Source organism: Parus major, chromosome 4 (genome assembly GCF_001522545.3).
Source record: "Parus major isolate Abel chromosome 4, Parus_major1.1, whole genome shotgun sequence".
Lineage (NCBI taxonomy): Eukaryota > Metazoa > Chordata > Aves > Passeriformes > Paridae > Parus > Parus major.
Window position 1 is genome coordinate 31,537,400 of NC_031771.1, and position 72,089 is coordinate 31,609,488.

Sequence of the window (72,089 nt, forward strand, 5' to 3'; positions counted from 1 at the left end):
AGTTGCAAAAGTTAAAATTTGAGTCATAGGTCCTACAGTGATTCACTGTGTTAAGGTATTTGACATCAAATACTTCATTTAATCATGGTGATTAACATGCTCCACACATTCTACATAAGCTCCCAGAGACACATTTTTCAAATACTCAAGGCTGCTACTATAACACTAGAGCTAGAGGTTACCTTTCCACCCCTTCTTCTTGACCTCTGCACCATGCTCACATACTCTGGTGAGAGCTAGAAATTACACTACAGAACTCCACTACAGAAACCACATGCTCAGCAGCATGTAGTCCCTGTTTGCAGCTGCAGTAATACTGGACAAACAATTCAATTATTTGACTACTCCAGAGCAGTACCTGAAGATTATTATAACAATAATGTGAATTTTGTTTTCAATTTATATGTTACTGATAAACTGGAAGCTAATTTTCAGGGAAAACAAATAGAATAATTTCATATTTAATAATATTTACATCTTACTTTAAATAAATAATAATTTTTAGATGGATCCCTAATAAAAATTGATTATATTTCATTATTTTTTCTTAAGGTTTTCATTAAAATAACATGGAAAGCTTAAGTATATCAGTGAGCAGGACAGGGGAAGTTTGAGGCAGAACCATTGGCACAGGTGAGAAATTCCACTGGTTGTAGGGACCTGAAGAAGAGGAACCAGCCCCTTCTTGGTTTGACAGAAAATAATTAAGACTGTCCAAAAAAGAAGAACAGGTAACAAAGTGAAGAAGGAGAAAATTAACTAAGAATAGAAACAGGAAAATTTTTAACAGGAAAACAAGGAAGGAAAGCAAGCCACTACCCAGAACAGTAATGAAAATCTCACTCAGTAACTGTGACAGAATTGCAGATTAAATAGAGGTGAAACAGAAAAACAGGCTTTAATCTGTCCAGTTCATTGTGAACTGGAATACAGTTTTTTCTTCCCTTCTACTTGCAACGTCTTTTATTTTCTTCAACTTTTAAGGTCTCTTTTACTGTTCTTTAGTCTAAAAAACTAAATGTTTCCTGTCTTTCCACATAAGCAATTATTGCTTTGCCCTTCTGCAGTATTTGCAAGTAGTATTTTTTCTTCTTTTTTTTTTTTTTTAAAGTGAGATTGCCAAAACTCCTGGGAACACAGCTTCTTTGGCTTTCCCCTAAAAGACAGGATAAGCTCCTCTCCTAGAAATGAGCCACACCTCTGACCTACTAAGTTTTGAAGAAAATGTGAAGGTGCGGCTCACTCTGGTACACAAACACTGGATCCATTCTGCTGAGCATTACATAGACAAATATGTTATTCATTTCCTTGCTGGCTGGCCCTGCCTCTCACCTTGGGGGAAGAGAAGGCAGGAAAGCACAGCCAAAGGACATTTAAAGGGATAAGGAACTCAAAACCTTTCTCCCCTTTTCTCTAGACTCTCAAAGCTTTTCTCTGGAAGTTTCATTATAAACAGAATTTAGTTCAGTAACCAATGAAGTGCTTTCATCACATTATATGTCAGGTATGAATATTTCATAGAACAACTGCTTTTGACTATTTATTTATACCCTATACAATATTTATATATTTATATATATTGTTCTCGAATACTTGAATGCAGACTAAAACATAATCCTGTAAACTTAATCTGTTTTCTGTTGCACTGAAGATCAACTGTATTACATTTTAATCACAGCAAGAAAACAGACATAAAATTAAGAGTCTGTAAAAAAGATAGGTTTAAAATATTCTTTTATTCTTATCACTGCTTTAAACCATGTATCAGCCGGAGACTGAAACCTGCTCTAGGTACCACCTTCAGAACCTCTAACCAGCCAGACCAGATTCTTTATGGATCATTTTTCTTACCTGTATAGAGGAACTGTATTCCCCAGGGACCCTCTAAGACCACTCAAGATAGAGAGATAAAGTATGTACTTGGTACAATTACAATAAATTAAAAGACCTACTACATCCCTTATGAAAGAAAAAGAGAAAGGAAAGGCATGCCACTGTGAAGCCTGTTTCACATCTGTCTTTGTGAAACTCTTCCAAATGTTTCTAAGGATGCACCTGTAACCTTTACATATAACATGGGCTGACATGGAAAAGCTTATATGCAAATCAATATTGCTGTGTTTATACAAGCCCAGAGATAGCTTTAAAATATCAGAAGAGCTGCTAAGGTACTACAGCTGCAAAAAAAAAAAAAGTATTTATTCTTTCCTAAATTGTAAGGGAAAAAAAAAACCCATGCATGTTTTAATGTGCTCCAAAGTCTGTGATGGATACACTAAGAAAACCAAGAAAATTTGGAGTAATTTAATTCAGATTTTGAGCTACTATCACTGCACAACTATTGGAAAATATTACCCCTCTGAAATGGACTCAATTGGGATAACAGTAGCCTATGCCTTCCATTCAATTTGTAGTAGAGGATATACAGACCAATTCTACACCTCTATGTTCCTCTATTTTTATATTCCTTTGGGGGAGGTGGGTGTGTGTGTGTGTGTGTGAGAGAGAGAGAGAGAGAGAGAGAGAGAGAGAGAGAGAAAACTTCATGTTATTACTTCATTGTAATGTTTTTTTACAATAATAGTTATCATGAGCAGAAAAATATGGTATTAGCTTTGAAAAAATATGAGTTTACTGTCAGTTGGATAGTTAAGATTCTGTATAAGTCCTTGAATAGTGCAAACAGTATAGGATTTTTGATCAGCTCTTTGCAGGATTTTGCAGGTTGTAACTTGCATGAAATGATCCTCATTTAAAGAGTTCCACTAAGGCTACCTAATTACTCTGGGTGACTTATAAGGGCTATAAAGCATCTTCCTGTGCATGCCAGCTACAAATAGTTATTAGAGCAAGTGATGAGCTGATTTCAACACAAGGAAGGAAAAAAGGAACTAGACCAGATCCAATCCGAAAAGTAAATCATTAACACAAGCACTTTTGGTAGGTGAGTGTTTCATTCTGAATTCTGATTCCTAAAATCAACACAGCAGAACAGAGGGTGTCGTGCTAATGACTCTGTTTACTTACATTATAATCACACTTATTCAATACATGCTTAATGACTAAGCACACGGTAAATCTATAAAGCCCAAGGACACAAGGTACCAAGAGGTGTTCTGCTTCATTGTTACTTTGGAGCCTAATGTACTTGGTATCAGTTTGATTGGATTGCTTCTCACAAATCTCCAAAACAGAATAAGGTTTAATTTTTATAAAAATCGTATTTACTCTTACTTTTAGTCTAGGGAAGCTACTATTCCATCTCAACAGAACTTGAAGACTCATATCAAAATGTATTGTGGAGATTATGTGAGTATAATTATTTTTTCTCTGAAATCTTCCATAAATTTTCATTCCTCTTGAGTTGTCATCACATGTGTTGGGATCCATTTCCCTTCACTGGTAGAAATTAATCATAAGTAAAGATAATTTATTTGTGATTTGGGTCTAATCCTGGTGTAACTTATATATATCAAGTGTCTGAAATGAAGATTAAAATATAAAGAGTTATCAGTTCCTATCAGCCACATAATTTTACACCTTTCAAGATAAAACAACTCAGGACTCCTTGTAAAGCCCTTTAGGTGGGTTTTCTATGTTTGTGCTTAGCTGCTAAAAAAAAAAGCTAAATTACATAATATCACCCAACTGAATTAAGGATAAAATGATGAATTTTTCAGAAGATACCAATTTCTGGCACTGTTTCAGGGAGGGCTATGATTTGACAAGACCATTTGTAGCTGCATAAAGTATTTTAATAGCTTTATAATTTATAAACATTTGGTTTTGTTCATAGCATGAAAAAAATTTTACAGTTAAAAAAATGCTACCTCTACAAGAGCCACAACACAGGAAGAGTTTTCAGTGATTTTTCCCAATCATAAAGCTGTACAATATATTAAAGGCTTCACTAATGCTCTTTGAGAAAAAAATGTTTATAGCGAAATTTTAAATCTCCATTCTAGAAACTATTGGAGTTACTATTTCATGACAACGAAATATGAAATTTCTCTCTGTACCTGGCATACTGATCATTGTGTTCTCTAAGGATTTTCTTTCAATTATTATTGGTATGAATAATGATTCATTCCTTTTTACATGTACATTTCCAACAAACTTACAGATCAATATGAAATTTTCTAAAGGATAAATATTTTTCCCTTTCTTATTTTTAATAGAAAGTATAATTGGCTAATTATTCCAATATTGCCAGTAAAGTATTTCTTCTGATAAAATTATACTGAATATATTTGCTTTTCTAAAGTGATTGCTATTATATCAGTATTAGTAATATGTTTGGTTTTCTGCAGTTTGGGATCTTGTATTCTTTAGTAGACAGTTAAGAACTTAAAAGAGATTTTCTTCTTAGTTTCTTTTTTTCTTTTTCTCTTTTAGTTACAGTGTTTCTGTAATCTATTCCTGATAATTTAGGGGAGCCAGAAGAAATACTATACCTTAAAAAGGCAGTAGTTCAGTTTTAGTTGGAGAAGTCAAGAAATAGTTTCTTTCCTTCTATTGATTTATTGCAACCAATTATATTTAAATAATTGACACTGCATCTGTATATAATATGTTGTCTGATATTAATGGTAGTACCTTAAAAAATAACTTCCAGAAGAAATTCTTTAAAGTCATTCCAATTGGAAATTATCATATTTGCAATAATACCACAATATTTTGATAGCATTATAAAGATACTCTAATAGATAAGACAATTTTTAACTATGGCAGATGTTTACAACGGTATGTAGGCTTAATATAATGTAACCATTACATATTAATCAGCCTAATGAACTACTTGAGCAGAGGGGACACAAGTTCCTAATTCTGATACACTGAATTACATCAAAATGTCCCAGAATAAACAGTTTTAATACAATCTCTATATTCCCTCTTCTTCTAAACATAAAAAGGCACACTGATAAACCCTTTGTCTTTTCATTATCAGAGAAGCAAGAGAGCAGAGAAGCAACTGTAGACAATGGGGAGCATATCAATCCCAGGAAAGACAGGAAAACCTGATTACAGGCTTTTTCTGAAAAGTATTGGGATGGATTCTCAGGTTTGGTAAATTTTTACTATTTATTCCAATTTCCATGTGTTATGGAATGGAAAGGCAGAGAAATTAGGTATTTTTATGAACTATATCACTGGATCCTAGGAACAGACTTCCCTGCTGAGGCATCCAGACAGAATGGGGACACGTAAGGCAGAGCTGCATGTAAACATTCTCCCCTGGATACTGCTGGTATTTCAAGATAAAGTTGGTCATGGACCAGTGACAGTGTTCTCTGAAGAGACTCAGAAACAAAATAGCAGAAAAATCACCGTAGTAAATCTTAGTCAAGAAAACAGGGCTTATACAGGACTGAGTGGTGAGATTGTTGCGTTAATTTCTTCTCTACTCTTCTTAAACACTATTCTAGATTGAGAAAAAGTCTTAGAAGTACACTTTGGACTTTGAGATATTTTTCAAGGAATCCCAGAACATTGAATATACCACTAATTCATAAGCATAAGAAAAATAAAATAAAATAAAAAAACTGAAGTATTACTTTCAAAATGTGCTTTGTTCTTTAAGATGATCTTCTTTATATTTTATGCTACCCATACCAGTAATTACATACATTATCTGTGAACAATCAGATAGGATGGAGTCCCTCAAGATGAAGAATGAGATCTACGAACTGTTAACAGCAGCAGCCCTGCCAGATTCAGCAATGCAAGGCACCATCATTATCATAGATTACATACAAAAAATGGTTCCCTGTAGTAAGTATCACATGTAAAACTACCAGAAATTAGACAAGATTACATCTGTGACCTCTCTGAAATACATATACCGAGAGAGATTGAAGGCTTTGGAGAAAGAATTTTCTGTTTAGAAGTATCCCTTCCACTACTGTATCATATATTATTGAAATTAAATGAAACACATACAATAAACTTACAGCAAACCAAAATTCTCATAAATTTTTTATTTAATAAAGTTGCACACAAAGGATATATTTTCAAAAGTACAGCTAGCTCATAGCATGTGGTTAGCTAATAAAGAAAGCATTTTATTTTAGCAGACATTCCCTATGGGAAATATTCAGACTAAGGAGTCTGACTTCAATTGTTTGTTATCAGCAGAATGACTTACTGAACAAATATTATTAGAAGGTTGTTCGTACTTTAGAATGCTTTTTCCATCACAAGACTGAATTGCCTGAAGTTTACACATCATAATTTGATAAAAGCAGCCTCACCTTTTACTGATACTTTTGTTGAACTGCTTATGACTTTGGTCAGAAAAAGCTGTTACTTCCTTGCACTTGCACAGAAGGAAGGTAAATTTCAAGTATCATTTTCCAGAACCATTATAAATTTTTCAGTCCCTTTTCAATCTCTTTCATTGTTTTGATTCATTCCACCAATACCACACAAACCTGTTCTGTCTGCTCAGCTTATTTTGGCTCACAGGAGAGTTAAAAGAACATGTGCAAACATAGAGGGATATGTATAAAGTGCCCACCTGGGCCACCTCTGTGGAGACAGATCTGTGTTTTGAACATGAAGATACCTTGAGATCAGAAAGAGGAATAAATACCTTAATGTCAAAAATCACCCAATCACCTCTGGAGATTTACTTGCCTTATCTTTAAGTGCTTCGACACTTCGTGAGAAAAAAAGCAAAATATTTTTGATCTTTTTGGTTCTGAAAAATAGATGTTCCCTTCACCAGGATGCTGCAGAGGAAAGACAGTATGAAAACCATTTTTCCATGTTCAAGTACAGCAGTTTGTCTAACCCACAAAAAGGCCAAATTGCTCTTGGAAATTACTTTCCTCTGATGCTTTTTGAAGGCATTTTCTTTGTAATGCAGAAAAGTCTGTCATACTGAATCCTAAGCTCGCAATGAAAGCTCCAGCAAACTGATGACTATGTCGTAAGGGATGCTAGAATCCAGATATCAAAATTAAATTGTGCAATTCTTCACATCCTTCCAGTGACTACACCAGATATTTCCCGTTTTCTTCAGAAAATTTGGCTCTATTTGTGCATACTTGTCAATCCACCTGTTCCTAGCAGTAACTCTGAACTTTATAATGAATTTCAATCACACTGGTAGAGGAATGCAATCTCTTCTGAAGTTCTGTGAAAACATTGTTCGGTGGGTGTGAGGGAACAAAATTCTATTACCAGTTTTAAAATAAAAAAGCAGTTTGAAACTCAAGAGTCATTTATCCCATTGGACTATCATTAGCCAAATAATACATGCAAACTTTGGACTCAGCCATGGGACAAACCATATTTTTTACTTAGCCAGTGGTTGCCTCAGAAAGGATCCAATGCCTTGCGAATGTAGATGGCACAAGGAGAGGAAATTAACTGTAAGTAAGCAGAAAAACAGAGACAAAAGAATGAGGAAAGAAAACCAACTTGTTTTTATCTGCAGTATTCAGCGAAAAAGTTGATACCCAGAGCATAATGCAAGTTTCTTTATTACTCAATCCCACATTACTAAGACTAATGGAAGTTTCATAATTTTTACTTCTTTAAAATATTTTATTGGAGAAATTCATCTTAATTTCTTTATTTGAAAAAAATTATAGGATTATTAGGTTGAATAGAGAGTTGGTAGGTTATCTACCCCAGCCTTTGTTTATTAAGGGCAGGAACCAAGAGCTCTCTGAAATCAATACAAATACTTCCATTGATGCTATCTGTGAAATTAGGATAAAGTTCTCATAATAAGAATGTTGAGCAGTCCAAAAATGTCCCTGCCCTTCTCAACTTACAAAAATATTTCTATTACTTTCTCATGATTTGTTTTACTTATGTGGATGGCTTGAGGAGCATTGTATTTAGAGAAATGATATTCAGTGAACATAAACTCTTCTTCTGACATCACCAAGACAACCGCAATGCAATTTTCACTTCTGTAGATTTAACTTTGCCATGAAGAGCTCATCATTTCTGCTCATCCTTGCAGTCATCCACCTTAAAGCATGCAGAAGAAAGGTCATGAGACCATAGTGGTAATTTTCCTATGCTTTCCAGAGCTTAGGGAAGCAAAAAATGTTGCATAAGTAAAAACAAAATGGCCATAGACTCAAAACTGGCCATGAACACTGAAAAGATCAGTGATTTAGCTGTTCATTGTGTGACACCACAAACCTGGATATGTGAAAGGAAATACTTTGAGATAACTAATCTTTACAGGAACTGAGCCTGTACAAAGCTGATGCAGAGATGAAAACTCATCATCAGCATTTTAAACTAGATTCAAATAAATGCACACATCCTATGTTTTCTCTTTTCCTCACCTCCACCCTTCTGACCAGCAAGGGCTGTTATGAACTCTTGATTTCTGATGCTAGTATCAGTGGATCCCTATTCTACACATACATTAAGTGCCAAGTGAAGCTTAGGTTACACAGACAATTCTCACAATGAAAAGGAAGGCAGGACAGAGCATATATTAAGGAAAAGTCTGCAATTCCTTTTAGTTACAACAATATATATTAATCTAAAAAAAATTGCTTAAGTGTCACTGTGTGCTCTACGGTCAATATTTATCTCCCTATTTCCAAAACACTTCTTGTTCTCAGCATTTTGCCAATTGGTTTATGAGTAAAAAGGCCCTACATACTTTATGCTCAGCTGTAAAAATTGGGTCTTGTATTAAAATGATGAGCAGAAGGATGTCAGTCTACCAATGAGTGGTTTTTTGTGTACACGCATGCCGGTCTCTTAGTACTTTTTAAATAACTCCTCCAAAAATCTGAGGTTTCTGGCTATGCACTTTTTCTCACTCAGCCACAATTTGTTCCTACCTTTGCTTGGGTTCAAAGTAATGATCAAACATATCAAGAAATGGTGTCTTCCTTCTCAGCTAAAATACACAATTCTATTCTTTCTTGGTGCTTTTTAATTCCTCTGCTTGGATTTCAAGCCAGGCAAGAGTGATTAGTGGCCATGCACAAAACTTGTGTGTATGTCATCTTGTGTGAAGGCACAATGTACAAAACACTTCCAAGTGTATGTAAAGCAGGCAAGTAAACAAACAAATTAATTAGCAAAATCCATGTAAGCCCTGATTCTAGGAAGTATTCGTAAAAATACCCCATTCATACTTATAAAATAAATCCCATTTTTATTGGAAATGTAAATATAAAGTTAATGGTGTTATTTTAATCAGATGTACTGACTGAGTCCAGGAACCATCATAAAAGAGAACCTTTATATTTGGTACATTGGGTAAAGCAGATAGAATTCTCAGGTTAACTAAAGAAGTTAACCAGGAGACAGAGCTAAGTATCTGTCAACCTCAGTTATTTTCTCCTGTTTGTATGGGTCTATGATTCTATTAAAATTCGTTCGGCTTATTATTCACAGATTTATTAGAAAGAATAACAAAAAATACATTAAATAAAGGATCACTGAAATTTAAATAATTTAATTAGTTACAAAGCAACTAGAAAATTTGTGTTGTCTTCTACATGGCAATCTCAAAATTATCTCATACTTGGCAGTAACATCACTGCTTTAATAAATCACCAGGTTTGTAAGCAACCTATGGATCTCATTCATCATTTTCTCATTAGCTCTTCTGAATTAGAAATACCATGAGGAATAAATACTGAAGACTGTCAGGGATATCACAGATTAACTTTGAAATATAAAATAATATTTTTTAAAAAGGTTGGCAAAGGGATTTACATTTTAATGTAAATCCTCACCATTTTTTTTCTTATTCAGGCCTAACTCATGCTAGGGGCAACTTCCTCCAATATGGTCTGTCTTCCTATAATCCTTCAACTGCAAGTTTAAGTTCTGTTTCATAAATCAAAAACTATACATCCTGCTGCCCATGAAGCAAAGAAAATTAAAAGTTATTCAAATTTGGTTTGCAACAGAATTACGCATATCATATTAAAAATGTTAAACAACTGAATTAAACTCTATTTTTTCCTTTTGTAGACACAAGGAACAATTCTTCCTGCTCCAAATTTTAACCCTATAATGGATGCCCAGTTGCTAGGAGGAGCTCTACAGGGAATTAGTGAGTATCTTGACAGATTCTAACACAAATTTCCCTTTTTCAGAAAGCTCTCATAAAGCATTAGGCAAAATATGAACTCGTAAAATTATCACCACCTATCTGCAGATTCTTCAAGGAATCACAATAAGATATACTGATGATGTCCAAATAAATCATTTGCATTTACAAGAACAAAGAGTTGATCAAGATTAATCTAAAATCCTTACCAACACTGACAGTAATGAACATTTCATTGAAAAACAAGAAAAACAGAATTCTATGTTACATCACTAGAGTGAGGCCCAAGAAATGAAAGGATTTTAATTGTAACTTCAACAATTAAGTGCTACCAAGGTCTGCTAGGTCTCTTAATCAGTCATAAGAAACAAAACCAAATGCAGTAGAAAGTTTAAAGAATTCATTATCTTTGCAATTTTTGCTTTCAGTGTTTGTTCCAAAAAATCTTTTGTTCACAAAACCATTTTCCTCAGTTCAGATTTTTGTATTTTCCTATTGAACTTTATTGGTATTGCCAAGGGTCAAAATACTGATCTATTTTTTTTTTTTTTCTGAAACACTTTTTTCACTTTAAAACTGTTTTCAGTATCAGAGCTTTTATATCAGTTGGGCTTTTCACAAGATTGTACAGCACCAAATCTTGCATGCTCTTTTCATTTTCTTTAATGAAAATGTGAGGACTCAGATTTAATGTTGAATGAACCATAATAAGAATTATTCATCAAGGGGAATCTGAAGTATCTTTATGATCAAATTGGCTACAGATGAAAAGTTTTAAACATCTCCTTACACTTCAAACAGTACTTTTAAGGTAATGTTGCTAACATGAAAATATAGAGATGATATTCTTCATTTAATACTCTAAATTCAAGTATATTAACCTTAATTTTAGTCTTCCTATCAAAGTACATGGAACAAAGTTGCATTTCAAATGACAAAATAAACAGTTCAGCTTCAGAGGAGGTAAAGTCACCATATCCTTTACAGGCTCTGACGCCCTGACCCTCAATCCTACACATGACATTCATTCTTATGAAGATGTTCAGTCACCTCTGCTGTCCAGCTGATACCAGTGGTATTACACAAGTGAATAAAGTGTTATATTTATATATACTGTAATATTTCCTATATCTGTATACTTCTCAGTTTTTACTATAGAGACTATGAAAGCTGTAAAGATTCCTAGTGATAACTGTTCTCTGAAAAGTAAAAAGGAACCATTATGTACAATATCCCAACCCTTAGGATGCAAAAACATTTCAAAACATTTCTGAATATGTTAATTATATTACTTTTCATAAGCAATAATACTGATTCTATAATAGTCATTCATTATAGAAGTATGTTCTACCTATTAAGCAAACCATCATAGGTAACCTTCAATAAAATGCTCTTTAGAAATGGAATAAAATACTATATTTTAAAACTTCATAACTTACTTTATACAGTTCCATTGAAATTATAACTTTGAGTTTTTTAACAAATAATCTATCAGCAATTTGTCATCCCCATGAAAGAGATTCCTAATTCTTAAATGACAATTTAATCAAAATCAACAGAACACTCAAGTATGACTTCCAAGGCTCAGCCACAAATCCTGCTACTGGGCCTAGTTCAGCATTCATGAAAGCCTCTGTTCTATCAATGCTTTTAAATCCATTGAGCTTATGAGAGGTGATGATGCATCTGGTAGCAACAGACTGCTTCACTTTTTGATGGTATTACACCAGCAAATGCAAGATACACAAGCAGAATAAATACAACTGATGTTGTTAAATATTAGTGGGATATTAGTTTCTTGATCATTTTTTTCAAAAAATTAGTATAATCTTCTTAAACAAAACACAAGCAATCACAAATGTAAGTAATTAACAGCAGTTTGTTTATTTAGAGCCTGTGTCATTTCCTTTTCAGGTTGTGAAAAAGATGTGTTGATTGAAATCCTAACTCAGCGTTGCAACTCCCAGCGGCTCATGATTGCTGAGGCATACAGAGACATGTACAGCAGGGTACGACAGAAACACTTTGTACTTTCATTAGTTCTTTCTCTCCTGTCTCCTGTGCAGCTGTCAGCCCTTCTCTCAGGTCAGTCACTGGAACCACAAGCCTGTCAGACAGCTGGCACAACAGGCTGGCACACAACTTTCTTTGTTGGCTATTGATACCTCTGATGGTACCACCTTGCCATTTCTACAGCAGAAGTACTGTCTGCCACACACAGAGTTAAAAGAGGACAGGAAAAGTTCCCTCTTCTACAGTCCATTCTCCTCTATTGACCAACCTAAAATTTCTGAACAGACTTACTTCTTCCTTTTTTGGGGTTCTGAAATACATTTTTTAAGTTTTTGGAATAAATCATAAAATAGTATTGCATAGTAAATTGTATAGTACAATAGTATTGTAATCAAAGAAAAATACCATACAAAGAGTTACAGGCTTTTTGTCTCACTAACATAATGACTAATGTTCACATCTCAAGCACTGACATTCTCACACCTCATTCCATATGATCTAAGATCACTATATCACTATAATCACTAAGCACAACACTCTTCTGAGCTGCTTAAAGTTACGAATCTTCGAAAGGTGTCCAAAAATTTTAGGACATAAAAAGTTACTTTTTTAAAAAAAAAGTATTCTTTCTATACTTAATGTATATAACAATGTAATTTTTTTATCTGAGTTCTTAAGCATACACAGAGATAGATATTCTCATTATATTTCCAGATATATTATTGCTAACCAACTAACTTTTGGAAAGTTGCAATGCCTGCATTTTTCTTAGCTGCTACAGCTACATAAAGATAAAAATAATATTAGCAACACCTTTTGCAAAATTCCTGTGGAAGTCATGAAAAGCACAGTGTGAAACTAGGTATTATTTGATTAAATTGACTAGACATGTCCTTCCCCTGAAAGAAGCCAGACAAACACTTGTAATAAAATCCAGTTTTCTTCATTTCCTGAAGCCTGTAAAACCAAGGGCTCGCTGGAAAATTCCTTGAAGGCCAGTGTCTGCTTGCCATTGAATTGATCAGCAAGAGTGAGAACAATGAGTTTGCATAAATGCTACCACATGGCCATCTCTCTTAATTAGGGTTTACTAGAAATGGTTCATTCAAAAACTCCACATTATGTGCTTCTTTTACACCACCAGTTCATTAACCAGAAGAACACTGTATTTTTTTTCTTTGGGTAGCCACAAAGTTTTCTAGAGACAACCTTTGTGCCAACTCTATACTAAAATACCTCAAAACCACTGACCCCTGAATAAGCTCAAACTGTCCTAGAACTGGAGGAAAAAGAGCTGCATTTAATCAGTGTAGTGGGTTGATTTTGTGTTGTTACTCCTCTTCAGGAGATCAATGACTTTATTTGGACTGTTAGAAAAAAAAAAAAAAGAAACAATAATTGTGGTATTTTAGATGTAGCCCTGAATGAATAAGTATATTTTATAGAGACCATAAAAGAACAATAAGTGAATCATAGCTATCCACCTTCCAAGGACTGTGACAATGATTTAAATCAGTGCATCTAAATTATTAAACCTGTTTTTCCTATTATGATGTATTTATTAGGTTACTATCACACATGCAAACCGCACCAGTTCAGTGTTTATCCATGCAATATTCCCCACTGAGTTTTAATGTCACTTAGAAAAAACTAAAGTATGTCTACCCAAATCTACTCAAAGTGCCTGTGATGTGAAGCACCCAAGTCCATTCTTTCCAAGTGTTCATTTATCTCCTTCACCACTGGACAGTCATTCTCTACACCATCCATAGCATCTGGCTGGTTTGTTTTAACCTTTTCTCTACAGTGTATCAACTGGACCTATCACTTTAAAAAGGAAAAATATTTAAAAGCTTTTTATCATGTTTTTATCTTTAATTTCTGCTATCTGATACATGAAGATGATCTAGAGATAACACAGTATCACAATAAAGAATTGGCAAATGTCCTTCAGGAATGCAGTTCATATTCACAGAAAACAATTATTGACTTGCTCATCACTAATGTAGTTGGCTTTTCTTTTCAAATCAAAAAAAAATAGAAATAAATCAGTAAGTTATGAAAACACATCACCTTTAAATTCATACCTCTTTCAGCCATATGAGTCAACATGAAGTGCTCTAAAGCCAGTGGACACAGACCTAAAGACCTAGAAAGAAAAAAGCCAAAGAAAACCTCAGATGTCCTTTTTAAGAATATCAGTCTCTAAATCTATGACTAATAATGGAAAGGAAAGGCAAGAAAACTGTTTCATATTCCAGCAATAGGCTACAGAATATTCTAAAAATCATGGAACGTACTCCAATACACCCACAATTTTAATTCAAATTAATTCATTAAGCACTGGCTACACTCTACAGTGCAAGATTCTTCACGATACTCTTGACACTTTCTAAAGAAACCCCACCAAGAATGTGGTGTATCTTGACTTGAATTGCTCCAGTTGTGCTTTGAAAGACAATTTAGCACACATCACACTTCCCTGGCTGTTATTTGCCCCACTGGTTATATTGCGTTGAGCAAATGCACCATTTGGCAATCTCAGTTTATGAGTGGTAAACACCACAGGACAGAAAAGAGACGTGGCAAGGCAAAACCAATTTTAACCTTCTCAGTGCAAGTCATGGAAAACCTGTTGGTCCAATCCTTTTCTCTCTTTATTTCACTTCTCATTCTTCACTGCTCAATATGTAGCCACTATGGCCATTCATTAGACAAATGTAAACTGAGACACATCAGAAGGAGAGCAATATTAAAAAAATAAAAATAAATACCTGAACTAGCTGCATGATTCAGACATACAGAGAAGTTTTAAAATTCCTTCTTACAATTAGCCTTCAAGGATTTCTTACAGCAAAGATGATTAGGAAATTAGAATAATGACAGCTTAGAGTTGTCTTTTCTTATTTCCAATACTTTCCTTAGTTCTGATTGCAGGAGTAATTTTTAAGTAGTATCCGTTTGTATTATTAATCCATTTTCCCACAGGCCTGTTGTCAGAAGTAAAATGTCTTAATTAATTAATTTCTACTCCATGTGTGATTTAGTGATTGTCAAATGAATCTAAAGTACATTCACTGAAAACTGTGTGTGTTTCTTCATTATAAATTTAATTTTTAATATGCATATGTCATCCTTCATTGCTGCGTTAGCTATTAAATTAATTATATTCAGAAATGTATCAAAATCTAAGTACGGACCTGAAAAAAATACAGTTCTGGAAACACACTAGTTTATATAATGGAAACTGTTTCTGGCATGCCTTTCAATTCAGACATAGACTAGAACATATCTTACAGGTGTCTAGTGCTGCACAGAAAATATTTTTTAAAAGACTGCACAAGTGTCCTCAATCAGAAACAGGAAACATCAATAATAACTTCACAAGCTTTTGGTATTTGCAGAGTTTTGAAGGTTTCTAGTAGGAATGGGGAGAATGGGGAGGAAACTCTGATCCATTACTCAGCTATCTGACAAGAAAGATCTGAGAAATATGAGGAGGAAAAGGGGTGTTCCATGTTATTAATGCAGCATCTATCAAAAATAATTAATTCAGTTTGAATGTAAAATATAACTTAATTGAAGCACATAACCTTCCAGCTATCCAAAGCTGATATACTAGGAGCAATACAGATGATTTTTCTTAAATTATTCACATCTAAATTGTTCGGTAACACTGAAAAAACCAAAAAAAAACACCTGTGTTTTATGAGAGCCATCTTCCTAAGGTGCTCACCTCTCTGCAATTCACACAGGTAATATGTTAAGGGAAGCTACAGATGCTCTCCTATTATAGTAAGTTTTCCAAGACTTTAATAGTTGCACTTAAATGTGTGGATTTTCTTCTCTGTTCTAATGAACTGAAAACCAACAATCCATTGTGACCTACTGGCTTGTGCACCTATTCTCATCTTGCTCACACGAGTAGAACAAGCACGTACTATTTAAAAGAATATTTGTATACTTAATCTTAGCCAGAATTCATCTTTAACAGTTCATCCCTTAATCATTTACGGGGAAAACCACTAATAATTTTCTAAGATGTTTTAATAAAGTGTGACTATAGAGATAATCCTGTCAGTGAACTTTCTTTTTCTTTTCAAGGATCTGGTAACAGACATAAAAGAGAATCTCTCTCATCACTTTAAAGAAGTTATGGTTGGCTTGATGTATCCACCTGCCTCCTATGATGCCCACGAGCTTTGGCATGCCTTGAAGGTAATCTTCATAGTCAGACTTGTTTAGAGTTGCAGTTATTAATTAGAGTACTGGAGATATGTTAATTTGTTATTTTTGTTTTTACATTTCATTGGTTGATAAACTAGAGAAAATTAGTACACTGGAGTAGTGTACTATCATATAGTCCACTAGTTATGAGAAATAAAGTGGTGTTTCAAGTTTATTCATTGGTACGCTAAAACTAGCATAAATAATATCCTTATCACGGAACAAATACAACCCAATTAACACCCATGGTAAATTCAGAAAATGAAGAAATATTTATACAGGGACATGTAAGATGCTGTTTTTGCAAGCATTTAAGCATTTATGTATGTTACAAACCAAATTTATTTCCACAGCCAGTGCCATGCAGTAAGGCTCCACCTCTCTAAAGACCAATACTTCTTTAGCAGAACATGTCTTTGCATAAACACTTACAAATTACTCTGCAACAAAGCAGTGGTAACTCCACTAAAACAGAATTGATTTGCCATTTTGAAGAAATCTTTTTCTTCCCTGGATCTGAGACTGCAATCCTCACACAACTGAAGTTTTGAAAGAAAGACATTTTTTCAAATATCAAATCATTAAATGGAGAAATTCATTCCCACAGGGCATTGTGGAGACCAAAAGCACAACGTAGTTCATAGATGACTTCAATATATTCTTTGAAACCAGGCTGACTGTTGGCTATTGAAAATAATAATTCTTCTCAGGAAATTCCTGAATTACCAACTCCTAAAAGACAGGAAGGCATATCAGAGTTCAATCCTGTTTTCATTTTCTTTCCATGAATATTTGCTACTGTCTGCTGTCACAAGACACAGATTACAGGACTTTGGGAAAGATGATTTATCTTGCCAATTTTGAGAATTCTACCCCCACCCCCCCCACCAAAAAAAAAAAAAAGAGTTAGTTTTTCTTGTTCTTCAGACACTTAATTTTTAGAACTACTGGTATGTCTTTATTATAGTTGGCATTAAAAGGATTTCGAAATATCATTGCTAATAAAGAAATCTTGTCTTTCATTAATATTATTGACAAAATTGCCAAAGTTTATTTTTTCCTAAATGTGGATCAAGCTCAAACTTTCTTACAGTATTCTATCTTGACCTGGATTCTTATGGCCAAGGTAAAAAAAAAAAAACAGCTCATGTGTATCCATGGGCTCTGAAGTTCTCCATATCTCAAATGCACAATAGTCATTAACACTATCCATGTGCATATCAAAAGCACCACATCCTATGTCAATTGAAGTTTATAAAATTAATTCACACCCTATGGGAAAATACAGTGATTTGCAGCACTGCATGTACTCCATGGTGCTTTCCTTTAATACCAAGTTCTTTGCTAGATATTACAGATTGTAGCATCCCCAAATAACTTTAAAAAATAAAAAAAAATAAGATAAGAAGATAGAAGACCAACATAATACCTATGCTCATGTCTGCTTAAGATTTCCTGAACACTTGCTAGGGATATGCTCAATCTTTGCTTCTGATTTCTTTCAGCAAACAATAATTCTTACTAAAGCTCTGAAATTATTCCCATTATGTTTCAGTCAACACTAGTCTTGCTTCATTTCCCACTTGCTAATGTACATGCTGAAATTCAGATTTAAAAATGTATTTGAAATACGGGATTTTACTACTAAAGTAATTCAAACAGGTAGATTATGCAAAAGTACACTACAGTAATTGCTATTATTTTGTTATTTCTGACAAGAACAGCATTGCTTTCTTCTAAAAATTGGGATTTCTACTACACGACATCTTTTCATATTCACTTCTTTCTGTACAGGGCGTAGACACAGAAGAAAAATGTCTAATTGACATATTAGCCTCAAGATCAAATATGGAGATCTTCCAGATGAAAGAAGCCTACCTTATGCGTAAGCTTTTTTACCAAGTGCAGAGCAGCAGCTGTACTATGTGTGTTCTCGAGGTATTAGCACATATAAAGGAACAGAACTACAAAAAATGACTTCGCAATACAGACTGGTTCCCTTACCACATCCTCTCCCATAACTATATACAAAAGGTTGAAGCAATGTGGTGGGTGGGCAGGCCAGTGGGGAAAGTGGCTGAGGGCCCCCAGCAGGGCTAGACAGATGTACCAGCCCCACAGCCATGTCCTTGTAGAACCTGCCCAGGTTACACTGGACTAGAATAAGCCTATTTATCCTTTATTTGATAATCTTCATTTGCACTATTCCGATCATGTTCATTTGTGATTTAGATTGTATGTTTTTGGTTTAACGTAGAATATAATACTGATCTTCAACAAGATATTGATTCTGAGACTTCAGGTCACTTCAGAGATACACTCATGAACCTTGCTCAGGTACTGTAAAAACAAGAACTATGACTTATATTTCTAAAAGTTTCATAATAACTTTCAATCATATTTGATAAGATTTTAAGGTGACTGTGATTAAAGCTAGTTCAGTAGGGCTGCACTTTTAAAGAGACAGGAGGGAAGCTGATGAGGAACAGAAACTGATTCCTTCATCTATTCTGACTTAGACTTTGGATAGCAGATGGAAGCAAAGGTAAACAAATTATTTTATAAAGTCCCATTGGTATTCAACTGCCAACCCTTTGCTCCATCTGTCTCATCTCAAAAGGAGTCTACTTGCATGTACAAATGTGATTGTCATTTTTAAAAGCATGTGCTTTCACCATTATCAGAATATAAGCCAGTCAAACATTATGTGAAAATAGATATATTCACATTTTACTAAGAAATAAAGAATTAAAGAGTTTACTGCTTAAAATATAATGTTGTTTGTGATACTGCATATGCTAAAACACAAAATGCTAGCACAAAGGCAAAGGAATTATCACTTTTACATACCAACTTTTGCAGTTTTACCAGTCTGTAGTTTATACAACAAAGAGGTCATTTTTGTCATTCTCATTGTAGTCACTGTGCTCATTATCTTTAAAATCTTTTGTAAACCAGAGTAACAAATAATGGACTGCCATGAGATAACAGCATACATAAGGTGTATCTGTAATTTTATATACATGCATGTCTGTGCAAAAACTTCTTACATTAATTTGAAATAACAGTAGGCTTCACTGAAGTAAAAAAGACAGAAGTTTCAAAAACAGAAGAGGAAATATAAAGAGGAAATATTTTTTCTTGCGCTGGATTTTTTTTTACTTATAATAAAAATTCTTCCTTGCTTAAAAATGAAGTTAGAGATTAAGCAACCTTACTTCTCATAATTATTAAAACCATGGGATATACTTAACCCATCAAATGAACCAAATTTAAAATAATCTCATATTATATTTTATCAGTCCTAATTTCCTTAAACCACAAGTATTGATAAAGAGACCTAAAATCAGCAATTACATGGCTAAAAAAATCTGCTATTTCACTCAAGGAAGAGTTGTGGGAAATTTCATCTTGACTCAGTTATACTGTATACTCCTGAAGACTGTCAGTCAAATTGCTCATGCTTCATATCATCTTATATTAAAAGTCTGTGATACTTCATTAAAACATACCCTTTCTAGTTCTATAACCATGCAACACTTCCAGTGCATCTTTTAATGCTTTTTTGCAGAAAACCTCTGCTTTGATTTCTATTAAATCAGACTACTGAGAGAAATCAACATGCTCCACATATGCAGGGCAAACTATTCAATTGCTATAGTATTGTATTTATGGTTTTCATGTCCAGCCTGAGGCAGATTAGAAGTTATAGGTTAGGGTCCTTCCTAAAGAAATTAACAGAGTTATAATAGTTTCAAATTCAGGCTAATTAATATTCTAGTCTGAGACAAACAATTTATTCTGATTTTCTTTTTTTGAGTATTAATTGAAATATGATAATTTTCTACACTTTAAAACATAATTATACAAATGTTACTGGAGAAAGTGGGCATTTGACTCATGTAGAGTATTATTAAAGTTATTTTACTGCCCTGTCTTTATTCCTTTGTTTTCTTGTGTATGTAATTTTATACAGCCATTCCGTCATAATACACTTCAGATAATTTATCTTACTACTAGAAATTTAACTGTGAAATTCTCAGCATTTAATTAACATGCAAATTAACATTTTTAACAAAAAGAACTACAAATAAGTCTTTCTACAAGCTGAAAGCCAATACCTAATTTTAATCCTCCCCTTCACATGTAAGGTAACATGACTGTAAATTTAAACTAAATTAGTTCAATCACATATTATTAAGGCAGTAACTTATTATGAGCTTCAGATTCTTAAGAGTTCTGCAAACAAGGCTGATTTGTATCCTTACAAAATGACTAATAGTTATAAAAGCAATTCCAAAAGTAGTGTGCTCTTCTATTTTACTGACTATATAATTAAGATCATAGTGTGTTTACTAAAGAATTTTGCTTGGGTTGTGTAACTGGAAAGCTATTAAATGTATGGGAAAATTAGAAGTATTCTTTTGGGGTTTGTGTATCAAAGTTGTCAATTTCCTTGTCTTGGATCTTAATTTTAGACAATGATTATGAGCAAGCAAAATCTCCATTATTTGATGAGCTTTCTCCTATGGTTTGCGTAGGAAGAAAAATACATTGAGAAAAGATTCTTTCTGGTAATATGCATATTGATAAGAACTAATCAGTGAATGGAAAATGTTACTCTTATCCTTGTTTTTCCCCCAGTTACATATTAGAGTAAAAAATATAACATCCATAATCCTGAAAATGGTGGTGGTCAGGTAAAAAGTTATTTAAAATAAGACAAAAATGGGATAGATTTATCCATTTACCCCACTTTTTCTTTTTACAAGACTGTTTGTCATTACAGAATTCCTCTTATTAAAGAAAATTAAGACACAATATGACAACTTGAAGATGTTGGCCACATTCTGCAAATTCAACCATGTAGTATACTGATCCAACCTAGAAATCTATGTTATCCCAAGAAATTAATCATAGCTTCATATACAGAGAACTTTATATTCCTACAGTAGTTTAGCATTTTGAATATCTATCTCTTTTTTGCCTCAGGGAACAAGGATGGAAGGATATGCAGACCCTTCCACAGCTGCTCAGGATGCAATGGTAAATATGCTCAGATATGAAGTTCTCAAACATTAAAAAAAAAAAACAAACCAGAAAACAAATGTTGAAAAGTGATTAAGGACTTACTTAAAATATTTTGTGTGGTTCCCCCCCCCTTTTTTCTGATATATTAGATTCTATGGGAAGCATGTCAGCAGAAGACAGGCGAACACAAAAACATGCTGCAAATGATTCTCTGCAACAGGAGTCACCAGCAGCTGTGGATGGGTAATCCAGCAGTTCAGCTGTTTCAACACAGAGTGGAAAGGAAAAATGCAACTCACTAAGAAAGCTATGCTTTGCATGCCAAGACAGTCAGTGTGCAGCAGGACATTAGCCTGAAACCTAAGTGTGAACTGTTGGAGCTCTCAGACTTCCACCAATGTTAATGGGAATTTGGAAGTAATGCAAAGCTGAACTTTGCCCGATGACTACTGACAGCTGTAAACAGAACAGACAGGCATCAGGATGCCAAATAACCCAGAAAAGAATGTGTGACCAAAGAAAGGCAAATGTTACAGCTTCACTGTCTACACATGACACAACAGGATGAGGGAGATTTTTCTTAACTATTTTATTCATTTTTCCTAAGCAACTCTAAGGGAGAAAACACCTTGGGAGAGCTGGATGGAGTATTTTCAACAAACATTTGCATGTGAAAACACATTCCTGTGTTGAAGCTTTTCCCAAGAAGTTTCATAGAAGTTTTGGATGGGAGCACTTCAGTGTTTACATCTGCTCTCAAGTAATGAACATAAACACAGAAACACAAGAGCCATTTTTATTTAAAACAGAAAATCAAATATAGCTACAGATTGCAGGAAATTTATGTGAGCTCATCCAAATCTTCCATTATAGAAAATAAACCTATTTTATCCAGTGACAAGTTTGAGTTTCTGCTCTGCAGTCGAAAAACAGTCTGTCTGCTGACAAGTTTATCACTGTGCAGCCAGCTGTATTTCTTACGTCAGCTTCCAACAGTAGCTTTGAACTACTTTACTATCATGGATCAACAAATTCATTCAGCTGATGATGACAGGATTAACACACCTGCTCTATGTTCTGCTCTCTTCCTGATCTCTGAGGGCCCTTCCTGTACTGTAGTCCTCCACAAGTTTTGTAGTCAGCAGAAAAAGAACTTTCCTCCTTCCCTAACTGAGAAAGCACACCCTGGATATTTGTGTGTCTGCATATCTGCACCTTGCAGCGAGCGTGCACGTCATGCACATCCTGGCTCCTTGCCACAATCCAGGAATCTTGCCAGTTTTAGCCAAGCCAAGCAAGGAAGTTGTCTTATTATTGAGTCATTCTTACAAGTGTCATAAACAGATGTTGCTAGATATGTGGTATGCATTCATTTTATACTGTAGGCTGAAGAAGCCAGGGGGAGAATGTCCTAGAAGCCAGGTTTCAGGCTATTCATTTAGGTTGCCTGACCTGGGCAATATAAACATAATGAAACACTAAGAATAATAAGGGTAAAAAATAAACTCAATAGTTATAGTACTGGGGAGAAGCAAGGGAAAAATAAAAAAATAAAAAAAAAAGGCGAGTTGATCATTATTAATGAACCAGAATAAACAAGACTTTTTTTCCACCCCCCTCCCCCAAGTTTTCCAGGAGTTCCAAAATATCTCTGGGCAAGACATAGTAGATGCCATTAATGAATGTTATGATGGATACTTTCAAGAATTACTGGTTGCAATAGGTAATGTAAAGACATTATTTTTACTAGCAGCAATCTCTTAGTATATTATCTCTTATGCATCAAGAATATTATTTTTCTGATATTTTATCCACTTTAATCTGCTATATTGCGCAATTAAATTTTCAGAGATAATTAGAAAAAAATATTTTTACTTTCCCATCTAAAAATTTATCTATGCAACACTAGCTTCTGACTGAGCAGAACTAGTATCTACTTTAATTGATAATAAACTTAGTGTGATCAATGATAAGGGCATTTTCAACTGATTTTACACATACTAAATAACCAGCTAAGTTTTCAGGACTTTGGTGGTATATAAATAAGTTCCAAGCTTTATGTACATTTGTCTTTCATTTATAGAATATGGATAAAATATTTCTACAAATAGCACATGTGAATGTATTCACTGATGTTTAATAGGCCCTTTGATGCAACAGCAATGAGGACCCACCACCAAATTATCAATATAGTTGTATTAGTGAATATCAGTAGCTTAATTTTAACCTGACACATGGACAGCACTATTTAGCTTTATTTTTCAAGGAGTCCAAAGCCTAAAGAAATTATTTTATAACAATCTTCTGTTTACCTGTTCCAACTCTTCCCTCCTAGTTCTCTGCATTCGTGACAAGCCCTCCTACTTTGCTTACAGGCTTTATAATGCAATTCACGTAAGTAGTCATTCTACTTAATGTCATAAAAAGAAACTTCCCTATTTTTTTTTTGTTTCTTTGCTTGTTTGATTATTCCTAAACAAGTAGTTACAAATCAGTCTCTGCAGTCTTTAAGGTGTGATTTGTGTGTTTTATAGTTGTTGGTACCTACATGAATTTCAAAGCAGTAGTGCCTAGGCAACTAAGCAGTAAAAAGTGCCTAAGCAGGAGAACTAAAAGGTTAAGTATTTAGATACCTTAAAAATTATCTGTCAGCTGGCTTTTTTTTTTTTTAATTGAAGACTTTTTTCTATGCATGGTAACTCCCCCTGCTGTGCATTATTCTTACCTCGTTATTTTTTGTCTCTAGAGATTTAATAAGTATGGCTATAACATAAATAATAAATTAAGGTTACACAAAGACAAATGGTCATATTTCTTTGTAGGACTTCATGCAGATTCTTTTTTTTTGTGCGTAACAGCTAACTTCTTTTGACTCTTTTGCTGCCACTAGATGTCCCCATTCTTCACACAATGACATTATGAAACTCTATTTAGAAACAGTTAAAATAAAACACATCTAAACCCAAACTATGTAAATTCTAAAGCTATGGTTAAGAATCTCACAGAAATCACATGAGGCAGCAGTTTTTGTGAAAGAGATTCACAAAAACTCATTATAGTTTAAACAGACTCCACAACAACAGTCACAACTGCTACTCACAAACTGAATTCCTAAGAATACGGACAAAAGTTTGTCAAATTTTCTTTTTTAAAAAATTTCAGTGCATGGATAAATCACTGGCATATGGAGATACCCCGTTATTCAGTTACATAAATTGTATTATTTGAGTACATGAAAACTCTGTAGATAAAATCCTTAGACTCCTTTAACATCTAGAATACCCTTATGGGTAGACCTTTTATATGCTATATACTTATATATCCCATATGGGTACATCTTGCCTTTATCTGTTAAACATTCATATGAGCACACACAGATGGGCAAACTATCAAGTTTCCTCTCATTTTCTTTTTTCTTTCTTTTTTCATTTTAGGACTTTGGGTTTCACAATAAAACAGTTATTAGGATCCTCATTGCCAGGAGTGAGATAGACTTGATGAACATACGTCAGCGATACAAAGAGAGATATGGGAAATCACTCTTCCATGACATTAAGGTAAGTTTTTGCAAACTTCTGCATATATTCAGCACTGGTATCACACAGACTGTACCACTCTGTTTAACCATTTAGTTTAAAATAAAACAAACAAAAAAGCAAGGTGTAAAAACGATAGCACATTGTCAGTGCCTCAGTTTGATTTGAGTGACTAATTCACTCTCAACTCGCTCTCTGTGATTTTATCCTTCCCCAATGCGAGATGTGTATATAAACAGGGTATGACAGTGTGTGCTGAACAAGAGTTTGTATGAGTGGTTTCTATACTAATTGATAACATCTCATGTTAATCCATAAGGCTAGGCTGGTACCACTTTTGTGCAAAACTGAAGTAAATATCTGATTTTATCCTTGTGCTTAGGTAGTACCTTCACAAACCCTGCTCCCCTTGTACTCCTGATCTGATTTTTAAAACAAAACTTTGAATCTGTTTAATTGCACAAAAAAAAAATGTCTCTTGCTAAGACACTACCTGTTTAATGTCACTATAATCCATCTGCAAGATGCGCAGCAACTTTACAAAATCGCTTATGAATTTTTGGTATTGAACTTGAGAATTAACAAACAGATTTGATCCGGCCTTTCAAAGATAGATTGTTTCAAGATGCCCAAGCAACCAAAGGCCATGGCAAGTGAAACTGAAAATATCTCAGCCTAGAATCCATGTGAAAACAGTGTAATGTTTTTCAAAATATTATAACAGTCTCGTCTTTTGTCATATACCAAGAAAAGAAAAATTCAGAAAACTTACAGTCAGAGAAATGTTGATTTTTTTTTTTTTTCCTTGCAGCATTTTGCTTCAGGGCATTACGAGAGTGCTTTACTTGCTATCTGTGCTGGTGATACAGAAGATTATTAAGAAGATGAACTCTGAAGGCAGTGCAAACCTATTTTAAATAGAAATTGAAGCTATACGCAATGCACTAACTGTAAGAGATCCCTATTTCACATAATAAAACGGCAAAATCTGTGTGTACTGCACTTTTGCTAATATGAAATCTTTCTTGAGACAGGAAAAATGTTGGCAGGAACATGGTGTTTCCCTAGTTCTAATTAATATTTCTGGTTTTATGAGTAATGTAAATTAATGGAGCAAGTGGAAAAATTACTCCATATAAGCACTTGTTTATCATTTAGTGTCAGAACATCCCAAATATTTATCAACAGGCTCTGGAAGAATTTATTCACTTTCACACTGGAGAGAAAAATAGTATTTTGCTTCATTTACATTTAACAAGAGGATTTCTTCCTTTAAGGATTTTTTTTTTCCTTCTCTTTCCCACTTCCTATACCTCATATTTTATGCTCTTGAACATTATTATTTTAGTTACTACCAGAATAAGCATCTGCCCCCATCTATTATCAGTCACTCACCAGAGTGGTTTTATATTCTTTTACTTAGTTAGCTCACATACTTAATGGCCTTTCCTCCATTCCGCTTGAAACTAAAGTAAAAATTAGAATCAAGTAGTCCATCCATTCCAGTGCCATGTGCTGGGAAACCTGGAAGATGAAGCATTACCTAGCTTTATGTAGAGAAGCTCCGGAGGATTAAACCCTGAATTCCACTTTTACCTATCTCATTTTAACCATTAATATCGACGTCGGAGGCATAATATCTCATGCTACATATGAGAGCACGGAGGCATTATCCAGGATGCCCCGGGTGGTACAATTAAAGAATTGACTGCTGCTGGGTAACATTGCACCTCCGCGTGAGGCTGAAGGATGCGGCGCTCCCTGGAACACCCGCGAACAGTCTGAGATTGCAGCTGGTGACAGCAGCTGGAGACAGCAGCTCCCACAGCAACAAGGAAAGCCAACAGAGCCCAACCACGACTCCTCGCCCCACGGAAAAACGTGACGCTACTTTAAATATCCCGGCTCTGTTCAGGGCAGCCTATCCGTGAGCCTTCCAGCCTCCGTGTATGTGCCTGCTGTCAGCCTCTTACGGAAACAGAAGTGAGGGAAAGTTCACTAAAATATCTGCCCGTGGCTTTTCTCCCGCCGCCACAAGGTGTCCAACTGGACACAGACCTTCGGGATGTTTTTAAAACAGAGAGGTACTTGCTGCAGATGCAGTCCGTATGACTGAATAAAGCAGTGCTGCAGAAAGGCCCAAATAAATACGTCGTTGCTTTTGTGCTGTTTGCGCCTGTTGCTTCCCTCAGCCTCTGGAAATAACGCCTACATAATTACACCGTATTCTTCTTTGCAAATATCGATATCGTGTTACAAATATATTGATTTATAATAAAATTTCTGTCAAATCTCTCTTGAGTTTGACTCACTTCCAAACACTTCGGGCGGGTAATAAAATTGTTAAGCCAGAACTTTGGGAAGAACGGCTCTGGGAGTAAAAGTATTTTTTTTTAAAAAAAAGTGGGGAGGACGTGGAGGGAGAAAGGAGAATGAGCTGAGCACTGTCTCAAAGCACTGTCCCAATTGCTCAGCACTAACATGATTCTAAACCGAAGTTACGTTCTGATTTTGCAACTGTAGCTGGAGGTTGCTCCCAGCAGCCGTACCTCGGCACTGCGGAGTCACTTCGTTTTAACTCTGCCGATTTCCAGAAGGCAGCAACGACACTTCTTAATGGCAAACGCGCCGAGCTTCCAGGGCTTCCCGAAGACCCAGGGCCCCCCGAGCACCCAGGGCCCCCCGAGCACCCAGGGCTTCCCCAGCTCCCAGGGCTTCCTGAGCTCCCGTCCCAGCACGTGAGGCGGGAGCTCCGCCCAGAGCCCGTCACAAAATGGCGGTGGCGGCGCTAGGACCGCGCGGGCGCTACGGCGCGCGGGCGCTCGCGCGCCAGGCAAGAGGCGGGTCCCAAAACTCTCTGCCCCGCCCCTTTCCCTCGCCTGCTTTTATTGAAGAATGGCGATGTCAATCTCGCGCCTCCGCCTATTGCCAACGCTCCTCTCATCGCCCCGCCCCCCGCGGCCGGGCGCCACTTGTTGGGAAGTTGACGGCTGGAAGCGGCGTTGGGATCACGGCGCTCCGGGTCCTGGGGCAGCCTGGCCGTAGCTCCTCGGTGCTGTCGAGCTGGAAGTGGCGGAGCAGAGGGAGGAGCGCGACCCAGAGCAGCAGCAACGGGAACAGGAGCGGCGGCCGCTCGTCCCCTCGCTGCCGCCGATGGAGGCGAGCCTGACGTGCGCCGTGTGCCTGTCGCTGTTGGAGGAACCGGTGACGCTGCCGCTGTGCTCGCACAACTTCTGCCGGGGCTGCGTGCTGGAGTGCCTGGCCTCGGCCGAGGCCGCCCGCCTGCGGCAGCTGCAGCGGAGCCCGGGGCAGGCCCGTCTCGGCCGCGGGGCGCCGGGGCTGGGCCCGGGCTCGGGCCCATCCTGCGCCCGGGTGCCTTGTCCGCTGTGCAGGAAGCTGTGCCTGCTGCCCCGCGGCGGCGTCGCCGCCCTGCCAGTCAACACCACCCTGGCCGAGGTGGTCAAGCTCTACCGGTCCGGCGCGGCGGGCGCTTCCGCGGGCGGGGAGGCGGCGCTGGGGCTGAAGTCGGGGTCCGACCTTCTCTCCCTGCAGGCGTTCGGGGGAAGCTGCCAGAAACACCCGAGCCGGCCGGTGCAGCTCTACTGCCGTATGTGTCGGCAGGCGGGGTGCGGGCAGTGTGTCTCCGAGGAGCATCAGGGCATCTTCCACTCAGTCAACCTCATAGACACGGTGTACCAGGAAGAAAAAGTAAGCGTGGCGCTCCCCCTTCGCTCTAGGGGCCTGGCTGACAGGTCGTGCTGTCCGCTGGAGATCCTACTAGGCTCGGGTTGGTTTTGCTCAGAAACACAGGAAAAACCGCGGTGTGCTGGGCAGGAGAGGGGCAGAGGGCTTGTGCTTCTTTGGGGCAATGAGGAGTTGTTTGTGGACTGACGGATTGTGCCTTTCTGGGCTGCCGTCACACTGCATCCAACGCACATAGGGGACCAGGCGGTATTGCAGTAGCAACAGACCTGAACCCAGTTTACCGAAGGACCTGGAAAGTTGATTTTCGGGTGGTGTCCGGGTTTTTTGTTTGATTCGGGGGAGAGGGGTGTTGGTGTTTGGTTTTGTTGTTGTTTCTCCAAGTTCAGGAAAAGCCAACAACTCCAAAAACCCACCCACAGATGTTTTGTTTATAGGCTCTCTAGCTGCGATAGGTAATTTGGGTCACAGATAATTACATACTTAGAGATAGATAGTTTGGGTGAGTAATAATAAATGTATAAACAAGATGCTTTGCGAGCTGCATAAGAAGGCAACTGTCTGCCATAATGGTTGGTTGCATGGTTGTAGAAGTTGTGATTTTTAACAAAATAGGGACTATTTGGGTAGAATGAGCTTTTCGTGCCCTGTTCAAATTGAGTGCGGGGTGACAGTTCCGTTGTGCAGTAACTGAAACAACTGCAGGGCAGTGATGAAAAAAAAGTACAAGTATAAAAGTTTAAATACAGCACTGACTATTCTTTAAGACGGAAGTTGCTTTTACACTGATTTTCCTCCTGCCTTTCCCATCACCATTTGTATGTCATTTGGGAAACCACAGGGAAAGAGTGTTAGACATACTACTACATAACGTAAAGTAGTGTTACTGTAGAGAAATAAAGGAGGAAGACTCAGTGCTAATATTAGTTTAAACTCAAACAGAAATATCTTATGAACAACTTTCTGTTCTAGCAATATGAGGTATAAAAAGAAAAAGTATCACACAGGTTTTTGCCAAACTGGAATAACACCATTAAAACTTATATTGTAGAAGATGTATGTGAGGGGAGGGGTTAAAAAAAGCCTGAGGAAAACAGTGTTTTAACTACAAAGTAGTCATTCTATCAGTATGCATTGTAGATGAGCGTAAGAACATTACTTTGAGAAACAGCAGAAGAAAGTTTGTGTGCTGATCCAGAAAAGCATTAAATGTTATTAAGTGATGTTTTGAATCACAAGGTTTTATGTGATATTGTTCAGAATATCACATATATAGGGTTGGAAGGAACCTCTGGAGATCATCCAGTCCAGTCCAAACCCCTGGAGGGTCACCTGGAGCAGGTGACACAGAACTGTCATCAGATGGGGTTTGAATGTCTCCAGACACACAACCTCGTTAGTAGGTAGCCTGTTGCAGTGCCTTTCCACCCTCCATGTAAAGAAGTTCTTCCTCATGTTGAGGTGAAACTTCTTGTGGTTTAGTTTATGGCCACTGTTTCTTATCCTGTCTTTTCAGTGGGCACCACTGAAAAGTGTCAGGCACCCTCCTTTTGGCACCTGCCTTTGAGATATTTATATACATCAATGAGATCTTCATTCAATTTTCTCCAGATTAAACAGGCCCAGCTCCTTCAGTCTCTCGTCATGAAAGATGCTCCACACCCCTGATCATCCTTGTGGTCATCCACTGGACCCTCTCCAGTAGCTCCTTGTTTGTCTTGGTCTGATTCTAGATAAGCAATGAAATATATTTATTTTATGGAATGGATAAAATAAGCTTTTTAATTGTCTTGCAGTTAACCTTCTTCAGCACTCTGAAACAAATGAGGATAATAAATGAGAAGCTGGTGAATGAGATCTCAAAACGGCCAAATGATGCAGACGTGAGTTACAAATGCGGGATATTCTGTGTGTGTGTGTATCTTTGTTTTTCTTCTCTTTATAATTTATTCACAACCTGGAGCATACAGGTGCTCCTTGTAGTATAGGTGTACTCTGAGCTTACTTAGAGAAGTGACTCTGTGGGGACATTGCTATTGCATTGCATCTGTTCTTGTGTTCTTGTGCTTCTAGATGATGCTGAAAAATGATGTGGAGATAATTGAGCTGAAATTTGGAGAAATTTTCAAAACTCTAGAAATGAAAAAACAGCAATTACTAGAAGATGTTGAAAATCAAAGAGGTAAAAAAGAGAAAGAATTTCAGATTTGGAAGAAAATGAAAGAAACTCACAAGAAGACAATTGAGAATTTTTTGAAGGATTGTGAAAAGCTTGTCCATGAGTGTGATCCTCAGTGTTTCCTGGAGGTGATGGCCTTTTGTTTTTGATATCAGTTATATAAAGAACTCAAATGGAGCCAGGTGTATTGTAGATCATGATTATAATCAATCAGGAAAAACAAAGTCAACAAATTAAAAATACAGATTAAAATTACTTAACACATCATACTTTTTTATAATAATGATTTTCGTTTTTAGAAAAGTTTGAAAAAGCTTTATATGCAGTATATCAGTGATTTTTACTGTTTGCTTTCCTAAGAAACAGCATATTTCTGATTTCTACAATGGGTCTTCTGATGCCTCCTGATAAAGGGGATGCTAAGAAAGTACAGAGTTTGACTAAGTGCCTGGTAACAACTTATAAAGGAAAATTTGACCTTTACTTGAAGTAAAAGCAACTCCCACTTGCGGAAGAAATATTGTGATTCCAGTGATTAGCATGCCACTAATCACTGCCACATCTCTTTCTCAACTTCCTCCTTTTCTTCCTGCTGTCCCTCCTTCCCCTCTTTTCTTGTCTTTCCCCATCTCATTTTCGTCTTCTTCCTTCTATGTCTCCTGGTTTGCTTCATATTCTGCCTGTTCCTTCTGTTCTTCCTCCACTTTTGCCTTCTGTTCTTCCTCCACTTTTGCCTTCTGTTCTTCCTCCACTTTTGCCTTTTATTCTTCCTCCACTTTTGCCTTTTGTTCTTCCTCCACTTTTGCTTTTGGTTCCTTCTTACCTTCCTCATCTTTTTCCTCCCATTCCTCCTGTACATCTACTTCCTCTTTCTGCTATTTGTTTTCTTGCTCTTCAACTTAGCACCTCCCTGCCTGCCCTCCATAACAGTACATTGGTTTTGTTGTGTAAAGATCCAGTACAGTGAGATCACCAGATTTTTATAGGGCAGCAGTTCTAATCCAGCCAGGATTTTTTACTTTTTTATTTTTCATTACATGGTCTTTGGAAGTCTGTCATGGTCACAGTGCAGTGCACTGCACTTCTTACCACCATTATCTGCCTGATTTAAAACTAAAAGACAGCTTTTTTAATAGTATAATAGCATATTGAGAGCACATAGCAGAGGCTTTCCTCTCTAAGAAATACAAAATAGACCTTCATTTGAATGTTTACAAGTCACTGAACTTCTGAAACTGATCAGGTGGCCATATAGGCAATAATTTGAATGCCTTCATTTGGCTCTGAAAGAGTTGTTTTTTGTATTTATCACAAAATATTACAAGATAAATAATGGTCACAGACATACTTCTTTACGTTGGTGTATTTTTGTTTGGTTGGATTTTTAATGTTAACAGCTTTATTTTTTCTAGTTCTGTGAAATGAAGAGAGGGACTTTAGTCTCTCATGCATTTTGATAAAGCAGTAGCTTCCTGGTAGTTGGAGAAATGCTTATATCTTACAAATTCTTGTTTTATTTATAGGTTGCCTGTGGCTTGAATACAAGGTATGTTTTTTCATGTTTTGTTCTTTAGTTTTCTTTTAGAATTTTAAGATTAAATAAACAGCTACATTGGATATCATAAGTAAGCAATTTAAAATTAAAATAGTATTGAGTAATTAAGAGTTTATAATACTTTCAGATTTTTGGATGCCAAATATTCCAAATTTTAGGAAACGTATCAAGAATTTGAATGACATACTGTCTGGGATTAGAGATAATTCAGAAGCTTGGTTATCTCCCTATTAAAAACCAAATAGAGAAATTCATTGATACTTGCTGATTAAATATTTTCGGGTATCTTATTTAAACTCAAAAACACTGAAGCATGCTTGAAGCTTTTACAGAAGTTTTTCAGTGTAAGAGAGTGTGTGGAGATTCTGCAGTATCTTTGTTTTTGTGTTGGTAGTGCACATACCCTGTAATGTCTTCTAAGGGTTCTTAATTACATTTCTTAGAACCTTTTAACCTGTCTTTAAGAAAGAACATTGGAAATGGAGTTCTTCAAAATACATTGTATTTCAGATTAACATTAGCAATGCCCTCTGAAGAAAGAGAATAATTTAAATGCAGGCAATGTGCACGAAGGAAAGTGGAGGGTGTAATTTTTTTGCTGACCAGCACTACTTCCTGCAGTTTTCATTGATTATGAAATATAATTCAAGTGAACAAGTTCTAAGGGGGGAAAAAAAATCTAGAGGACTTGAAATTTTATTGTGTACATCATTTTTCTGATTCCTTCTTCCTAGTGATTTCTTTACTTTTTTTTTTTTTTTTATTAGGCAGGTATAATTTAGCTAGCATGTAAGCATGAAGAAAAATGTTTAAGTTGGTTCATTTTTGGTTGGTTTTTCTTTTCCAGAATGAAAACTCAGCTTGATGTGATGAATATAGCATCCAACTGGGAAAAACCACCAGTATATATACCAAAGAAAATAGATATAAAGTCTGTTGTTAATGAAATATTAGCATTGGAGTTAACTCCTGTTGATGCAGGTATTGTTCAAGGTGGGGAAGAAGGACTTAATTATGACAAGATTTGGGAAGTCTAGAAACCTGGAACTTGAGGAACCAGTTACTAATAAACAATTAGCATGGTAAACACATGCAAGAAAAACCATCTGAGCAAATCAAATGCATGATAAATTCATGAGGGGTTTTTAAATGCATTTTATGAATGTGCTTTCTCTAGGAAGTTCCTAGGCTGTGTTTTTGGAATCTGCAGTACCATACTTTTCATATCCAGCCGAGAGCACCGCTGTCAGAAGTGTGTTCTGAACTAGATGGGTGTTTGTTGTAGTGTCATATGAATGTTGGCTATGCTCACATTAAGTGCCTTTACCTCACAGGAGGAGGTGTTACATTTTCTGTAATGCCAGGCATTTCCAGCATTTAAAAAAATGTCTTACACGGGCTTTTTACTTTATATCACAGAAAATTCAGCAAGGGCTAGGGTCTCACTTAGAGCACTGTATTTTTGTTCTTAAATGGAATCTATTTAGGTGCAGAGGAAGCTTACAGTGTTTTCTCTATTTAATATATTGTCCATTACTATCCTATTTCTAATAGAGCTACCTTATGAAGGAAATGAGAGCTCAACTCTATTTAAAGATACCTTAAAGCAGTGGCAGGACCAGAAGAATACACCCAACACCTTTCTTGTAAGTTATTGGCTCTGTGGCCTTCAGCATGATACTATTTTGTCTGTTGTGGTTTATCAAAATGAAATATGATGTTTGCTGCCAAATATTTTTCAGCCTGTAGCAGGACAGGATGAAGCAGATGGTAGCAGGATCCTTACTCGCTTTATGTCAATATCAGAAATGTCAGAATTTCAAAATATGAGCCATGAGGTATGATTGAACATCAGTTGTAAGTATGTCTAAGTTACTATTTGTTGTGATGCAACTTTCTAAATAAGCTTTTAAAATGTTTTTCAGTCTCCTCAGTAGAAAGTTACACTTCCAGTTCTACAATGAAATCTGATCAGGAATTAAAGCTGTCAGAATTTTACTTTTTTTTTTTTTCTGCCCTTAGAAAGCTGAAACTTAATCTTACTACTCACTTCAAATACTTACTCTTATATTTAGTGTGGCTTTTTGAGTCACATCTATCTTTGAGTCTTTCTAATCTGAATAAACTGCCCTAGTGTTGTTTGAAGAGGAAATCGTCTGCCTGTATTCTGTTTTCTAAAGAATAGAGTTGCACCTTGTAAGACCACATAGTAATTTGACATGAAACTCAATTTCGTCTCTTTTTTGTTTCATTTTGAATTATATAGTCATTCAACTAATTTTATTTTTTTTTTACTTACTAGCAGCTTCATGTGGGTGGCTGAGTATTGTTCTGTGCAGAATTATTCCAGTTACTTAGTGAAGCATGGCTGGCAGTGAATCACTTAATGCATGTTCTGAGAATACCAGTGGCAGATGATAGAATTTTAAAAGTTTCTTAGGTCCTTTAAATATAGCATTAATTTTTTTCTGCATTATTTTGGAAAATGCCTCTTTTCTATTGCCATTAAGAATGCAATTATATATAATAACAAAAAAGAACAAAAACCTCACCATCTAACTTAATTTCAGATGGCTATTTTTATGAGAATTTGATTGAGAATTTATTGTTTAATATTCAAGTTAGTGTTTTTTATCTATTTTTGGTTTTGATAGTGACTTTAAATACAGTTTTCTGTAGTCTTCTTTCAAAACCTACTTTGTTATCAGGGTTCTATGTGTATCTTGTTCAATTGTCTTTAAAGAACTTTTTTCTGTAATGACTTGTGTTCTGTTGCCTTCCAGTAGCAATGGAAAAATACATTATAAATTCTCTAGAATATAGGAATACTTTTCTTCAGTCTTAGTCATACAAGAGTATTATAACCTCTGAATCCACAAATGCCATGTTAGATAATGTGATTTTTTTTTTTTTCCTGTAATTATAGGAGTTACGTTACAAATACTATATGGAACTTCAGAAGAGCACCAATGTGTTTAAGACTCAAAATTTCCCTGCAAATAAAAAGTATAAATTTGTAGCTGCTGAGGCCTCCAAGAGTAAGTCCTCAGGAGCTTCTTTTATATCTGTTCCTACCAAAACAAATAACACAGATAAAATAAAAATGGGAACCCTGCAAAGAGGAGGTGACTTTGACAGAAGAAACTTTTCTGGAAGCAGTGCTCATAGCATCCCATCCACAAATACCATCTTTTCTGAAACAAATGGTGACTTAAATTTATTTCATGAGGGAAGTGGCCAGGAAGTATCCACTCCAGCCCTGTCAGAAACCTCTCCAGACTTGTTAATTAAAGAAAAATGGCCAAGACAGGCATCAGCAGGTACTGTTTCCAATGAAAGGAACTCAAATTCTAGCACTTCATCAGATTTAAAGCCAGCAGCAACAGTGGCTGTTACTGTTTCAAATTCAGAATCTGTAGATGTTTCAGCAGAGAGACCTTCAGGTGTGCCTTTTACTTTCAGTGCATCTAACAACTCTCTACCGAGATTTAGTAAAGATAGAGGTGCATTTTCCTTTAAAAAGCAAGACAAGAGATGTGCTTTCCCTCAGTTTTATTTAGGGAGATGTGATAAGGTAGATAAAACCACTAACCAGGATAAACATGGTCATGAAACCAAAAACACAGTTTGTGATGCTTCAACAAGTCCTAATTTAGACTCAGCAGAAAGCGAGAAACCACACATTTTGTTTCCCTTTGGCAATTCAGAAGGAGATTGGTTTGCAGCATCAGAAGTTAGCAATTCATGTAAGGTGTTACCATCATCCTCAATTTTAAGCCAATCTGAGAAGCCATCTGACAAAAAAACATCTCACATGAGCGACAAAACACCTTGTGCAAAGGAACCTGCTGGATATGGTACACAGAAACCTGTCTTAGGGGAGCAAAAACCTCATGCCTCCGAATCCACCACAACTGTAGCTTGCAGTACTTCAGAAACCAACACTGGATCTGGGCTGAATGATGTCTCCAAGACCCCACTTCTCACCACTAATGGTGCATTTTCCTTCAGAAGTAACTTTCCATTGCCTTCACCAGTATTTTCATTTGGAGGCACTGTCAGAAATACCTCTGATTCGCTGACTTCTTCCATGTTTTTTTCTGGACACAGAACAGAAAAAATGGATAAGGAGAAGATGAACTCTCCTGACAAAACGCTTCTAAATCTAGGGAAACCTGTATCTTCAGAGAGTGCAGAGCCTGCTTCTCTTCAGAGTCATCCAAAATGCAAAGGCTCATGTTTGCCTATGAACTCAGCTAAAGATACTGAAGGTGCAGAAAGACTTGGTAATGGTAATGATCCTTGTCAGCCTGTATGTCCAGGAGTCCTTCCTGTTGAATGTGAGAATGCATCTTCCACTCAACTCACTACAGCAACACAACAACAAAGAAGAGTAAAAGATGAAGAAACTGTTGCTGAAAACAACTGTGTGTGTCATATAAGGGAGGATAAACCTGAGCCTGTACAGTTCCAGAGCACAGCTTGTTTTGTTCCTGGCACGTGCAATGATCCATCTTTAGGAGGTTCTGTGCTTGCAGTAAGTGAGACAGGAGGAATGCTAAGAGACAGCACTTCTGACACTTAAGAGTTAAGTCAAACATCTGTCTCTATTCATACCAGCCATGCATCAGAATATTTTTCTGTTGCTGAAGACAAATTGTCTGGTAGACAAAACTCAGATGTGAAGACAGACTGAAAAGGAAAATAAGCTGGAATTAAATAAATGCTACTTAACACATTAAAAGGTGGGGATACTTGCGATTTTACAGCTGTTCTTCTCCCCACTTCTTGCCAATCAGGATATCTCTGTGTTGGAAACATAACTGTTTATGAGCAGTACAATGCAATGAAGTGATTATTATAGTATAGTCACAAACTCGAGAAACAACCAAAAATGTCATGTCTGGCTCAAGACCAAAGCATGGCCATAGATGCTGCATCTTCAAGAATGCAAACCATCTGGGGTATGTTTGGGGGATGGGGAACTGAGGTGTCCCAGAAAGTGAGTTGGGTGAAGCCTCAGTGGTAGCAGGCAGTAAATTGCTGTGTACAGCAGCACTTGCACTTGAATGGGTAAGAGAATAGCAAAGAGCATTCACCTCACAGGCAGGGAGAGAGAAGAGCCACAACAAAAATAAAGGATAGTGAAAGCGTTACTAAAAATTTGTTTTCTTATCTCCCCTTTATTGTTTACTTTTCTGTGATGTGTTTAATATATGTTGAAGATGTGAGTAATTTAAATAATTTCTCTTGCTCTTTTGAAATGGAAGCGTCATATCAATATTCTTGTAACACACTGCAGAAGGGTGTGAGCTACACTTTTGAAGGGCTGCTTCAGGAAAAATAAACATCCAAATTAGATTTCAGCTCTTTCTGGCAATAGTTTGGTAATACTTGGACAGATTAACTTGCTGTTTTATTGAAAGCTTTTGGATAACCTAACTTTTAAAACACAAAAAATTTCTTTTAAAATCTGGGTGCAATGACAAGAAAAAAGGAAAACAGCACTTCTCACTATATATGTTAATGATTTAGAATTCATGGAATTTTTAGTCTAAATATCGATACAAAGTAAGGATAAAAAGATCAATTTAAAAAGGATCTGTGAGATAACTGCTTTAGTTATTGGAATACAAAGACAGTAGTACTGTTTCAGAATAAAGCTCTGTTTTGTTTGCTGTTCATGCTTCAGCAAAAGCTGATGCTAGACTTTAAAGGAATTCATTCTGTATTAGATAGGTCAACTGGCAAGTATTAAATCAAAATGCAGAATATTTAATATTCTTTCAGAAGTTTTCACTGGCAACTAGAAAAATCAATATGCAAATTACCTCTGTAACTGTAAGAAAAATAGTACTGAAATTTAAATCTCTGCAATACTTACTAATATACTTAATGTGATATAATACTTAGAGAAACTATTCTTGTTTCAGGAAATGTTGACGTAATTTCATTTGTGTTCAGTTCTTGGCCTCAGTTTTTTGTGTGGCAGTGCATTCCTTTATTAGATGTGCTGAAAAAATAGCTTCTAGTATTTATAACAATTAATAATACAACTTTTCTGTCTGTGTTATAGTAAGGAAGGTTGTGAAATTCTCTTTATGGTTAGTCTTTTAGTTCTTGATGTTCATTTCTTAAATCTTACTGTATTTCAATTTTCTCCTAAGATTTTTTTTTCTGTTGTTATCTCTAGACATTCTTCTCATGTTCTGCATGTATATAGGAGAGAAATGTTAATTCAAGTCACTGGAAGACAAAGGCTGAGTGAGATGAAAATGGCAGAGAGGGTCACAGGTAGAGGTTGGTCTCACTAATACAAGCAAGAGAAATTAAACAATTTTAGAGTCAGATGAGGCACCTGTTAAATTTGTTACCAGAATGTTGCAGAAAATATGTTCTTCTGCGGTGACAAAAAAGTTCTTAATAAGCTAGGGCTAATCAGAAACTATAAAAAATTTTTGAAGCTTACATATTTTCAACCTGTCTTCTGTTAATATCTGTTTCATGAGAGTTTGATAAACTTCCATGCAGATATGTTGTTTCTTGACAAAAAGTCAATGAAAAGTGAAAAGATGTGAAAGTGAAAAGACACCATTATAGACTCATAAAGCAAATAGACTACTATATACAACTATATACTACTATGAAAGTAGAACCTGTAGGTGGGGGGTTTGCTACAATCCTAGGACTGCTTTTCAAGCATTGTTGTCCAAGTGCCTTACAGCTCAGCATTCAGGTTTTACAGGGCTGATAAGATTCACACAGAAACCCCCAACAAGATACTTGCCCACTCCCTTGGCTGTACTACACTGACCCAGAAGGGAGCCCTTCCCGCGTTCCCTGAAAATGCTGTGAGGTACAGAATAACCTCTAGGTCTTAGGCATGCCTCCTCCTGACTTCTGTAAAAATCAACCCTGTCCTGGCTGGAAGCAGGACAGTTAGTGATCTTGGATGAACACCAGAGCTATTTCCAAGAAATGGGATTCAAAGTTGTCCTTAATGTGTATTTTGCTTATTATCCATAGAGAATAACTTACATTATCTTGGTCATGATCATAAAATTCTGTGTGGCAGTGAGGACTGATGTCAAAGCCTCACTCTCCTATGTTATCTAAACTTAGGTATGTGTGTATGTTTTTTTCAGATTACAGGGACACAAAAAGGCAGTGTTAAAGTGAAGTATTTGAGAACTTTGCCCATCCTGAAAAAAAAACAAAAAAAAAAAAAAAAAAAAAAACAACAAAAAACAACAAAACAAAAACAGAACAAACAAACAAAAAGCCCAAAACAACCAGGGAATAATGTATTCTACTAAACTCAGTAATTTATTTTACATTTTTGTATCTTCCTGATTCCATAAGATACAAGAGGTAAAAAAAGAAGCAGTTCTCCACAGGGCTGGAAATTTTTATCTAACATCGCTATACTGGTATAAAGTCCTCTATATATTTCAGATTTTGTAAACTAAATCTGCAGGCCAGTTTGAAAGCTTTTATAGAGGTTCATTAAAACAATACTTCGTGATTTAATAGAAACCTTGAAAAACAGTTAAAACAATTTATTATAATTGCTAAAGTACTTGTTGAACATACTTCACAAAGGAGCTGAAAGTTTCTAGTGCTGTCCTTCTGAGAGTCTTATCTCTCCAGCTGTCACAACTGTGATGCTTGTTCAATATATGTCTGGAAGCTATATTGGCATATATGTCATTGCCTGAAAAAAAAGTGCAACTGAAAGATGAACTGAATTATTCAGTTTTGTAACTAAATAAAAATGTAAAAAAAATAAAATTTATTAAAAACAATTGTTTAGTTGACATTAGAGCTGGTAAAATGTCAATTTGTAGAGGTTAACTTCCTGAAGTAAACTTTGCATTATTTTGTATTTTTGGTTTGTTTATTATTGTATTATTGGTTATTAACTGAAGCTTTATTCTGAAGTTGTATTTGATAACTCAGATCTAGTAACTTTCTAACTTAAAGGCTGCTGATCTGTGTGGTAAGGGTGTTAAGTACTGCTGCTTTGGTTGGTTTCTATTCTTCAGGTAACATACTTCTGATTCTCTTCAGTTTTCTTCCCACTGTTTAAACGTCAGTAGAACATTTTTATTTGGATCATCACAGTTCACTCCGACTTGTTCTGAATTAATAAAAAAAAATGGGGGAGCATTGTTCCCTTTTAAGTTGCTTAAAAAATGAAGTATGTCTTATATTCTGAAAAGCACAAATTTGTATCACCAAATATATTTAATAAGGAGTGAAAAATCCTTGAGTGCATAGTCAGCATCTCTTTCATTTAACCTAAAGAAAAAAAAATCAGATAGATACACACTGGAACTGTTTAATTGTTAATAAACCTTGTTGTTTAGGTTGGTTAAGGATGCGCAGAGCATTTGGCATGACCTCAAGTACTGACACACTAGATCCCTGGGATCATTGCAGATCATGAGCAGAGGCTCATGTTTCTGTAATTACATTGAGCATGTAAGACTCATAAGAAATATTAGAAAAGACAATATATTAATATATTGAGAACATGCTGTCAACAGTTTAAATAACCTGTTGCAAGCTAAACTGGAACACTGCAGACAAATCTGGCTAAATTGAGCAGGAGATTGTGTGAACTTTCTATTGATGAAGACCCTATATTTTGCAAAAAAGGACCACTGATTACGGAAAAGGAACTTAATAAACTCAGTTCCTTGTCATTAAGAATACAACCTGAGTTTTTTTTAATACAGTCAATATTTCGTTGAAATACTTCAATTACAGGTTTTGGGCTGGAAAGGATCTCAATGGCCATCTAGTCAGTCACCTGGGTTGGTGCAGTCTTAGGCACAAATCCAGGCTGAGCAGAAAATGTATTGAGCCCTGCAGAGAAGCACTTGGGGTGACGGTTGATGAAAAACTCAACAAAAGCCAGCAATGGTCACTCACAGCCCAGAAAGCCCATGGAATCTGGGCTGCATCAAGAGAAGTGTGGCCAGCAAGTCAAGGGAGCTGATTTCTTCCCATCAACTTTGCTCTTATGAGACACCCCACCTACAGTAGAGCATCCCGCTCTGGTGTCCGCAATAGAAGAAGGACATGGAACTGTTGGACCAAATCCAAAATTGTTGACTGGATCACCTCCCCTATAAAGATGGGCTGAGAGAGTTGAGTCTGTTCAGCCTGGAGAAGAGAAAGTCACACAGAAACCCCATAACAACCTTCGAGTATCTGAAGGAGACCTACAAGGAAGCTGGAGAGGATTGCTGTCAGGAAATGTAGTGATGAGACAAGTGGGCATGGCTTCAAACTGCAGTAGTAGGTTTTGATTAAGGAGAAATGCATTACTGTGAGGGTGGTGAGGCACTGGAACAGGATCTCTAGAGAAGTGGATGATGCCCAGTCCCTGAAAGTCTTCAAGGCTAGGTTGGATGGGGCTTTGAGTAACCTGATCTAGTGGTAGAGCAGAAGTGCTTATGGCAGGGCGGTTGAAAAAAGATAGTCTTTCAAGTCCCTTTCAAGCCAGGCCATTACAGAATTCTATAGTCTCAACTCCCCCTCTGTGGGCATGGACATCCTTCTCTAGGCCAGTCCAAGGGGTGTCTCTCAGGGCTCCACCCTGGGACCAGGGCTTGTCAGTGCCTCTGTCAGTGACACCCAGGGGCATTGAGCACCCACACATTTGAGGGGGACAGGAAGCTGAGCGGGGAAGGGGCACCGTGGAATGATGGTATCATCCAGAGGCACCTGGACAAGCTTGAGAAGTGGGACGTGAACCTTATGAGGTTCCATAGAGCAGGATGCTCTACTGTAGGTGGGGTGTCTCATAAGAGCAAAGTTGATGGGAAGAAATCAGCTCCCTTGACTTGCTGGCCACACTTCTCTTGATGCAGCCCAGATTCCATGGGCTTTCTGGGCTGTGAGTGACCATTGCTGGCTTTTGTTGAGTTTTTCATCAACCGTCACCCCATGTGCTTCTCTGCAGGGCTCAATACATTCCACAAGGCCAGGTGCCAAGTGCTGCACCTGGGTCAGTGCAATTTGTGAGTCACAGATTCTTCCAGGTCAGAAGAGACCTCCAAATCCCTCCGTTTAGCACTGCCACCCCAGCCACTCCCACCACCTCCAGAACCAGCACTTGGTTAACCCTTGGGGCTTTCCCATGTCCTTGCCCACTTCTAGGAGTGCTGGCCAAAGGGGAGCACAGAGCCTGTGCCTTTCCTCCACAGCTGCTGTGGGCAGTGTTTCCAGCTGCCATGCATGGGCTCCACTGGAGAGTATCTTTCCAGAACAAAGAAATCAACAGCTGTAGCAATAATAGCAATGTATAATTATGTGGTACTTTGGCCAGTTTTTTCTGACTTTTACCATTGTGTAATAAGAATTTCCTGTGGTGATAAAACTAGGTCTGAAGGGAAGTCGTATTTTCAATCTATTGTTCCAAAGGAAAAAGCACTACAACAATTTTTTGGTCTTTGCTCCAACCTGGGTCACTGAACAATACAGAATTAAAAGCAGCCAAAAGGATAGGATTGTTTTCAGCCTGGATCATATCAGTGTTCCATCCCTATACTTTTGTACCAATTCAAGCATCAGTACAACTACATTTACACTTTCAGCTGATAAGCAGCAGAGGGAGGAAGAGCTGCAATTTTCCCACTGCACACAATGCATTTGATAGCACAGGTTAGTGTGACATGAGCTGATGACAGTTCATTGCAGCTGCTGAGAACATTTTTATAACACCTCTACTTCAGCTCTTTCTTTCACTCCCTTTCCACAAGTTTTTCACTCCCAGCTACACAGCATCATCCCTTTCTTAGTTTAGTTTCTCTCATTCATTTGCTGATTCAACTCACTAAGATGGTAGAAAACTATTCACATCTTTCTTGGGTTAGTTCTCTCCTGCAATGTCTTCATAAATTCACTGACTGAATTCACTTGACCAGACAAATACCAGAGCCAGCATGAGATGGAGCAGCTCACACAGCTGGAAGAGGAGAGGAACAAAACTAGCATGACCATTTCTTGCTCCAGCAAACTGTTAGAATGTCTTGGCTCAGTCTTTGATGGTACTCTTCATAAATCTTCAGGGAAAAAAAAAATTGCCAAGATGCTTACTTTCCCATTTATAACAATGGTAACAGTAGGGACTGAGGACACAGACAAACATGACATGAAATTTCAAATACAAAATTAGGTGCCTAAACTTAGATGCCAATCTTTAGAAACATAACTGTATGTTTAACATAACTTCAAAAGATACTAATATTTGAATTAAAGCCATTTAGTTTCCCCTATTCAGTCTAACATTGTATTATTTACTTCGTTGGTATTGTCTGTTTTCTTCTGCCTTTAGAGTCTGACAGCAAATTGGAGATTTCTTCTTTCCTCTCAGCATGTTGCCACTATCTACTGTAGGAACAATCAAAAAAAATTAGAATACAATACATTGTATTAGTTTTTTAGATTTAATATAGCTATACAAACTTGGAAGCCTCTTCAAAATGGCAACAAGATCTAGTGCAGAATCCACAGGTCAAAGGGTGACTTTATGCCACTAAGAAACACATTTTTTATTTCCATTTGTCTAACAGCCATTGGGCAGCAGAAGACTAATAGGGATCTCTGAATTTTACAGTTATTGATTTTGCAACGTAAGTATGTCTCAGGGTTTTCAAATGTTGCTGCTTTCAGATTTTAAGAAAAACAATTCCAACTATGCAGCAACAAATACATGTAGGAAAAATGGAAAAAATGAAAAAATGTGAATATTATATTATTATGATCTGTGAATAATCCAGACTGTCAAATTCTCAAATCCTAAATATCTAAGGCATTTGGCGATTCTCTGACTATCTATTGTCTCCAGTAAATCATCCTATTTATCCAGCAGAGGATTGATTCTTCTCATGCTTCAGTAGTTCTTAGATCTTCTGTTCTTCTGCCTTGGAAGAAAAAAGACAAACAAAAAACCCCAACAACCAATGATTGTCACATTCATTAATTTTACTTTCAAGAAGCATTCCCCTAATAGAAGAAACTCTCAAAAATCAGTGATTCTCACAGATGTCTCAATGTGTACAGAAATCAGCATACATTGTAGGTGTACTTGAAAATGAAAATGCATGCATGTTCTCTCTGCAAAAGTACAGCATGCATTTTCCTATGATCTCCCACATAATTTTTAAGCCTCCAGTCCTACAAACCTTAGGCACCTACTGATCTGGGTGAATAGTTACTGATGTCAGGTCACCCTTAATTCAATCATTGCTTCAGGTGTAGCTAGCTGTAGCTAGTGACTATGTCTAACCATATATAGTGTAGAATAACCAGTTATTCTACACTAACTGATGATATGCTAAACTTTATCTGTTAGGTGATACAGCTTGAAAAAAGAAAAGCTGCAAGTTAGTATGCAGAAAAGTGGACATTATTGGTATGAAAAAGTCAAACCAAAGGCTCCTGCAAGTTGTTTATAATTCCCTTTCATTCCTAGACAGTATATCATCAAAATTGCTCAGATCAAGCATCTTCAGCAGCCTCAAACTGAATGGCCTGGGGGTCTGCACAATCACAAAATAGCAATACATTACCTGCACCAGGTCCTGCACTCCTTGGCTGACGCTGCTGAGGGGGATTACTAGAAGAGAGGCCATCACACCCAGTGGATGCATACCTCAGTCTTTTAAGTTTTTACACCTTATTGTTCATCCTGTGAAGAATGTATGTTCATCATCATTGCTAGGAATTTAGTAGAAACAGAATGTACTGAGATGTGTAAGCCTGACATAATTACACCCTCAAAAAGCACAACATGGGTCTATTGTGTACCTTAGCATGTTGAAGCACTCTTTCCTCTTCTGCTACTCAGCTGGCCCAACATAATCTACAATATACCTATTGTGAAAAACAACTTCTTACCAATCTCAGCTGATGCCAAGCTGATGAACTGTTGTTATGTCTAGAAAACTCCTCAGATACAGAATACACCTCTTTCAGAAACTAATTTTCTTGAAGTGATCTGAGCTGCACACAAAACTCTTAGTATGAAAACACTACCATTACAGTAGACAAAGTTTTTAGTGTGTTCTTCTCTAATCTTCACAGAATTCATTCCTGCCATTCCCTCCAAAGAAACCACAAAAATATGAACATTTACCTTTATCTAGGGATTGTTCTTTCCACAGCTGAAACCAGGCATTTCTGCAGTACATTTCACAGAATTACTTTGGTATGTTTCCAGGAAAACTTTTACCTTATTTATTCCAGACCTAAAATTGCATTTAATTTGGTTGTCAATGCAAAGCTTTTTCAATTGTTTCCACGGTTTTTTTATTCATCTTTTATCCTTTTCTGATTTTGTTCAATGATTTTCCTTTTGAATCCTATTGATTAATCAAATTACATACTAACTATTTATGCAATTTTAGCTAAGAAATGCTAAATGTCTTCCATAAATTCCAAGTTCATTGCTTTATAAACCTGATTTATGTTTTCCATTTTTCTCTCATATAAAATATTTACAAAACAAATCATAGTCAGTGCATATAGCACCAGTAGTAACCCAGCAGTAATGAAACATATCCGTACACCATGAAGAAAACATGTCCAACGATAAAGTGATATTAAGGCTTTGAGGACTCTTTGATTTTTGTTCTGAATAAAAGGACACAAATGTACTTCACCATATGAGTGGGTTAAAATAAAAACCCACACAAAGCAACAGTGATATTCAACTGATTACCTCACATATTCAGTCTAAAATATTTTCTTTTGTGTTTCTATTTCTTTGTGTGTCATATTCTATGTCCACTTTTTCTATTGTGTTATTCAAAGTTTTAAATACAAATTTATGTGTTTTCACTCTGTATCAGCTACTATAAAAATACATTTAGAATAAACAGTGATTTAAAATGAAAAATATTAATCACTCATTTGCAAACTAAATTTAATAATAGTAATAGTAATAGTAATAGTAATAGTAATAGTAATAATAATAATAATAATAACCTAAACCAGTGATTCTCTAATATGCATTTTCCATTCCTCTGTCCTGTCCCAGTTTCTGAGTATTAGAAGCAAGTAATTGTTCAACCCACATAATAGTGTGAATTACCCCACTTTTACGCCTCTATTCCCATAAGAAATCTGAAAAGATGTGAGGGCTGCAATCTCAGTAAAGGGCCAATACTGACCCTTTGTTATCACTATGCACCACTAAACAAACACCAGATTGAAGAGATTCATGATGAAGGCTTGTTACCATTTTGAACTGTACTTTTGAGGAAATGTGTATCTGGATGTATTAAATAACAATCATTCAAACGCCAGTGTACAAGGCAGAACCTATAAACCAAATTAAACTTACACACAGAGATCATACTATGAAACACTAGTCCATGGAACATATATCTGTGCAATTCTAAAAGTTACATTTCAGAAAGTCTTAGCAAACTATCACAAGGATTATATAATCATGCCTAAGTATCTCTTTATTCCTTTCTTTATTGATTTCTTTATTCTTAATTCTATATTTATTTATATATTATATTTTTTTATTCTTAATTCTATATTTATTTTCAAGGTACAGGAATAATATTAAGGCTGTGAAATCAAACATTCAGAAATCAAATAATGATGAAGTGAAAGACTTTGTCATGTAAACCCTATGCATTCTTTATGAGACCTTAGCAGAGAGGCAGATGTCCAGTCTGTACAACTAAGAGTCTGGACAAATGTACAGACTGCTTTCAAAGCTGTTACATTTAGGAATTTAGAAGACTTCTGAAAGGACTAAAGTTTCTCCTAGAAAGGCATTAGCTTCTGCTTGACTTAACAACTGACCAAAATTTAAGGTATCTGGTTAAAAATATATTCTAAGTTACCTGTCCATGTAGAATGATGACAAAGTATCAAAACAATGATGTTTTCTCTAAAAATGGTGCAATAATTAGAATAAAAACTCTATAATAAACATTGCCAAAAAAAAGGAGTTTAGATAAAAAGACCTTCCTCAAACCATATTAAAGTTTGATACAGATAAAAGAGAATTAGCTTCCTTCCTGGATATCTGATTGGGCCATTTTTGTGAAACTCACTGACTAACTGCTCTATTTTCTCTCCAAGAAAATGTATTATAAAATCCTCTGCATTTTTATTTTCTCCTTGGTCCTTTAAAGATACTAATTTTTGTTACAGCTTTAAACTGTGAGATTGTCATTATCATTTCCATTTTGAAAACAAACTGTAGATGCCATCACTGTCACCTCTCAGTTCATACAGAATTTTTAAAAGGGGTGATTTATCTCCACATATTACATTTTCTGTATATTTGTAAGGAAAAAAAATCTTACGAGCTTTATTAGTTAAATAACTTTATACATTAAGTCAATGCACTTTTAAAGATGGCAGCTATTGTTAAAGGTTTTTTTACATTATATTTTCTAATTTACGTCATAAGGGTTTGAAGTCAATGGACAGCAACAACCCTATGCATAGTCTCTAACATCTCTTCTGTGCAATTCCCAAAACTGAAAACTCTCACTCACACCAGTACAAGTCACAGAAAACTGAAGAGCATCAAAATTGGCTATGCAGAAAATCCTCGGGGCTGGAACCCCTTCACTGCATGTTGGAATATGACATTCATTCAATTTGTAGAACAAAGGTAAGGAAATAGTTGTTGGTCAAATATAGCTAAATGTTTTCAAAGGAGAGGTGATAACTTCTATGGGCTTTTGAGGTAATCGACTCTGTGTTTAAAAACTCACAGACAGCATTTCCCAAGGCAAAGCTTTAGATGTTGATTCCTGAGACTCACTCACAAGACTGGTTTCAATTTAGGATTTAAAATGCATACTCCAGGAAAATGCTACGAAAAATAGAGATAAGAATGATGTATTAGCTTGTTTATATAGATATTATATATCAGCTGATCACAAAACTGTACAATATATTCTCATACAATAAGTACAATTGTGTCACAATAATAAAACTTTTGTGTTTGCTAATTCCTGAATACTGTGCGTTTACACATTGTAGCTGTATATGCATTTATATTTTCAATTATATTAATATATATTATTATTATATATTTAACACATTTATTATATAGTAATTATTATTCAAATTCCATATAAAATATATCTAAAACCTCTTCTAAACCTGCTTATATCAACACAAACTTTAACTCTCCAGTCTGTTTGGATCTGAGTGGCAACAAAGGGAATTAAACACCTTGTTGCTTGGTTTGTTTTGGTTAGACCACCCTTCTTTCTCTCCTGTTATGTAAAGAAAAACCTAGATTGGTTGGTTTTGTTGAATCCTAATCTTGCACACTAGATATGCCTCTATTTCTATATGTACCACATGTGCAACGGTACAGTTAATCCTTTTGCAAAAAGTTTTTCAGTAACAGATTTATTGCCTAAATTCTGTGAGTTATAGCCAGGTTTCACCATTGCCCACATTTCAAAGCAAATAATACATGTATTAGATTGCCCATACAGCATCTTAGAATTTTAGTCTTGTGATAGTATTACAAAAACCTGCTCTTTCATCTGCCAGGTTCTTTGGATTTAGTCAGGTTTTGATGGCAAAGCCAGAAATTATATTCCAAACAGTCTGAAAGTGGTGTTTCCAGTAATCCATTTAGATGAATCATTGTTTCAGTGGCTCTCTCAGCTCTCTCACTCATGCTTTTAATTCTCAAATGCATAATTGCATCATTAAAAGGTAGTTGGCTTTCTAGTCTGCTTCCTCACAGATCTGCATTTTTCTCTGACTCGTCGAATATTTTGCATGGTTATCAGTGACATTTCACATTTTAAAGAATTCATTAGTTCACTGATCAATCAGTCTGACTCCCTTTTCTAATACCAGCAGGCCCATGTAAGGGCCAGAAAAATGTTGTATAAAGAACCACTGAAACTCAAATGACATCTCACTGAACAACTACAAAATGCATGAATTTACAATGAACTGTTCCTTCTTTGATACAGAAAAACCAGTACAAGGTCCACATCTGATGCTGGAGAATTAAAGCATGGAAAAACATATCTTAGATTAACTGCATATTTTGCCTCTTTATCTTGATTCTAATCAAGATATCAAACATGACAGAAAGGAGGTGTGCTCATCTTACCATGCATTTTTCATGTTTGATGGTGAGTAGAAGCCTATCATGTTTTGTCTGAAATATATTTTTAAACAATTATTCACAAATGCCTTCTAAATGTACCAATTTGCTTCTACAACTTTTTTTTTTTTTTTTTTTAGAAATAATCACTCTTTAGGAAAAATAAAAAGCTGGATCCTGTCTAATTAGGGACCATGTTTAACAGCTTGTTTAACTTAAAAAAAATCTGACTGTCAATTTTTTTCCAATCCATCAGTGCCTAAGTGTCAGGATTGTACCCCATCAATGTTCAGTCATTAGCTCTGAAGATGCAATGCCTAGAGAGAGAGAATGGATTTATCAGTTCAAGATCAGTACTCTGTCAAAATTTTAATTCTTGCTTTTGATGGAACCAGTGGATACAATTTCAAGCTCTAGAAATTTACTCCAAAATTAAGAAATACAAGCATTCTCAGTGCTGCCACACAAGTTGTCATTGCCACTGAAAGGGTCCTTCTCTCACAAGCTTGGAGGCCTACTTTGTGTCATTCCTAAAAGCACCTATTTTTAAAAATAGTTTGTTTGCTACATGATTTCTCTATAAAAGAAAATTATTAATATATTATGCAATAGTACATTTATGTTTGAAGGACATAGACTCTTTAAACACAACCTATTTATTTGTAATTCAGAAGTACACAGAACATTTCACCCTGGGAAAAAAAATCACAGTTTTAATTTTAAAGCACTAAACGTTTGCTATTGTAGAACTCGCCACTCCCAAACTGTAAACTCAGGCAGTTGTGTTTACAACCAACATGAATCAGTTCTTTGTCTGATCTCTTTTCATTTCACAATAGAAAGTGAGAAAGAAAAAATTCTGTTATATTTTTACATGGTATAGCCTAGCATAAAACAAGTAAGTTGCTGTTGCTTATCTGTGTGATATTCACCACGTCTGCAATATTTCTGCCACCACCTTTTTCAGCACCTGTCTGTTGGCCAATCAGAAAAAAGCAAAAGGCCTGAAGTCTCTCCAACTCCAGAGAAACTATTTCCAAAAATATCCCCAAGCTAACTGTCTCCCTAATAGGAGCTACTGACTGACAAATCTCTCAGCAGTTCATTCTAAATAGCCAGCTGTGTTTTAACTTTTTTTATTTTTTTTAATTTAGTTCTACTGAAGCTAACAGCGGAAGTAATCAGCTGTTCCATGTTACTCCTTCAGCACTCATTCCTCTTTCCAGAAGTATGGTTGTCACATTCTTGCACATTTGTGTTTGTTAGTGCTATGACTTCTGGCAGCAATACACAGCTGTCTACCCCTATCTGGCATCAGACATGTTTTTAGGTGGCAGGTGGAGTCTTCCTACAGGCCACAGGAATACATTTGGCATAATCAAAAGACAGTGTGCAATAGCTATTACAAAGGTAAAGCAAAGTAAAGCTGTATTATGAAAAAAGCAGAAAGAGAAATAAATATTTATTTTCCTACAGATCAGCATCTCAGTTTGTTGAAAGAAGCACATTCCTTTTCAAAATTAATCCCCTAGCAGAGAAAGAAGCTTTTATCTGGTGTTGAACTTCAGCGCTGTCTGAGCCTGCTCAGATCAAACACATTTCACATGCTAAGAAGGAATACAAATACATGACTGGCTATGAATATAAACATGCAGAATATGCACTATAGGCTTGCAGCTAAAATTGATCTAATAGAGATCATTCTCCTCATGAAGAGGAAAGTCTAAATCCTAGCATATATAACATTAAAGGACAATATCTGATGCTATAAAGCATTTTTCTCACTGCCCAACTATGGGAATTTTATGATATGCGTAAGTACAAGTAGTTTTTTATATAAAAGAAAAAATCAGCTCTGTTTGAAATATTATCTTCACAGAGGTAGAGGTAACATCTGAAGTGAATAGGACTGCAGCACTTAGAATTAAGCAGTTCCATACTCCACAGGGTATAGAGGGATGAGTAACTTTTCAGATACAGCACAGGTTATAACAAGTGTAATTAATTTTAAAATAAAAGAATTGGTGAAGTCATAATGACTATGACTAACATGCACAGCATACAGGACAAAAATCAACTGAGAGAAGAGTAACATTTAAACCATTTAAGTTAAACAAAACTAGACAAAATTGGAGCTAAGGTCTTGTATATGGACGTCTTAAAAGAAAACTTAATTTTGAGACTAGTGTTAACTCTGCTTTGCAGAGTCAGGACAAAAATTAGCTACCTAACATCAATGGGTTGCATTTCTTCTTACAAACAGCTTGTTTAAGTTAGAGCGTTACTTTTGCGACACGGATTTTTCACTAGAGTGTTTTAAATCTACTTTATTTCCCTTCTTTTCTTTAGAAAATTATGTAAGACTACAGTGAGCAAATACAGCTTACATTTCTTGAATTTATCATATAATTTGAAATCTTTACATGCTAGACTATACAATCTCGATTACATTGCCATGTGCTACACTGACTAATTCTATTCTTTCTATCCTTTCTATCCTTTTCTTTTAGTGCAGAGTCTGGCCAGGGAGCGAGGCAGGCTCAGAACCCAGTGTGTCGTGGTGACATGGCCATGAAGGGAGTCTGATAAACACAGGGCCTGGCAAGAGGCACAGACAGACAGCACTGCCTTTCCCAGGGCACTGCCTGCACACAGGTAACATGGACAGAGACATCTCTGGCCTGGGCACAGTGTTTATTGGCAAAGATCAAACAGCTTTACCCTATGTGTCACCTTTGTGGTAAATCCGTGAGAGCACAGTGTGCTTCCCAGCTGCACAAGTGTATTAATCACATTGCACAGGGGTGCCAACTCCTAACAAAATTCCTTTGAAATTTTAAGAGATGCTGGGGGCACTCACTGGTCAAGTAGCTGTTTGCAAAAGTGTTCCATTATTACCTGTCCAGATAATAAAGAAGATGGCATCTTGAGACAGAATGATATTCTGAGTGTTCTAGTAGTCTTGAGATGAGGAAAGCAGAATGACAAGTTTCTCAGTATGAGGTAATTTGCCTCATCAAGACTTCAGATAGACTATCAATCTTGGACTGAGAAATTTTCATCTCTTTCCCAGTTTACAGAATAGTATTAGTTATTTAGCCTTTCTTTCTGTTTTATGGTTTCCTGTTCACAGCTGTGGTAATTCTAGAAAATTGTACTATTTTCAGGTTTATTGATGTGGTGTTACTTGCAGTCCCTCAATCTCTTTGTTGATGAAATACTCTGTAAAAGAAGGCCAGGAGTTATTATTACTGTTCTTAGTTTAACAATTGCTGTGTTTCTTCCAGACAGATTACCAAAACAACTTCTAGCAAAAGCTAAAGGTGTATAAGCTTTCCCACTGCACTTCTAAGAAAATCCTCAGAGAAACTTGGGAAAATTGTATTTGAATACCATTGACACTGCTTGCTACATTTGATACTTTCATACATATATGACAAGTAGGTACTTCCAATGCTCTCTATGAAAACATAGACTAGCTCTAGCTATGAAAAAAAAATCAATTTACTATGCATTTACAAGCACAATTAGATATTTTTGTGCATACTGAGGGAAAAGTAAAGAACAAAACACGTATGGCATCAAACTACAGCAAGACATTGACCCAGTCTGTTTAAGCACAGGCAACCAGATTATTTTTTTGCTCTTTCAAAGGTGGAAAAAAATGTCTGTTAGTAACTCAAAATAACTGGAGGTTTCTGTGGCAACTGGTAAAGGAGGTTGTATCTCTCTCTGCTACTTAAAGTAGAAGCAGATCTTAGAGATTTCTATTTGAAGTTTGCATACTGGTGTTTGACTTCAGGTCTTGGAAAGGAGATTGCCTATCTACTTGTATTTGACTCTGTTGCTATTTAGAGTAAGATACAAAATAACAAGGACCATAACAGAGGTGTTCTGCTTTCTCAGGTAAGTACATTAATCATTAGGGTAAAGAGCTTATTACTGTATTTTGCTTTTACTCAATTAACGATGAAAATCTTTTGCATTATGTAACATCTTCATAAGATGGAAAACTTGCACAACCAGAATAGTTTTATGGTTTTTGGCATGAGATTTGGAATGACTCGAGCTGACTAGTGTTAGAAACTATTATTAAGGTTTCAGGAAAACTGCAGCTGTGTTCCATCCAATCTACTGGTAGTGAAAACTGTTATCTCCATGAGTTCTGTTTATCAGCTGAATTTTCCATAATACTGCAATAGGAATAGAGTAAGCATATTATCTATATATCTCTAATCTTGTTTGATGCTATTATTAATTTTAAAATATTATATGCAAATGCTAAATTGCTACATCATTGCAATATTAAAGCATGTTTATCTTGCAAAATGTGTAACTACTCCAAAGTTTCAGTCTGTTTGCCATTTTTTATAGTGTTATAGTGCTTTTACTACTTTTATAATGAAGAATACACATTTTTTTTGCAATAAAAATGGAAGTTCTTGATTCCAAAATATTCAGTACAGATTAAAGGATATAAGCATGCCCTAAATTATAGAATAAAAATGTTCGGAAAATTTATTCATGGCCTAATAGAGCTGTATAAAACCTTGCCCTGTTAAGTTTTCAAGTTACGAAGAATATTTCATTAACAGTTGTAGAGGAGTTAATTGAACACAAATGTTTTACTTTCTGGGTAAATGTTTCTATCATGCTGTACAAAAAGTATTGGGGCATACTTGATTTACACACAACAATACTTTATTTGTATTCAAAAAGCTAAATTTATTTTAAAATATCTCTGCAGGTATCTACTAGCAGATATATTTTCTTCCCAGAAGTGAAAATTTAAATACATAATTGCAAGAACCAGGATTTCATCCACCCACTCCCTGCAGAAAATGCTGAAGATAGCCCAAGGCAGCTTGTTGCTGTTTATATGCAGGCTATTTTTGACTCCCATTCCAAGGTGGCAAAACGCATTTAGTGGAGAAGCTGGGTGCCTGAAAAAGGACCTTGATTTTACTTTGTGGGGTGACTGCTTAAAAATTAGAGATACAGTGGTTAACTCTTGGATAACCAGCTCCTTCTTTGTGCACAGTTTTCGGCTTGAAATTTTTAGAATCATAGTTCTGTTCTAATTTGCCAAGCTGAAATCACTATAAAATGACCTGAAATAAAATCCTTTTAATTAATTTCATTACAGCATTGTAAGGATCTCAAGCTGCAAAAATGGTGTTTGTGTACATTGTGAAGTATTCCCAGTCCAGCAGTAAATCTGTTCAAGCTGTGATTAGGGGACAGTAATTGCCTGCATGAAGATGCCAAGATGCTCTATCACCCACTGAAATACAATGTGTACTTTGGTACTGGCACTTGTTAGTACATAAAGATGGTCTGGATCCTCTTGGGAGCTCTGAGTCTCCTGTGCGCTTCTGTCACAACAGTACATGTACTGCACTCCATTGTTGCCAAGGAACAAATTTTAGTAAAAAAGGCAAGGCAATATCTAGAAGACCTTGAGCTAAGAGCAAATGCCAGTATACAAAATAATTTCAAATCTGAGAGCAGATATAATGGATGCTGGCAGAAGGGACGGAGGACTGTAACATCTCTTTGGAGCTATAATTTCTTCTATCCCCTCTGGAGCATGTGACTCCCAATAGGTTGCAATCTGGCAGAAACCATGTTGCCCACACATTGCTTTTATTTCTGGAAACTATGTGATAAAGTCTGTAGATTAAACCAACAGCCTTCATGTTTACTTCTTCCTTCCACTGAGTTTTAACAGAAATTATGTGCTTGAAAAAGTGCTTCTGGACAGATTTTTTCCCCTGGGACTAAAGTCTCACAGGAGGTTTAATGAGGTGAAAGTACTTTCTTAGCAGAGACAGTAAGGGAGAATTGGCTATTACACATTATGCTCTACAACACTATATAGAAACTAAAAATGTATTTTGATTGTTTCAGTGTTAATGCGTGTATCGGAGTTGTGATTTTTAAAGCCCATGCTTTCCAGGGATTTTTTGTGTATTTTATGAGGGAGATACTTCTTTTCTGATTACAGAATTATTTCAATTGAGATGTGAAATTCAGTAAGTTAATTTATTCATACAGTGTGGTATATAGTTACAGATTAATAACTATCAATTATTACAAAATTTGCCATATTTCTGCTCGTAACTCCAAAAATGTTGAGTCTTTTCCAACCTGAATGATTCTAATTTTTTATTTTGTACAAGATTTTAAGGTACACAAGGAAGCTATTGATTTTAAACTATTCTTAGTAGAAAAAGGCAACTATTTTATTATCATGAAAATAATTCTGTTTAAAAAATTAAAAATCTACTACCATAAAATGCTATAAAAAGGGAATGGCTAACTTCTCTGAATTTCTGAGTTGTAAGCACACAGAACTTTGTGCCACTTCCAGGCCTAACGTTGCTTCTGCTGGAATTCCAGATAGTGGCAGTCTGCTGAAACATGAGTTCAGTTACCAAATATAGCTGAGTGGGGTACGAATTTCATAGTCGCAGAGGACGGATGTAACGCGCAGGCCACAGTCTTCTCGACTAAGGACCAAGAAAGCTGTAGTGAAGAGCTGGAGCAACTTTAAGCCTATTCAGATAGAGAAGGAGAAAAACAACTTTACCTACTATTAATTATACTTGAACTCTTCATATTGAACTGCTCATTGTAAGATCTGGTTTATATTTTCTGCTAAATGTAATTGTTGCATTTGTGGAGTATTTTTGCAGGATTTCAAAATTCAGAGAAAAACTATGTGCTTTTTTGTTTTAAAAAATCTTACTCAATACATTTCATCCTTCATATGATTCTTTTGAAGAGACAGGCTTTTGGCAATGTTAAGTAATAATTTTTTATTTGGCAGGTTCTGAAAATTTAGGGTGTTTATATTTTTCTTGAAATGAGTCCTTTAATTTTCCATGTTTTTCAGTATTTTACTATATATCTTTTCAAAACCTTAATTTGATTGATTACTCTGTTTTTTCTGAAATTATTGTAATCCAGTACATTTCAAATTTAATATTTACCATATGATTCTTTTGAGCATCTGTATTAGGTTTTGAATAAGTATTTAAACTTCATGATAAAAAAATGTGATTTTACTTGGGCATAATTTTTAAATATATACAAGTAGGACCCCATAAATAGTCTTTATGTAATAATGTTGACAGTACAGTGTTTACCTGCATGCAACATTGTATTTTATGCTTGTGTCTTTAAATGATACAGTATATGGCTTTGCAGGTTACCTAATGAGTAAAGATGATGAAAACTGTTATAAATACATTCTAGTCTAACTTGGAGAAGCTAGAAATAGCATTCAAAATTTCTAATTATGATCTTATAAGCTACTTGATAGGGTTAGTGATACTTAACCTCCAATTCACTGTGGTAACAAGTTTCACTAAAATAATAGCGAGTTTATGTATTACAGTATGGCTGAAAAAGGTCTTTCTCCTGGAAGCTTCTATTCAGCTTCCTAAAGCTAAACACACAAATCCATTTTCAGGCACCTTCTCACCAAGAAGGCTTATCAGCATTAGAAATTGCCGATAAACCAGCACGTTTAAATCCATCAGCTTTATCTAAATATCCAGGTATAGACTGATTCAGCTAAATTTAGACACCATACTTTGAAAATTACAATGTATGTAGCCATTATATTTTTCTAATGACAAAGCTGAGTATTGGTAAGAATTATGTTAATTCATAATATATTAATTTTAATCATCATGTTGGGTGGCTAACAATAAGTAAAATTGTCCTCCTAGCCATGAAACAGCTCATTGAAACATTAGAGCAGCTCGGTGTTGGAAGTCAGGGAACTTAATCTGCGTATGTAATGTGTCACTTTGAGATGTGAACAAGCTAAGAACCAGTGTGCGTCAGATTTAAACAAAGATATAATTTGAAGGACGCATATTTACATGTTGTCTAAATAACACCTTTGTTCATTTGATTACAAAGTTTTAAAAAATAACTAAGATTAGAGAAGCAGAAACTCAGCAGGTTTAACCCTTATTTTCCTGGCATTCATCCAGTTTATGCCTGAACAGCTGAGCCTCTAGACCAACTGTTTGCTGGGCTTCTCAGATTCTTTCTTTAAAGCTGTTATGTGGCAGTCACTTATACTGTATATACTTTTTTAGATTTTGTTGACAAGAGATTGAAATGGTTGCTGAATTTGTTGCCTTGTAAATACAGATAACAGGAAAGGAAGACGTAATACCAGAAAATAATAAACATCCCTGAATTCTATAAAAACATATATCAAATCCTAAATGCTTTGGGTTTCTTATATTTCTCTTTTATGCGTTGAGTTGTAATCTGTTGGCAAGAAAACAGGCATATCAAGAGATACATATGCTAAGCCAAGAATTCTAATAATCTATCAGTCATTTAATGACTACATGCTGGGTAAGCCCTGGTTTAGTGACTAAAGGTAATTGGAGCCTGCACAGCTGATGTAAAATACATCCGAGTGCATTGCATGATTGTCAAGCCATTTCTCCACTATCAATAGAGAATTAAAGGAAAATGTATTTTTAAAATCTTATGTAAAAAAATTTTCTTGTAGAAATTTTTGTTAGAAGAAGAGAATTTTCCAGGATAATTAAAACCACTGATCTTCAACTTAATTAAATGCTCTGCAGAAACAATAATTATGTTCCAGAAAACACCAGCCACAATCTAGTGACCAGTTGGTAAAATACATTTCAACAAGGGAATTTTCTGTCCAGCCCCTCTCTGGAGGAAAGTGTGGTTTCCTTGATGTCTTGTTTCTTGCTGACTTTAAAGAAAGTGCTCATCCTAATTCTGAAGTCATGTTGGGAAGCTGGAGAGGTATAAGTGCTTCTTTGCTTTGTGAAACTGGTACAAAATATACATTATACACTTCTATTGTGCTGGTTGATATATAGGTTTTGAAATCTATTTCTTCAGTGCTTTACTTTTAGCATATGGTAGCTTGATATTTTATTTTTCAGTGTTCAGGAAAGTGCTACTAAGTTGGTAACAAGTTAAAAATGCTAGCACAATAATTAAAATAATATTAAATACATTATCAACGTTAAGCAGAAAGGATGATTTGGAATTTCTAATCCAAATCTCCTTGTGTGTATCCTCATAATGGTTTCAGCTTGGACACTTCTCTCAGAATTTGATGGTTTATTGTCTGGAAGACAATGTTATGGGAAAAAGGAAAGTAAATATATTCCAAATATCTTCATAAGGCTAAAACCAGGAAAAAAAAAAAAGCATTATAGAACTGATGCAAAATAACTAATCAGATGTGAAATAACAGCATGTATACATATTGGTCCAGTGGAATCAAGATTATGCTAGGCAATATACAGACAAAGTATACTTCATACTTCTGGGGGAAGATTAATTAGAAAATTGATTCCTAAGTGCTCTCATTTCCACCTAAACAATTTACAGTCCTGGCTCATTCTAATAGATTCCAAAGTTTATGGTATGTCATGCACCATTAGGTTCTGCTTATCTTCCAGCTTTGTGTCTAGTTTATGGGAACTAGGATATATCTTTTTTCATTAAGCATTTGTTCTTTTGTCTTCCAGGATGCAAGACAGAAGCTGTGGCCAGGCATTGCCTCTTTCTTTAATGCTGAAGGAGACTTATTCTCCAGAGAAAGGTAGCAGTAAGGGATATTCTGAGAGTATGTCGGAAGCTTCATCTTACCGTGACTTTTTATGTGATTCCCTGTCAGACACGCAGAATGGTGAATTTTCAAATGAACTTTCTGCCTTCCTTACCCAGGAAGAGATAAGTAAGAGCCTTGACATAGCTCGAGAAGCCATTGCTAATTCCATGGAGGAAGATGAGAACACAGCTCCAGACTTAACTCATTATCTCAACACCTCTCTTTCTAGCCCTTCAGAAAACACTTCTTTCAGGGACACCGACCTGCATGAGCAAGACACTTTACAGACACCTCAAGCAAGTCATGTTCTCCCAAGGAATCAGGAAGAGCAATCCGCTGCACCTCAGACAGAGGATAGTTTTGTCGCAGTTTCTAGGAGACAAGCAAGCACCTCACCTTTTCTACCTGCTAGTCCCAGCTTTGTCAGAAGCCTGAAATATTCAGAGAAAGGTGGTCCATGTATGCCTAAGACAAGCCCAAACTCTGAATCAACATCCCAGGGGGAAGCTCCTTTCAGGAACAAGCTGTGTGACAAAGCTGCCACATTCATAGAGGAATTATCATCAATATTTAGGCAGGCAGCAAAGACAAGAGGCCGTAGTCCTGATGGGGACTCTTCTTCTCCGGACAGTGGATACCTGTCTCCTAATAAGAAACAACCAGCTTTAAGTACCTTGGTGAACCAGGAGTTTGACAAACCACATCAAGAGACTGAGCCTGAGGAAAAATTACCTGGAGTTCATCTGAATGAAAAATACTATTCTGGAAGGGGGAGCATCATGGAGAGCAAAATGGTCCTGTGCCGTCCCTTCATCAACATGGAAGAGCATGAACTTTCACCACCTCTATTCACTCAGAAGCTCCGGAGCCAGGAAGTTGCTGAAGGAAACAAAGTATTGCTGGAGTGCAGAGTTGCTGGCAACCCAGTCCCTGATGTCAGGTAAGTGTTAAGTCACCAGATACCATCACCTGATTGTGGAAGATACCTAAGGACAGATATGACAGTGACCTGCCTAGAGGCAGTCACGTAAGAGCAGTCAATCATGCAGTTTTACAAAGCACAAAGAATAACATCTTCTAATGTCTTTATTTCACTAGATGTTTCACTCTATTTGCTTGGGAAATTAAATTCTACTTGATTTAAAAGCCACATGGCAAAATTAGAAACAGAATTGGCTCTAGCAACATTCTGTGTGATTGTTACGTCATTAATCCAGGTAAAAGAAGAGACTACTTGCTCCTAAAGAGCATATCTCAAGAAGATACAGTCTTTAATTAGAATGTGTCCAAGATCCATGTAAACTGTTTTTCTGAATCTTAACTCAGGCAGAATCAGAAAATAAGAAGGCTTTTAATGACTGAGCAAAATGAGTAATGAGAAACATTGCTGACATAATAGTAGATCATTGCAAAATCAAGTATACTTTTAAGTAATCACATCAATATAAATTAATTTGTAATTTCTGTCTTATTTCCCTTTTGACACTCTTAATTGTGCTATTGGTAGCAGTCTGTAGATACAGCCATTATTGAATTCTGGAAAATATGATTGATGCTAACTTTTTGGGCTTTTGCAAAGCTCCTTGACAGTCAAATTAATACACTTTAATGGTCCATTCTCGAATTGGTTTTATTTAATAATTATTAATAATTCTCCATCTGGCAACTGAAAGAAGACACATCAGTTACTATCAAAAATTACTTTTTCAAAGTTTCCACTAAAAAAAAAATCCCCCTTCATCTCTATTTCATTATGGATCTTCAAGAGAGGAAAAATACGGCAGCTGCACCTCAAAAATTACTTATTTCGGAAGTTGATGCACTGCTTTTGCGTGTGCTTTCTGTAGTGACACCGATTTGGCTGAAGAGGTCACTCACACACAGCACGGGCAGCACCGAGCCCTCAAGTAAGCGCTGCTGTGGAGCCAAGAGAGCAAAAAACCAAGGCTCGCTCAGGGGTTAAGAGACAGCAAACACTTGAGTGATGTTTGGGTGAGACTCCAAAGTCTGAATGTTGGCGAAAGGAGGTGGTTCTTTCCAGATGAGAAAGCATGCAGAAAAATATATAGTGGATTTTTATCTATAATAGCTTAATCACTTGGAATTTCTAAACAGTTTCATAGTATCATCTAGGCACATCACTGTGCTTTCTGGATATGAAAAGGAGTTTTATGGTGTATCCTATATATACATCCAGGAAACAGTTAATTTGCTGCAGTGGAAAAAGACAAGCCTGTTTAAAACCACCCACATATTGCAGAGCAAGTGAAGAATGTCTGTGCTACTTTCAGAAATATTTTCTGTAAATGGGAGTTTTATATGGTTTAAAAATAGAGGAAAACATCAATGATGCAATAATAGTTGACCATTCTCTTGTATTTTGATAATGAAAATAATCCAGTTTTCTAAAGCACTTTTCTTAGACAATTGTTTCATTAGACTGGATTTCTGGTTTGTAATATATGTGGAAAACAATCTTTACACCATTATCATACTAATTCAAAATATTTACAGTTTTTTAAGAAACTGGCCAGAAAAACAAAATGAAAGTGTAAAAGATATAATCTTTTTGTGAAGACTTCTGAATAGGTAGAAAGTAAAAATGGATATTAAGGAAGTATTGTATTGCATAAAGAAGGGCTATGGAACAAGCTGAACAGTTACCTGCTGTGAGAAGTGTAAGAGCAAGCCATTTGGCACATGCAAAATCTGCTGAACAGGAGATGCAGAAAAGGGCCTGAGCCAGGGCTGCCATAGTCTCTACATTTGCATATAGCAATAAAATCTATAGAAACCAAGCTTCAGCTCTTCAGATTTCCTGGAAAAACCAATTTCAATAACATAGCCACTGCAAAGGCTATTTTTGGAAGTCTGTGTAATAAGTGTGATTAAAGTAGAAAACAGTTAGGATTTTTGTGGGGTTTTTTTGTTTGTTTTGGTTTTTTGCCTCAGCTGGGAAGAAAACCAGAAGCCACATTTCCTAAAGTCATAAGTGAGTAACAATAGTTTAATGGCGATAAGAAACTCACTAAGTTATTTCACCGGGCACTCAAAAAGTTGTCCAGCACAATAATGAATACAGCTGATATTTAAGCAGCATCAAGCACTGGTAACTGAAATCATCCAACTGACACCAGAGCAAAAGGCCTTCAAAAGAATCAATAGTTTTTTCTGATCTTTTAGCATGTTACTGCTTTTCCATGCCTCACATTTTATCCTGGATTCAAGCAATCTTTATAACTGGCTTTCTTCCCTTTTCATGGCTTTTTCTGTAGCTAAACTTTCAAAGTCCTCAGCTGATACAAACTTCAGCTAGAATCCTTTTTTATCCTGCTACTTTTCTTATGGGGAAAAAGAAAACAATGTTGCAGAATCTTAGTACCATTAAATGTGGTGTAAAGACAAGGTGTGTATTTGAAGGATATTTGACTATGAAAGCCTCTTAAATTTTCAGTTCTTTAGATGATCATAGCCATACACAACTGAAAGTAAAACAGTGTGTGTTACAGTCTGAGTAATGAAATTTGACCAAAGTTGCTTTGTACTACAAATAGAAAAAAACATAATATTTTGATAACAGACCTTACAACTAGAATCTTAGTGTTGAAATCCAAAAGAAAATGACCAGTTAGATTTCAAGAACCCTTTTTTTTTTTTTCCAAGTTCAATGTCTAACTTGCAAGTTCTACTAGCAGAAAATCAGATTTTTTACAATTAATATTTTGTTACTGGTCAGAAGAATTCTTACATTTCTGAGCAACCCAGATTCCAACCTAAGACCTAGGAAGCTACAGAGTGATTTGAAACATTCTAGGGTATCTGCCTTCTAAAGAAGGTCTAAAATATGTAAAATATAAGTTGAAATAAAATTTCTGTTACTCTCAAAACCATTTTATCAGTCAGTAGCTGTCCTTCAAAGTCCATTAGCAATGCAGTGTTTAAAATACTCATATTAGCCTTGAGCTAGCTAAAGCAAATCCCAGCTGGGTGTGAGTTAGACCTCTTCAGAATTTGCCTCACCACCTGAATATTTAATTGCTACTGAGGTCTGCCTGGAGCTATAAGCTGTGATTAAAGTATTTTCTGAGGTCTACCCTGAGCTGTAAGCTGTGATTAAAATATTTACAGATATTCACCCAGCTTCTGTAGCACAAGAGGTATTGAAATGTTTTGTGCAAAATATATTCTTTTCCTTTTTCCACAGCAAACTGGTGCAAAAAAAAAAATCCAAATTAAAAATAAGGCATATTCCATACACTACATAACAAGAACAGGTTTCTTTGCTTTAAGGAAAAATTTGCTCTCATTATAATCCTTTTCTTCTTGTAAGTGCTGTTTGTCTAGATTTAACTGTAACAAATACCTAAAATCCCCACCTAGACACATTATTTGCATGCAACCCAGAACTGTTTGTAGAAAATATAGAAACAAATGCAAAGTATAATACTTAAATTTATAATAAAACCAAATTATGTTGATTTCTACAGCTTCAAAATCTTACCCAGTTTTACAGACTTTAAAGGTTTTGAAGACTAAAAACATGCAATAAACTATGTCACCACCGTAGTCCTCCCATCAGGCACAGTTGCAAAGAAAATGGAACATATTGAACATCAGATTAAGTCATGCTTAACACAATTCTGCACAGCTGTGTAAAACCCCAGGTGTACAGGACAACAGTGATTAAACTACCTACCCAGCAGCTGGTAGTTTTAAATCTTGGAAATGTAAGAGGTATCACTGATGTCGTTTCTGCTTCTTTACTGGACTTGATTTGAGGTAGGAAAAACTGTGGTTTAGAGATAGAATTTAGTTTTGTTTCTTGAAGTCTCCTAGGAGGTAAATTTTGTAGTTGTAGTGAAACAGCAGTACCTTGGTGAGAGATAAAGATGTTCTACTAATTCTATAATGGCAAGGCTTTAGTAATACTTATTTTTATCAGTGATTATCATATTTTTTTATGTATGTGTGGTAATGGGATATGCTTTATCATTCTAGGTGTCCTTAGTTAAAAACAAAACCTGTTTCACAAGTGTGTTCCTTGGTTTCATGTAGAAATTCTTTAATAGTCATCTTCAAAATTGCTGTGTTACCTTTTTATTTGTAGAATCTTCACTATTTAAGTTAGATTTTGGAATTAGTGCAGGTCCTACTTTTCATATATTTTTATATATTTTAGCCTATATACATACTTGTGTTATTCAAGATGGAAACTTTAGTGAAGATATTTTATGATAAATTTGTTTAAAGTATTTTCTAATTCCATTCTTGCTGGCTTATCCCAGACCAGAATTTGCTTCTGAACAATGAAATGCTTAATGTGAATTAAAAACAGAGTTTAGTAGATTACAAGAATTATGTTAGCTACAGTGATTGCAGAAATACTTCGTAAAAGATATAAAAAGATTAGGATGTATTCTGTGTGGGAGGAGAGGGCTCTTGTGACTTGAAAATGAGTAACAGCTATATATATTATTCTTATACAATAAAAAAATCAAGTCTTGTATTGAGCTTAGAAGTGATTCTTATCTGATTCCCAAAATGCAGTATTTTGCAGTAAGAATTGGTCTAAAATACTTTCACAATTTATGCAATTGTTTCTGCTCCCTTATTTCAGTGTTATTATAATTTTTTATTAATATTTAGAATAGTGTAACAAGAAATAGTGGTTTTCTTATTATCCAGCCATTTGTAAATAATGTCTCCAGAATATCTTGCATTTATTTCCTAAGGGTGATAATTCATGAAGTTAGTTGTCAAATTGCTCACAAATATAAATATTTTTCTTATATTCTCCCCATAGTTTTCTCTATTAAAATGTTTTCCCAATAAACGTACTTTTATACAGAAATCTCCCATAGTCCTCTATTAATCTTCTCAGAGTAGAATCCTATTAATCAGTCTTCTTACTAGCCTTTTACAGAGGGTGCTTGTTAAGAGTGGGAGAATATTCTTGTACATAAGAAGTTCCCTGAGTAAAAAATATTCTGTTTGCAGATCTGGATGTTTTTCCAGATGTGTATGGAGGCAGCATTGATAAATATCTGTAAGTGTTAACAGTATGCTTATTGCTGAGATTAAACCAAAAAATGTTGCTGGTTTTAATCAGGCAGTACACTCATTTAAGAAATCTGTTCAGATGTAATATATTGTCATTCAGTATTTTATTAGCACTCAAATGAAGATAAAATGTATATCAATATGAAAACTGTATGTCAGCTTCCTCAATATTTTTGTCACAATACTATTTTTTCTTTCTCTTAATAATGTCTACTTTTGTTGGGCTTTTTTCTTCATTTATAAGTCAAAATAATAACTATTTGCAGTTTACCTTATTATTTTTTTAGCCCTTCTTCCCTTCTTATTTATTTCCTTTTATACTCTTTATTTATTGGACCATACCATGCCATTCTTGTGGGTTTCGTTTGTTTGCTTTTGCTGATTTTCAGGTAAGACCTGCCCATCTTCAGGAATCGCTGGAGTTTGAATTTTCTTTCAGAGCAGATCTGGAATGTAGTGTTGAAAGTCAACTCAGTGACTTGTGAAACTGCTCCTTAATTCTCCTTGTCTTAGAACAGTGCTCTGAACTAGAGCTAGAACAGAGCTCTGGCTTTGTTTGGAAATTGAGGGGGTGATAGTCCAGCACAAATGTTAAAGCTATTGCAGTGGCTGCCTATAGGGATTTGTGGCCTGCAGGTATTAGGTAGATAGCATGCATCTTTCAGATATTTCCTTTCCATTCTCCATTCATTTCCAGAGTCCACACCCTCTGGATTTTCTGCATCTGGGGAAAACATACAGTGAAGTTAAGGCCTGTGTAGGTCACATACCCACCTGCTTTAAAAAACAGTGTGGCCTATCTGAGCAATGCTAGTGCATTGGTTTTCGTAATTCGTAAGTAATAGTTCTTTTACCTTAGAACCACTTGGAAAGAAAATTTGCCGTGGTGCTCCTTAAGAAGAGCATTTGGGAGACTCTTGTAGTATACAATTGTGTGGTTGCAGAGAGAGGGCACAGCTTAGTGCCCTGTGGGTGTAGCCAGGTTGTTACTCTATAGGAATGACTGGTTACCACCTTGCTGGGTGTGTGGGACCTAACCTAGTGTATGCACCCATATGTGCTGTTGGTGATGATGTTTTTCAGAGTGGGGAGAGGGATTAGGATTGCTTTGTTGATGTACTGCATGATACTGGTTTATGACATGGTAATGCCAAGGGCAATGAGGGTCATTAGGGATGTATATTCAGTGTGTTCACCTGGCTGGGTCTTGTTCGATACCTCTGGGTATCCATTATGAATCATACCCAGCCTATAGGAGAAACAGAGGAGGAGGATTTTCCCCAGCCTTCCACCCCCTTCTCCTCCTTCAGGTCTGCTATAAAAGATTTTGAGAACTTTGGATTCTCTAGATGTTAAGAAAACCATCTTTCACTAAATTGTTAGCTCAATCCATAAGCTTTTGTCCCTCCCTCACCAGAAGGGGAAAGGGGAGTGGTTTATTTGGGGTTTAATTTGCTCCTGGAGTTAACGCACAATAATGATAACCAAATGTTTTGTTTGAAAGGGCAGAGATTTTTTACTTGCTTGCCTGTCACCACAGAGTACAGTATTTAAAATAGGTACCTGGAAAGCATGACTCTTTCCTATGTGAAATGATCTTTACAAAGTTCAGATTGTGGTAACAGTAATTATATAGATCTTATAAAATAGACAAATTGCTAGAAATCAGAGCAATCCACTGATGTTACAAAATGAATATTCAAAGATCTAAAAGAATGTGTGGATGTGGTTGGGAAGGTGGCCTATGGGGGCACAAACTCTTTACTTGTTGGACTTTGTAAAAGCCCCAAGGAAGATCTGGACACTGGGGTTATTCTTATGTTGCATTTATTTATTGTCTCTCCAGAATAGTTTTGACTACATGATGTAAGCATTTCCTCACCTTTATTACATAGGCTCTGTGCATTACCAGGCTCTCTTTCTTTGGAGCTGTCATTTTTCATGAATGTGGAAATATCTTTTGTCAATTGTGGGGTTTGAAAGTTTCATACTTTGGTTTTGGTTTTTGTGTGTGGTTTTTTCATCCTGAGAATTGGAAGGATAAAGCCTGTTAGGTGCATAAAGATGAGTGCCGCAAGAGGCAGTTGTAAAAACAAAGGGATAGTTATTGGAACTAGAATTACTCTCTTAAATTGGAATTAGGAAGAGAATTTCAGCTCAGGTACTTTATTTTTCTCTGTTTGTGAATACCAGTGTCTCTGGTTTAGTTTTTCTGATTGCATTACTGAAACTTTAAAAACATCTCAGTTCACTTCTTTATTCTTTTATTCTTTTTCTGCTTCTCAGTAAAATAATGCAGATCTAAAGTTCCTTTCTAATGCTCACAAAATAAATAATGTATGAACTAATATTTATAAAAAGACTCAAAGATTAGATGAAGATGTTATCAAAATACTTGATGGCTAACATGAAAAACTTAAAAGTGAAGTAATAAAAATGATGCTGCTATCTACATAGTGGAAAAAAAACATAAAGCACTTTTGCCTTGTGTTTACATAGGAATTGGATGAGACTTGGATGAACTTTGAAATAATGTGGCACCACATATTTTCAGAAAGCTCTTTCGCTACACGGGCTTTGTCCATGTTAAACATTTTTAGTTTTAAAACAAAGTTTAATTGAAGTAGTTTTAAAATACAGATTTCCCACAAAAGTGGTGCTGAAACAGTGCCAGAGGCAGAATTCCAAGAGGCTGCTTTTACTTCATGTTTCAGAATTTATTTGTATAAATCTTATAAGCTGTCTCTAGGCCTTTCCAGTATTGTGCAAAGCATCAACAGCCAAGAAGTCTGACAGTGAGAAAATACATCAGCAATCTGCTTGTCATGGACTAATTGAAAGTGATCTGTGAAAATGAAAACTAAATGTAGAGGCTAAGTAGAACAGAGGTGGGAATGAACCTGCATGATTTAGGCCTATTTTACTTGTGCTGAAAGAGAAGACAAGAGTAGTGAGGCTTTTCACAGAGAAGTGTTTGGAATAAGTAATTCTGGCATAACTACTTATCAATGTTCAACAGGTACGAAGTGCTATTCCAAATCCCATTTTAAATATCATGCTTAATACACTTTGACATGTTTGCTCATTTGCCTAAAGGCAGTACCACATCTTGGGTTGTTTTAGGCTTCTTAAGGGCAATTATAGCAGTTTATTAATGTTACTTAAACAGGACGTATCTTTTTAAAATACAGTACATTGCTTTAAAAACATAAATAAAGTAAATACAAGTATAACTTTGAAACTTGATGCTTTAAAAATTCTTTCTAATAAAATCCTGTGATGTCTGAAATATGCTCTGTAAATGCATTCTTGGCAATGTGAAAGCTATGCTTAAAGATATGGAAAATAAAATTGAACAAATAGGACTTCTCTGCAAACATTCATAGCTGATGGCTGAAAATGTTAAACTTCAGTTTGGGCTATTAGAGCTGGCAGGGTTTTGAGTGAGGTAGGAAAAGCTATGGACTAAAAGCTTATAATAGGAGGAACATGGAAGAAACAATGTTAAACAGCAGTGAATAATGAGCTTATTTTATTGGTTCTGGGTCCCATCTGGAAAGTGTGTTTTTTCTAACAAGTGTTACAGTTTGATCAGGCTCTGATAAGTGGGCTGGAACCGTGGTTGGTTTACTTGTAAAAGGACCTGCCTTTCCAGCCCATGCAATGGTAAAAGAAGGAGTAAAAGAAATTCCCTTGCCCTCCTATTCCCTGTAACGTAAGAAACTAAACAAGTCGTAGAATCATAGAATAACCTGAGTTGGAAGGGATCCATGAGGATCATCCAACTTCAAGTCGTTTTCATACTATCCATATTTCCTTCCCTGAGCACAAAGATATAAAGAAGGGAGGAAAGTTAGATTATAGGAATTAGCTATGGAGGTTTTTGTACCTTGTACCATTTTGCTCACATTTTGAGGTGTGTGGTGGTAGAAGAGCATCAAGTAGATATTTTGTCATGAATTTTCATATTCCACGTGCTTTAGAAAAAAAGTGAAGATTAAAATATTATTTGGGGTTTTTACACTTTGGGATATTTAAAAATTATGTTATGTAGCGAGGAGATAGAATTTGCTTTAAGACAGCAGATTGAACAAAATTTGGAAGCTTAGCTTTGTACAGAATAAGTCTTTATTAAGATATGGTCCCTTTAGGTATTTAAGTGTTTCTTAGCTTTTGTCCTCATGAAACACTTTCACATGTTATAATTAAGAAATGTACTTAATTTCTATTTCTGTGTCTCTGTAAGTTGCCTTACCTGAAGTGACTCACGACAGGGGAACTGATCATTAGGAATAAGAAAAAATTGCTAACTGAAACAGTGAGTGACTCATTTAAGTATTGAAAACTTGGATCAATAACCATATGATCAAGCAATTAGCATACTTCTTAAATAAGTAGGTAATTGGATAGAGAAGAGGTGCTATTTTATTTTAAAAATCAAGGTGAATAATTCAACTAGATAATTTCACCTGTTTCAATTTTCACAAAAGATAAAGTTGCAGAAGTACCTCACTGAATTACTGCAAGTTCAAAGTGTTTGGTATTGACCTGTTTCCAAGAACTTCATTGCCTTCAAGTAGTGTGCTACCATTTGGTGTGATACTACTCAGCATGGATGAGTGCACAGTTTAAGACTGGGAGTAGTGTGAACTTGAATAGATCTGACTTCCTGTGGGAAAGGGAAATAAGTTAAAGTGCCTGGGAATTGGAGGTAATTAACAAGTAGAATAACTCCTAAAATACTGGGGTTCTTTTTTTTCAGCTACCTGCAGGTCAAAACAGAGACTAGGAGATTTAGGATTACATTCAGGGTAGATTTTAGGAGACTAAATTTTTTCTGCAATAAATCTGTTATGAAGACATATCTGTTATGTTTCTTTTAGTCTAATGCTAACATGCTGCTTCAAATCCAAGTGATTCATCGTTTAATGTTATTAGTATTATGTACTTGCAATTCATGCATACATTAACATTATAAAAATAGCTTACTTTGCAGTTATGCAGTGCCTTTCACGTGAGCATTTTGGTGCTTTATAAAAATATTGTATAATATGTGAACAGCTTTTCTTTATCTTCTTTTATTTGATAAAGCTCTGCTTTTCAGGTGGCCAAAGGAAAAAGTTTAGACAAATGGAAGCTATCTCTCATTTATAGTACAACTGATGGGCACCTACTGCTAACTATCAATTCTTTTAATATTACAGAGAATGTGAGCACATTGCTCTTAGAGTAAGTTAGTCAATCTAGAGTACTGGTTCCCCATTTTCAAGCACGACTAAGAGAATTTATCCTAATCTCTGTGAAAACTAAATTCAGTTCTGTTTTTTGGGAAAGACCCATGTTTGGGCATGAGCATTTTATAGTACATGTTATGAATCTCCTGAGCAAATTCACTTTTTCCAACTGAAACATGTTTTCTGATATTCTTCACTCCATTTTGTACAGAAACTTGCCAGATCTGCTTACCCTCCACCATCAATGAAACTAGCAGTTTCAGTAATCTCAGTAGACCTAAGTATGTTTCTTTTTTTTTCTTCTTAAAAAAATTAGTCTTACTAATCTTAACATTTGCAGCAGGGATTATTACAATCCCTGAAACCTGACTCAGTGTTGTAATAGGGTTTATACAGCTGCAAGAAGCATGGGACAAATAAAAGCATGGTAGTCTAGAAACAGAAGTCCTCACATAAGTTAAAGTTCTGTTTATACCCATTTTACATTTTACATGGTGCTCTATTAAGTTTGCTTTCCCAGTCCACAGAAGTTTTGAGAAGCAAGCTGAAGGCAAAACCATTATTCTGTAAATATGTTGCCATTTGCTGCCTCAAGAATTGTAGGGCTCATACCAAGGTACGTAGATTAGAATGATTTATCCATCTTACTGCAGTTTTAAGTGAAATGTTTGCTTTTAATATTTACTGAAATTTGCATAGTGGTGGCTGGCAAAACTGTAGCTGCACTTTTGGCAGCTATCTGTGCTTACCCATGCAATGGCTTCATTAGATAAGGAATGTCAGAGATGAAATAAGCAACTCCTGATTCCTTAGAAAGGCTCTCCACACAGCTAATAAAGATTCTTGGAATGCAAATGTCTGACAGTAGGAGATATGAGGAACCACAGACCCTATGCGTGGCTCTTCCCAAATATGACTAAGGCATTCTGTGAATTGGCAGTGCAAGAAAACTACACTGCATGCAAATGGAAGAACTGAAGAAGCAGCCACTACTTAGGAATGCTAGAGAGAGGCCTAAGGCACAGCCTTTACTGGTACTTTTTCTTTGCTAGTACAATCTGGATTTGACATTTCTTTTAGGACTCCCACTGCTATCATCAAAAATCTGCTCATAAGATCAAACCTCCTGTTCATAAGTGATGAAGCTGAGGTTACTGGGAGCAGATTTAGAAGGAAAACCACAGTCTGACTCATTTTCTGCCAGTCACATATTGTTTTTCAATAGAAATATCCTTTACTTATTTCTACTAATTAAACAGCAAGTCAAACATTATAGAGAAGATACGTCAATATAGAACAGATGAAGTTCCTGGTGTTTAATTGTTTATTTTTTGTCTATATTACTAATGGAATATTCTGCTTTAGAGATTGATTTTAGTAATTTACAGAAAAAAAAATACACTTTTTTTTTTGAAGAGCTTTTAATACTATCTGTGCCTATCCTTTTTTTGCTTTTCCTAAAACACATATTTCGAGTTACAGCAATTTCTTTTCTCAGAAAGGGCAATTATCTCTGAGAAATAAAGTGCCTTCATAACCCTTTATGTCTGTCTACCAAGAGTCTTCATCTCTCCCTAATTTTTCCTTTAGGTATTCAGAAAATTTTCTCTTTCACAGCATAAAATAGTTCCACTCATGCATAGGATCCAGACTTTAAATCTCAGATTTGGTCTGGTTTTCAAATATGACTTGGAGATTGAAGCAGGCTATAGGAAATCAGCTGGTGTGTTGGTTAGAACAAGGAA

At 35.9% G+C, this 72,089-nt stretch overlaps 3 protein-coding genes across 7 annotated transcripts in view; all 3 read left to right on the forward strand.

Annotated features, from left to right (window-relative positions):
* The first annotated feature begins 3,125 nt into the window (after positions 1-3,125).
* Positions 3,126-27,156, forward strand: ANXA10 (annexin A10). Of its 2 annotated transcripts, XM_015625858.2 has the most exons (12): positions 3,126-3,309; positions 9,970-10,051; positions 11,963-12,057; positions 16,166-16,279; positions 18,083-18,173; positions 18,546-18,625; positions 21,281-21,334; positions 21,469-21,562; positions 22,947-23,042; positions 23,655-23,713; positions 24,754-24,876; positions 25,667-27,156. In XM_015625858.2, exons 1-12 carry the CDS (start codon positions 3,292-3,294, stop codon positions 25,733-25,735), a joined length of 975 nt encoding a protein of 324 aa, XP_015481344.1. In that variant the 5' UTR covers positions 3,126-3,291; the 3' UTR covers positions 25,736-27,156. The 2 variants fall into 2 exon arrangements, with proteins under 2 accessions (XP_015481344.1, XP_033369265.1); XM_033513374.1 differs by having other exon boundaries at positions 24,754-27,156.
* Positions 27,157-27,848: 692 nt separating this feature from the next.
* Positions 27,849-40,176, forward strand: LOC107203457. 2 transcript variants are annotated; one of them, XM_015625608.3, is made up of 8 exons: positions 27,849-28,563; positions 30,354-30,440; positions 30,631-30,864; positions 32,260-32,282; positions 33,139-33,284; positions 33,846-33,937; positions 34,034-34,129; positions 35,218-40,176. In XM_015625608.3, exons 1-8 carry the CDS (start codon positions 28,009-28,011, stop codon positions 36,874-36,876), a joined length of 2,892 nt encoding a protein of 963 aa, XP_015481094.1. In that variant the 5' UTR covers positions 27,849-28,008; the 3' UTR covers positions 36,877-40,176. The 2 variants fall into 2 exon arrangements, with proteins under 2 accessions (XP_015481094.1, XP_015481095.1); XM_015625609.3 differs by having other exon boundaries at positions 27,851-28,563; positions 33,139-33,272.
* A 12,977-nt stretch (positions 40,177-53,153) lies between these two features.
* PALLD (palladin, cytoskeletal associated protein) overlaps positions 53,154-72,089 on the forward strand; it is a 185,572-nt gene continuing 166,636 nt past the window's right edge. For 2 of the 3 annotated variants that reach the window (XM_015625025.1, XM_015625027.1), the window contains exons 1-2: positions 53,154-53,325; positions 58,968-59,990. In XM_015625025.1, the coding sequence (XP_015480511.1) occupies positions 58,969-59,990 (1,022 nt within the window). In that variant the 5' untranslated portion in view covers positions 53,154-53,325; position 58,968. Of the gene's footprint in view, positions 53,326-55,896; positions 56,056-58,967; positions 59,991-72,089 lie in introns of those variants that run through there. The other variant, XM_015625026.1, reaches the window with a different exon arrangement.

Coding starts and splice junctions, on each gene's coding strand:
- LOC107203457 (XM_015625608.3), top strand. CDS start 28,009: ATGGAGGCGAGCCTGACGTGCGCCGTGTGCCTGTCGCTGTTGGAGGAA. Junction 28,564..30,353: donor CGGTGTACCAGGAAGAAAAA/GTAAGCGTGGCG, acceptor ATTGTCTTGCAG/TTAACCTTCTTCAGCACTCT. Junction 32,283..33,138: donor GCCTGTGGCTTGAATACAAG/GTATGTTTTTTC, acceptor TTTCTTTTCCAG/AATGAAAACTCAGCTTGATG.
- ANXA10 (XM_033513374.1), top strand. Junction 18,626..21,280: donor CACTCATGAACCTTGCTCAG/GTACTGTAAAAA, acceptor TTTTTGCCTCAG/GGAACAAGGATGGAAGGATA. Junction 21,335..21,468: donor CAGCTGCTCAGGATGCAATG/GTAAATATGCTC, acceptor CTGATATATTAG/ATTCTATGGGAAGCATGTCA.